This window comes from Fringilla coelebs (assembly GCF_963513975.1).
Source record: "Fringilla coelebs genome assembly, chromosome: 16".
NCBI classification, from domain to species: Eukaryota; Metazoa; Chordata; class Aves; order Passeriformes; family Fringillidae; genus Fringilla; species Fringilla coelebs.
This window is the reverse complement of record NC_140042.1, coordinates 3243924-3301603: the sequence shown is the minus strand read 5'-3', so window position 1 is coordinate 3301603 and position 57680 is coordinate 3243924. Positions and strand designations below refer to the sequence as shown.

The window sequence follows — 57680 nt, the reverse complement described above, 5'->3', positions numbered from 1 at the left end:
ATCTCACAGAGGGAGGCAGAGCCTGATGGCCATGGAGAGATGGAATTCTGCAGCCACAGGATGGTTTGGGAGTGAGACCCTCGTACCCACCCTGAAGGACCCCCAGAGCTTTAGGAATTACCCAGGCATCCAGCAGAGGCTGCAGGCAGCAGGAGCAGGCAGGGAGCTGGGAAAGGGCTGAGTCAGCACCCAGAGAGTCGCCCCCAGCCAGGCCATTTGTCAGGCAAAGGTTGGGAAGGAGCTTTTCCTCCATAGCAGGGCCAGGCAAATAATTCCTGGCAGATAAATAATTCAGCAGGAGCTGAGCCGTGCTCTGGCTGAGGATTGCCTGCGAGCCCTCAGCAATTATCCCGAATTTATTTGCCATCCTGAATTTTTAGGTGAATTATTCAGACAAGACGTTGCTGGGCTGAGGAAAAGCCTGGGGAAAGGAGGCAATACCTGAAATGACAGGAGAAATCCTCGTCAGGAGGAGGGGTGGCTGCAGAGGACGGGTGGCGCTGGGATTATTTCCCCTCCGTGGGGCCGGGAGCGGCGCGGCCGGAGGAGGCACCGGGTCGGAGTTGGGTTTCCACCCCACTCCCTTCCCAGCCAAGAGCCCCTGGACATCCCTGTGCTCTCTGCTCCCTGCCAGCCAATTCCTCTGCTCAAGGAAGAGGAGATGGAGGAGAGACAGCTCCTGCAGAATGAATTTGGATTTCTGTGCAGATGAGCATCTCCCAAATTGCTTTAATGAGGCAGCTCCCTGCCCGTCCCAGCTGCAGGGTCCTCCACAGCCACACAAGCCCACGTGGTGGGGACACCCACAGGTGTCTGAACTCATCTGGAGTCATCAGCCAAGGGCTTGGCCCCCACTACCTGCAGTGAAGACACAGAGATGGGCATTGCAGGGAAAAAATAGCAAAATGCTCGATTCAAGCGAAAAAAAGTAATTTTCTTGAAGGACAAAGCAATGCTTCCAGCAGGAAATAAGAGCAGCAGCATTGCAGGGATACAGGGAATGTCTCAGAGAGGTTTCTCAGCCTCCAGACACTGGAGCTGCCCCTGCTCCAAGGGGGATTTGGCTCTCCCCTTGCCTGGAGCCAAAGATCCCCTGCAGCAGTGAGAGCAGCAGCCTCTGGCCCTTCCCCGGGCAGCTCCATCTGCTCTTCATTCCCAGGAGATGAGACTGCTGGAGGAGAAGACTCAAGGGCAGGTTGGACAGGGCTTGGAGCAAGCTGGGGGTTTGAGAGAGATGGTCTTTGAGGTCCCTTCCAACCCAAACCACCTGGGACCCTGGGCAGACTCAGACCACGCAGGGCTGACACCTTCCCACAGGCACAGCCGTGGATTCCAGCAGCCAGGCTGGAGTCACCTCCCTTCAACACCACAGGACCCTAAACCTCCCACCTGCCCAGAGAGGCTCGGCAGGTCAGTCCTGAAAACATCCAGCTGGACTGAAGAGTCTAAGAATAGTGATAAAATCAAATACAATCTCACAGCTGGGTATTTCAAAGCCCACCTTGTGATTTTAAGGGTTTAACTCACCTTTGCTCCTCAGGGCTGGTGGTGACTGTCCCAGCAGCCTGACCAAGTGTCCTTGTCCCCTCCCACGGTGGGAAGCAGCTTTGGCAGAGCTGGCACCGCTCTCCTGCCTTGCCAGGGCCACTCCAGGTCTGCACAGTGCCCAGGGACACAGCAAACCCCTTTCCCCTCTCCTTTGCAGGGATGTGTCCCAGTGCCACCGTCCCCACACATGGCACAAAGTGTCCCCAGAGCCAGGAGCTTTGGCAAAGTCCCCTCCTCACCCACTGAGGCTTTGCAAGGCTCCTGAATTAACAAACCTGTCTCTCCACGAGCCAACTGCTACAGGCTCCAGATCAATGGAACAGGTAACAAAGAAGAAAAGCGAAATAAATTTGCATGACTGTTCCCTGATGGATGTTTGATTCCACAAAAGGAACACGTCTCCTCTGGCTGGGCTGAGCTCCTCAGCAGCACCAACTGTTCCTCTGTTCTCCCTTGAATTGCCAGTCATGCATTTAAAATTATCTTTAAACAGAGAGAGGAGGAAAGTGATTACCTCGGGAGATGCTGGCTGAGGCGCAGTCCCACGGGGAAGGAGGAGGATCCAGACCCCCCCAGCTGCTTTCCAGGCTGCCAGAGCCCACCCAAAACAGGATGAAAAAGCCCACAGACTTTCCCCACTGGCTGGAAGGGACTCGCTCGTGGGTGTCACCTTCCTCCAGATGCTCCTCACCCTCACCTGGTCCCTGCTGCCTCCCAGGATGATCCTCAGGAGCATCCCAGGATGATCCTCAGCGTGCAGCCATTTCCACCTCAGCTGGGACAGCCTGTGCACTCTGGTGAGTTAATTCAGGGTATTTCACCCAAATTTGATGAGGGAGTGATTTATTGCAAGCTGCAGACTGGCAGGGGGACAGCCAGTGTCCTTGGCAGAGGTTTGGGAACAGGGAACAACCCCAGGGCTCAGAAGTCCAGGAGAGTTTCCTGCTCCCTTCTAAGGCTGCCCAGGGGCCTTCACCATGCTGGGTGGGAAGAGTGGAGGTGGAAAAAGCCATTGAGCACTGGGAAGGGGAGCCAGGAATGGTGATGGGGACACTGAGGACTCCCTGTCCAGCTCACACCAAGCCTCCCTTCAGGTACCAATGGCTCTCCAGTCCTTGCTTGGTCTCTGCCCACTGCCTTGGCTGGGGGACAAGGAACCTCAGCACCCACCCCACCACAGAGCCAGGGACAGCCCAGCTCAGCCCCTTTCCAGGGCTGGGGTCCCCACAAAGAGGGTGGAGGCTCCTGCTGATGCCAGAGGGTCCCCTGGGATCTGCTTGGCTGCCTGAGCACAGCTGGGCTGGGCTGGTGGGAGCTGCAGGCAGGCACTGGCACACAAATACACCATGGAATAAATACCCTGAGCCTGTGGTGGATCAGGGAGCAGCCCATGGACACGAGGAGACCTGCCCTGCCCCATGCCATGCCATCCCACCCTACAGGAGCTGGCTCACCAGGAATCCCCCATGTCAGTGCTCCACCAGGGAGAAGGAAGGGAGGAATGTGGTGGCTCTGGCCCCCGGATCTGCCGAGTTTCTCTGTCAGAGAAGCAAAATGAGGACTCTGGAGATGCTGATGCCCTCACCCCTGCAAAGGCTTCCCCCTGTGCCACTGCCAGCCTGGGGTGACAAGGAGGGTGCCCAGAGCTCCTGCCCGGCCCCAAGGAGAGGATGGGGGGAGAAGCACAGACAACAAAAAAAGAGCTTTTATACAAAACACAGATAGATCCATCCCAGCTGATGCGAGGGGATAGGAAAGGGAGGAGGGAAAAGCAGCAGCTGGGGTTTTGGAGAACAATGTGGGGAGAAAGAAGAAAGAGGGAGGAAGATGAGTGCGGTTGGGTCCCCGTGGCTGTCGGGGGGGGGCAGCGGGAGAGTCAGAGCTCAGCCAGATCTGAAACCAGACAAAACTATTTCCACATGCCAATAAAACCCAGAGCACAGAGGGCTTGCAGGGATCTGGGGCCCCCATGCTGCCTCTAAAACAAACCAGAGGAGCTGGGAAGCTCACCCAGGCAGGAGCTGGGACATGGAAGGGAGTGCAGTGATGGCATCTGACCTTTCCTTCCTCATCATCCTCCCTCTGCTTGCCCACTGCAGCTCAGCCCTCCCTGTATCAAAGGGACACATGGAAAACAACTGGGCAGTGCAGGCATTGCTTTGTGGGGCTGCTGGTGGTCCTGGGTCTCCCACACGGGTCACTTGTGAGTTGGGTGGGCTCCAGCACGTGGGACTGGGCACTGAAAGGCTGGAGGCATCCCTGCTGCCACGGGACACAGCCTGACGGTCCCAGCCCTCCCCATGCTGGGATGGGGACATTCTCCAGGCCACAGATGACAGAGACCTGCTCCCACCTGCGTCCCAGCGTGGGGTGAGCTCGGCTGAGCCTTTGCCTCACCCAGGCTGAGCCAGGCACTGTAACTCCCCGTGCAGAGAGGGAAGCAGTAATAAATCACCGCAGCGCAAGCACAGCACCCACTGCCCGCTCCCAGGCTGTAAATCTGCAGCAGCAGGAACCAGAGCCCCTTATCGGGAGAGGCCACATCCCTGCCAGCCCCGCTCAGCCCTGGTGCTGCCCACGTGGGCTCCCAGCAGAGGAAGAGGATGCTGGGTGACCCCGGACCGCAGCCGCAGCCTTATCGGGCACCGCGCTCCCTGCCGAGCCCGAGCCCGGCACCCACGGCACCCCACGGCACCCCACGGCCAGGGGATCATCATCTCCCTTCCAAGGACCCAACTCCTGTCCCTCAGCCTCGAGGAAACACCTTCATCCTTTCCCTCTAGCTCAGCAAGCACAAGGGCAGGACACTGGGATGTTTTCCTCTGGAACCTTGGACACCTCACATCCTGTTCTCTGGGAATACAGGAGGCAGGACTGAGGGCAGTGCTTCACCCCTCTGGACATGGAGGCTATTGAGGAACACACCCAAGGACTCACCAAGGAAGGTTCTTGGGTACTTTGGGCACATTTGGACACTGAGGGTTCACCAGGCAGCCTGGAAGTCACTGCCACACACAGCTCCAGGAAAAGCTGCACCCTCGTTATGCTAATTAATAGTGGAGAAGGAAATCAAGCACAGATCTGTGCCCCATCATCCCTTCCCACCAAGGCAAAGCCATTGGGCTCCACAGCCTTCTGAGAGGGAATGGGTGACCAGAGTGACCTACAGAGGGTGGAAATTCCAGGTCTGCTCCCAGCTATCAGAGCAAGGAGATGCTGGAACACCCCTGGATGAGAAAAGCAGGTGTGAAACACCAACTGCTCAAACCAGGGCAGGATCCCGTGGCATGGTCACCAACAATCAGAGGAGGGGACAGCCACACCAGAGCCCTGCTCCAAATGAGGAGAGGCAGGTCCTGACTGGAAGAGCTGGGCACGAGGCAGAGCCTGACTGCAAGGAGCTGCTGGTGCATTTGCTGAGCAGCTGAGCTGTGCTCCTGCACACCTTCTGGGGCAGGGGGAGGATTATGGTGGAAATGGGAACATCCCTCAAAATCACAGCCCCTGATCCCAATGGAGTGGGTCACCTTCCCCAGCCCACCAAAGCCAACAAGGCAAAAAATGGTGATGAGAGGTTTGGAGTTTGAAGGTAGCACTGAAAAGCAGGCCCAAGGTGCAGAGAAATGTTACCCTGAGATTTAAATGAATAAAACCTGGTGCAAACATCAGAGCTCCTGCAGGAGACTGGGGAAAGCCCTGCCCTCTCCACTGCTCTTGGTCCTCTGAGATTCTCTCCTCTTCTGCTCCCACCCACAACAGGGTTTTATGATGGCATTAAACTCAATGTCCCAGCACCTCTGGGAGTGCAGGACCTGCCCAGAAGGGTTATTTCAGCCTGAAGGGTGGAATTACCACAAACAAATCCAAATGGAGAAGCAGCCGTGGGGTTTTTGCACCTTCTGCCAAGAAATGTCAGGGCCTCCAGCATGAGAGGGGCACAACTTGTTCCTTCCTCTCTCTTTTCTCTTTCTTAGGAAATTAAAAATAATGGTGGAAGATGCCTCTTGGCTTTATCCTCTCCCACCAGAGCAGATTCAATTAGCAGCTTCCCAGAGTGGCAGAGGTGTGATTTACTCCCAGAATAGGATGTATTAAGATGCAGGGCAGCAGGAAGTTTCCATCTGCCCCCCAACCAAATTCCCCAAGCATTCCCACACTGAGGATCAGATAAGCTCACCTGTTTCCCTTCCTCATTAATGGGTTTGGGAGGTGCAGCCTGTGGTTTTGTTAAAGAAGCCTTGAGGACACGTTCACCTGGGAGAGCTCACCCCAGATTCCTTTCTTCACGCATCCATGGGATGCTCTCCTCATCCAAAACCATGCCAGTACCCACCAGCTGGGCACAAGGAGCTTCACACCCTGAGCTGGCAGCTGCTGCTGACACCAAAACCACCCCAAAACACCCCAGGCCCAAAGGGAATTCCCATGGTAGAGATGGGCAGCTGAAACCGTAACAGGTCCTGTAAGAAAACACCACCGTGCCCCAGAGAGGGGGTTCAGCCTCTCAGAGGACCCCAAACCCAGTTGTTCCCTTTCCACCCACATCCCATCCTCCTGATGCCCAGGGATGGGAGCTGTTCCCTTTCCACAGCACATCCCAGGGCTGAGTGTGGCACTCCTGCTGCATCCAGGAGGAGAGAACGATGCTCCACTCCACTCACACCAAGCCCTCTGCACCCCACAATTCCCATCTGATTCCCCTTTAAAGGGGCTGTAATGCAGCGTGTATTTATACTTCAAAACAGCTTGTTTGTGTAATTGCCAAAAAAATGTAAAAAAATAAAAAAAAAAGACACAAAACAGCCCTGCTACAATGACTAATTAGCTCGCTCCTGCCTCGTCCCCTGTAAACAAATGTATTTGTAACCAATTTGCAAGCACTTTGCATAAGGGGCCCAGAACACTCGTGCCTGTTTGATGCATTTTGACATTAATTTGATAATAGCAGCTTAACAAGGAATCCAGGCTCCCCAGCTATAAATATGCTGCTTTTCCACTTCCTTTTATCTGCACAGTGAAATAATGTTTTTCCCCCTGCTGCAATAACCACCATCCAACCCTTTCATGAATGCCCTTTATGTCCTTTAGCATTTTCAAGGCTGCTTTGCTTTTTTTTTTTTTTTTTCCTCCTGCTGGAGAAAGTAAAAGGGTTTTATTAGTTGTATTTTTAATTCCTGTTCATTGGTGGGGGGAGGAGAAGAGAGGACAGTAATGGTGCTCTGATAATGCAGCTTCCAGGAGACAGGGAGGAGAGAGCTGTTTGTTCAGAAATACTGTTCCATCTATTTGTGCTTCCTAGGAAGAAGAAAACTCATCCTTTTCCTTCTCTTCTCCACTTGCCATGGCTCTCTCTTTTTCCTTCACCACCACACCAAAAACCAAATTCGAGCACAGTGAAATGGGAATGGGACCCTGGAGTCCACTCTGATGGCAACCAAAAAGCACAGAAAGAACTGGACCACAGGGCTACACCTCCATCCATGCCCTGACACCATCACTCCTCCTCTCCTGACCCTCCCCAAGACTCTCCACCTCTGCCCAAGGTCAGAACCTCACTCACACACTGGTTCTCCCTTGTGCAGGGCAGGAATCCTCCAGCTCTGCCTCATCTGCAGCCCCTGGGAGAGGCCAGCTCTGGGGCTGGGAAGCACCAAGACCACAATTAGCACCTTGGGAATTGTCAGCTGCCTCCTGTGGCCACAGACATCCTGCACCTCTGGGAGCTGCAGCAATCTGGCCTCTCTCCTCCTCTGCCTCCAGCTCGGTGCCAGGGATGCACAAACTGCTCCAAACTGAGCTGGGGGTGAAGCTGCACTGGGAACACAGACCCAGAGGACCTCTCCTCCTGCCATCCCATTCCTGGAGACCTCCCAGAGAATGTTCCAGCAGTGGAAGCACCAGGGCCTTTTGCCCCTTTCCCTGACATCCCTCCTCCATGTGCCCACCTCGTGGCTGCCCAGGGGAGGGCAAACCCAGAAACACTCTGAGACATCTGAGCACAAAATCTCTCCCTGTGCCAAGCTGAGCTCTGCACCCTCAGCATTCCCACACCTCCACTCCAGTTCTCCTGCCTGGAAACTGAGTCAGGTCCCTCCTTGCCAAGAGATAAGCTGGCAGAGGACACGAGATCAGTACCAACAGGGAAGAGGGATGCTCTGCACAGGCTATCCCTGGGTTTCCTCCCACCAGGGTTTCATACTGACCACAGCTCTTCCAGCCATTTCCCCTGAGTCCTCCCCTGGGATCATGAATTCCAAAACCCCACAGCAAGTCCCAGCAATAAGATGGAGGCTTAGCAGAGTCCAAAAGCACATTCTTCCATCAGCCTTCTCCCTCCTTATCTCCTTCCTCCCTCCCCCCAAAGCACATTTAGATAAATGTTATTGGAACAGTAAAATCTGTAACTTAAACACAAGCACAGGAGGGATGGAAGGAGGGTCTGCACTCCATGCCTGGGTGAGCAGATCTGCCAGAACAGAAAAACAGAGGAGAGCCCATGATCCCCTCTGGGAATAAAACCTTGGATCACTGCAGGCAGAGATCCCAGCACAGAGGCTCTCCTACAGTCCCACAAGTCCTGCACAGCCTCACTCACCTTTTAAAATCTGATCACACCCCAGTTCTGAGGCTTTTCTCTACTTCACCTACCTGGGGTGAGTTGACTTAAGCACATGAGTACATGAGCTGCACCCTTTTCCACCAAGCTGCTCCTCCTGCATGTTTATTTTGTAGATTTTCCTAACTCAAAGAAGGTGCTGAAGCCTGGCTTCTCTGTGAACCACCATCCCTGGGAACAGCAACACAGAGACAGCTCGACAGGGTGCACGTTTTCTTGAGCATTGATCACACAGATGATCCCACATCCATCCCACTCCCCTCCAATCTTCAGTGTGGGTGGCAGTGCCCTTTCAGCCACCACTGCAGAGCTCCAGGATCCAGGGAGCAGAGGTGGCTGCCAGGGCAGGTTAATGCCTGAGGAGTTTCCTTCACCACGAGCAGCCCATCCTGCTCACTCCCACATCCCAGCTGCCCCTTCCTGCAGCCTCTGCCAGCCCAGCCCAGCTAAATCCATGCAGTCATGGTGCCAATGATGGCATTTTGGCCATCCCAGCCCACATTTCACCAGGCACCTGATTTCAGCCCTTGCCTTCACACAGAGCAGTGGTGCAGGTCCTGTCTATTGTCCAGGGGCTGGAGCTGCCAGAGCAAGGTGTGGGTGGTGGCCTGGGCTTGCTCAGAGAAATGGATCTTCCTCGAGCCACTGTGAGTCACTTACCCAGGGATAATGGTTACAGAATCCCAGAATAGCTCAGGTTGGAAGGGACCTCAAAGCTCATCTCATTCCAACCCTGCTGCCATGAGCAGGGACCCTTGCACTGGACCAGGCTGCTCCAGTCCCACCCAACAGCAATGTTCTGTTCCACCTCAGCACAGCTCACCAGGATGTGGAGAGACCCAAGGAGGAGAAGCATTTCCTAAACACAGAGTAGCTCCTTCCTCAGCTGAGCCCAGAGCCACAAACACCACAGAACAGCATCCCCAAACCCAGGAGAACAGGGCTGTAACCCCAAAGGGCTCATCCCAGCACTCCCAGTGACACTCCACAGCTCCCAGTGCAGACTGGGGCTGCCCCCAGGCACAGCCCTGCCCGCACACACCTCACCTGGCAATGCCAAAGCCCTCCCCATCAGAGGGTGGCTCTGGGCTCCACATGGAGAGGGAAGCAGGAGGCAAGGAGACAGAGCTGGTTCCAAATGTTCCACTCTTTATTTGAAGTTTTACATGCCACCAGCATACATGAAAGTTGCACATTCAGAACTGGACTCACCACGAGGACAAAGGGCCAGATGCAAACACAAGTGTCAAACGAGCGCACGGGCGGAGGAGCCCGAACCCAGCAGCCTGCAGGGATTTGTGACCAGGCTGCCACCCTGATGGCACTTGGGGTGTCAGAAATGAACCCCCAGTTTTAGTACCACCTCCCTTTGCCATCTCCAGAGTTGTGAGCTGGGTCTTCTCTCCTAGCGTGGCACCGTTCCCCTTCGAGGAGCTAAAGAAGAATTTTTGGTAATATCTCTACCAGAATTGAGGGTGTTCAGAGACCAACTGCCCATTTAATGCTTTCCTGAATTCCCCTTTCTATCAATGCCAGCAGTTTTTACAAGGAGAAACAATTTCCACCCGCTGTTTAGAGGGAGAGACGACAGAAATAGGGACTCTTACACTGACATTTTATTTTCAAAGAAAGTTTTGATAGAAAAACATTTTCCCCAGCAGCCTTGGGCAGGGAGTTGCAGCTTCCACTTCAAAGGACAAACTTCAAAAACAAATCCAGTGTCCTAATGGTTTTGTGCTACATTACTTAATTGTCATACAGCTAATTAGCAATGCCTGATTTCACATTCTCTGTACATAGATGAAGTTCACAAAAGAAGGGGCTACTTAAAAGAATAAATAAAACAAGGCACCAGGCAGCCAGGCTCCGACAACATTAACATAAAATGTTACACTTTACTATTTAAAAAACTGAAATAAAACCCCCATCATGATTAAACCTATATTGATCTGCCTTCCTTCAGATCTCAGAGCTTTGGATCTCTGCAAGGAAGGGGGGAGAACACAACATGGCAAGCGGGGGCTTAGCCTGTGCCTCTGTGTATGTATTTCACCAGCGTGCAGCAGAGATCTTTAAAATTCTAATTATTTCCCTATCACCAAGTAAGATGGGGATCAATAGATGGTACAGACTGACCCCTTTCCTCCAGTGTCAGGGGGAAATTAAAAAAAAAGAAAGGGGAGGGCGAGCTGAGAGCGTCAGAGGTCAATGCCACAAAACAATAGATATTGATGTCTCCATTCATTTCAAACAGCGGAAAGGTCAATGCCTCCCTTGCTTCATGTTTTATGGCTGAAATCCTGCTGCTAACAGCAACAATGTTAGTAGTCAGACCTCATCCATCCTTTTTTATTATTATGATTATTTCTAACCAGGTTAGCCATTTTGAAAATTTGACGAAAGCTGGGAGCAGCAGTGGGGGGCTGGGTAGGAGGAGAAGAGGGGAAGCTGCCCTGGAAATTAATGGAAGAGATGGTTTCCATTAGTTTTCAAGTCTCCCTGTCCCCCTACCTGTGCCCCAGTTTGTTCCTCACTGCCCCCTAAAAAATGAAAAGGGCCTGAGGCAACATCCCTTCACTATTAATCATTATTCCCTGTACAACATCCCAATTGGTTTCTATGGAAATGATTCTCCTGCTGGAGTACCCTGGCTGCCTGTGCATCTCAAAGAGGCAGGAGAGCTGCAGTGGAAGGAGATTGGGCTCTGCAGCACCCAGCACAGCTCCTGCACTGCTCTCCCAGCTTTGGACACTCTGCTGGGACCAGCCAAGAGGGAACTGCAACCCCCTTAGACAAGTGAAACAACCCTCCTGCACTGGTTCACTCCACCAGTGGGAAAGCCCCAAATTTCTATAGCCCTATCCTCAAACAGCACTGCTGGAAGGAAGCACCCAGCACCTCACAGGGATGGTCCCACACTCCTGCCCACTGTCCCCCAGCTCTGAACATCCATGGGAGGGGACAGGTCCTGCTCTGCTCCCTGGGACCCCACACAGCTGGCAGAGGAGGAGGCAGGGATGGGAATTAAACCCCAGTGAGTGGGGCTGTGGCTCTGCTGCTCTCAGTGCACACCAGCCCCAGGTCTGCCCTCTGCTACCCTGTGAGCAGAACCTCACCTGGAGGGGAGGGTTCAGCACCTGGGGAGCCTCCTCTCCTTCCACAAGTGAGGAAACAGGCCAAGCCTCAGGATGTGTGCCTGGCTTCCAGAGACTCTATCCTGCCCTGCCTCCTCTCACTCCCATCTTCTCCTTCTCCCTGACAGAGAAGTGCCCACAGTCAGAGCTCTCTGGAAGAAGAGACAGTCACCACACAGCCCCTTCTCCTACAGAGCAGTGGATACACTGCCATTTCCTAAAGAGACCATGAAATCAGCTTTGCAAACAGCTGAGGAAGCAATCCTTTAACCCACCCTCCTAAGAAACCCACGGGAGCACAATGACTTAGCTCCTCTGAATTCCCCACACCAGGGTCACTCCAGACCCTCCCAGCCTGCAGGAACCAAATGCCACTTTGCCAAACAAGACTTTGGACACGAGCAGAGCAGCAAACTACATCGAGTTTTACACAAGAACAGAACTGTCCCAGAATATCCTTCTCCCACAGAACCATGGATGCTTTGGGGGTGGTCAAAGCAAAGATTTCTGCTGCAGTTCCCAAAGGTTGGAGGTCTGCTTTGGAAGGCAGCAAGGAACAGGCCAGCAGGGACTGGGATCCTGCAGAGGCACTCCCTGCAAGAAGGGCACCTTCTGGAATTGAATTCATTTGTTTTAGACTACGGACAGCAGCATCAGCAGGCTCAGAGATCACCTCCTTATATGCTCACAGATAGCAGGAGGGAGATTTCTGGAGAGATGGGGACTGAGAAAAGGAGGGGGGATTTCATATTAAATAAAATCCAGGAGCAGAACACCCCTCTGTCTGCTCCCCTCTCCTCCACTGCAGCTGCCTCCCTGAGTGCTGAGTGGGCTCCGAGTCCCATGCACTGCTCTGCTCAGAACATATGGAGCTGTGTTTAATAGCCCAGCTCTGCCAATTGGGTACTATTAGGGTGGGTTCTTTTCCCAGTGTAAATGTTGCAGAATATAAATTGTAATTAACACCGATGCCAAAATAGCACTTAGAGAAAATAAGCACATTATTAACATCTGGTGAATCCTGCCTGGAGTGCAAAAGCAACGGAAATTCTCACTCACCATAAGAGGATTTGTAGTAGAGATATCAAGCACTGGCCCGGAGTTGGGGAGCTGGGGGTGGAAGGAGATTTTAGCTCTTTATCACTATTTGGGATGTACCTTTATCACCTGTGGGTGACCTTTCCTAGCCCTGCTTATAACTGGCAGCATCATCAGGACTTGTGACCCACTTGCATGAGTACAGATGCCCAAACATCATTCCCCTGGCAAGAGAATAACAGCACTATAAAACATCCCTGGCTGCTGCTCCCATCCAGCAGCACACCAGGCAGGTGGATACGGATGTGCCAAGCCAAGTGTACAGCATGTTCCACCAGGTGACTGCAACCCCAAGAGCAAAGGTTGAACAGCAGAACCAAGCAGCAGCTGGTTTCTGCACACCACTGTCCCCCAGTCCAGGTTTTCCAGCGGAACAGGAAGAGGTGAGCTGGCAGCACTGCCAAGCTCCCGCTGATGCCACAGCTGTTTATGCAGGGGAAATCCCCGCTGAGGGTGGGAATGGCCTCACTCAACCAAACATCAGGATTCCTTCACAGGACTGAACAGGTTCCCTGAGGCATCAGAGAGCTGCCACCACACCCTCCACCTTCCCTCTGCCCTGAGGCCAGTGGCACAAGCAGGACAAAGCAACTTTGCCAGTGCTTCCAACAAGGAGGGGAAAGCAGCCTTGCAAACACCCTCTGCCCAGTCCTGCTAGTTATCCCAGGAAAAAACACGGACAAAAACCAGGCAGAGCTGAAGTGGCCTGAACTGGACAGAGCAGCAGCTCGTGCTCCTGCCAAAAAGCAATCTGATGTGCTGAAGAGAGGGAGAGAAGAGAGGGAGAAGGGGATTCAAACAGGAGTAATATGACAAGAAGTAGAAAAAACGACCTCAGGGGGGAGAGTGGGAGGGAAAACAGCGGCAGGAGCAGGGCAGCAGCTCCTCTCACTCAGCTGCATGGAGCTGAAGCTGAGGCAGAGCCTCCAACACTCGAGGAGTGCTCACAGCTCAGCTGCAGCATTCCCATGGGAGCTGGCCTCACATTCCTGCTGCCAGCTGCACTCCAGAGACTGTGCTGGCTCCCTGTCCTCAGAGGGGAAGGATGAGAGCCTCGGGAAAGACAGCAAACCACCAGGGTTGGTCTCAGCAAGGCACAGACCTGTGCTAGCAGAGCCTGGCACTTACCTGCTCTTCACTGTAACCTCTCTGAGCACAAGGGTTGTCACAGCCTGGCTCAAGATTTACACCTGTGGGACACAATTCCAGGCAGGCTCACGCGTGGCTGCCTGGAAAGCAAGGACAGAAAGTCCTCCAAGGCTGGGAGATGCATTTTGTTCTCAAATCTATCCCATCAGATCAGGCTTCCTACGAACACTGAGGGCAGAGGAGCTCTTGGGAGAGGGCATCTTGAGTAGGAAATGCTGACAAGGAGATGGGCACATCATCTTTGGACGACTCTGGGCCTCCCCAGAAAAGCAGAGCTCAACACATTCGGGATTTGGGTGAAGTCAGACAGCTCTGGTCAGCAGCTGCTTTGCAGAAGACAGACCTGGTATGCTACCAAGGAAAATTCTGCCACCCAGACTTGTAGCTCCAGGAATTTGTAACTTGGCTTTTGGTACAGCTGTCTGATGCTTTTAAAAGTGCTCAGTAAATAAGGCAATATGAAAGTGATCCAGACCACTACTGATGCCTGAGGAAGATCTGTGGAGCAGAGAAGCTGACTGAAATCACACTGTGAAAATACTTCATAACATCTCTAAAATTAGCATGAGCTCAAGGCATGGGATATAAGGACAGAACTGGAACACTACATTCCCATCTACACTGCAAGACAGACTGCATATAAATCAGATCTGAGCCTCAACTTATTCACTGTAGGCACCATCTACCCTAGGACAAGGATTTCCAGAAGAGCTGAGAACTTCTTCCACCGGACCAATGGAAACAGCACCAGCAGGAGCATACCATGGTCGAGGTGTTAATGACCTTCATTTGCTATTAAAAAATAAAGAGTCCTTGTGGTAATTCTCAGTCAAAAAAAACCCCACCTATAAATATCTGTGATTGCACGTGTGTGACTACAAATGCCTATTTGTAACACAGAAAAGATGTGATGCACTTCAATTGAGCAACACATTTTTGTGCCTCTGAGCTGGCCTAGGCTTTCTACTTTGCCAAAAACAGACTGAAGCAAAGAATGATTTCCACCAAAACCACAAAGCACACTGCCAACGTACACAGGGGCCCTTGGGACAGACACCAGGGGACACAGGGGAAAGAGCATTGTTAAGTCAGTTTCTCTTACCTTTAACTTCAGTAAAATAACAAAAACGATTCATATTAACCGCAAGGAAATACTCATCAGATTCCACAAGCCTTTGAGACAGGATTTTCAGATGCAAGCAATATCCAATAGATGTTTCCCCACTGCAAAGAACCAGCTTTTTTTTATTTTGCAATTGCACCTGGTTGAAGTGATTGTACAGCATCCAGTGAGGTGGCCAGGAGTCAAGGATGGGAAATCCAGGCCAAGAAGCTGCTCCATGGGTTCACACTGACTTGTCCTTTCCATGCTGTGGCAGTCACCACCACAAATTGGGAGGCTCCTCAGCCACTCTGCTTTTAAACAAGGTAATTTCATCCAAGTGCCTCATGGGGACATCTCTGATGACCTCTGTCAAGTCCTCGTGAAGCAGAGGGAAAATGACGACGTTTAATGCAGGGCGTTCTGCCTGGAAACTAAATCAGACACAGGTGATTAGCCAAGGAAAAATACCAGTTCTCCAGTGCAAGGGAAGGGGATGGCCTGGGCATCGATCATGCAGGATGGGGGCAAGGAAGGAGGAGGCAGGAGGGGCAGCTGGAGCTCCAGGTCTCCCACTCTTCCCTCACTGTGTCAGCAGGGAGCTCAGGCTGGGTTTGCAGCTCTTTGCAGTGAGTCTGCTAAGCTGGCACAAGCCCAAATTGCACCTAAAATCGGGAGGGAGGAAGAAGTTTTTAAAAAATTAATAAAAAATAAATCAAGACAGGTAGGTATTCTTAGAGGATCAGAGATCCCAAGAGCTCTGCCCAAGCTGGGCAAGGTGCTTAGCGATAACAATTTAAAACCACCTGCAAACCAGAGGCAAGTTGCAGAGCCATTAGGAAAATCAGGCCAGAGCAATGTCAGGCATTCCCTCGGGGTTGAGCCTGGGATTATCACTTCGGGCTGGGTTGTTCTGCATGCAGAGTCTACACTCTGCAATTAGAGCATAGGCAAGTTTAGAAAGCTCAGATGTGCAGATAAGCATTGAAGTGTGCTCACACTCACACACTGCAGCCTTCTTTTCAATCCAGGCTACGGAGCAAAGGAAGAGATTTGCACAAGTTAAAGCCATTAAACAATGTAGAAAGAACCGTACAGAAAAAGGCCAAGTGCCCACCAGCAAATACTTTACATGACAGCAACCTGTGAGGAAGAGAAATGGTGTAATTCAGTGCAACGTAACAAGAGTTCAGTCTTTTAAAGCTGGGGGGAGAGGAGGGGTAAAACTGCAGCATAATTACCCTTAAGATTTACACCTTAAGATGAAAAAGATTTGTGACTTCTAGTCCTGTGCCACCGAGGTCTTTCCTCTGAAGGGTGTGACAAGGAACAGTTCATTATCACTCACGAGGAGGCAGAGTCACACTGGCAGCACCGGTCCCTGGAGGCAGAACCAAGCTGTGTTGGGCCCAAAGAAAAGCTCTCTTCTAGACAAACTTAGACAGGTGTGTGCCTGGAAGATTCCCAGCTCATCTCTAGCTCTGAAATGGCCAGATTTCTGTCACACACTGAGGAAAGGTTGGAGATCCAGCTGCTGGAGACAGACATGAAAATCCCAGGTAGCAATGCAGCCAGCTGAAGAAAGCAACACAAGAGACTGGCATTTCCTGGGAGACTGAAAGGACATTCCCATCCACAAACGATTTGGAGCAGAGCTGCCAAAAACACAGCAGAGAAACTTCCATTCCCAGGCTAGCAGCTCAGTCTTGGTGAGTTGAACTAATTTGCCTGAACCTAAGTAGCTGCAGGAATAAGAATTTCCAGCAACAGAACTACCTGGGGCAATTTTATATCTCTCTGCATCACAGAGCTGCCCTTCATGCCTCATGCCTAAGGGCTGGCAGAAAAGGACACGGCTCCCTGAGTAGATCTGGGGACTTGTGTCAGGGCTGTGCAGCTTCTTACTTCCACAGCACTGCCCTCAAGAAATCAACCAGCAAATAACTGCTGATCTGGGAGGCAGCTGGTAAAGTCTGCAGTGAAATCACATAAAATACAGCCAAATGTCTCTTTGATAGTCCCTGCTCTGCTTCAGCTCTTCGTGTTTCTTATCCAACACCACAGTCCTGCAGAGAAAATCATGTTAATAGACCAAGTTTACTGAAGTCCAGCAAAGGAAGAAACTGCCATCTCCCCAAGGGAAAGAAACTGCTTCCTTCTTTGTATATAGACTCTCCCAAATTGGACCTGAGTGCTGCCTTCTCACCATGTACAAAACTGTAGTTTATAAGCAGCCTTTACATGTAGCTATAAAAACAAGAACCCAGACAAGTTTACATGATGAACTGCCACCGAGACAAGTGAAAAACCCCAACGCAGTAAGTGTCCCTCCTAAAGAGGCTGGGTTTATACCAGGGGTTTGAACTTGATCTTAAAATAAGAGAAAAAAAAGAAAGCTTTGTGATTTTCTCCCCCCCCCCCCAACAGGAAACTGTATGTTACTGCAAACCTTGTAAATTCCATACCCCAGCAAGTTGACGCCGGAGAATTCTTTCCATGTACAATTTGCGTGATTTAAGGAAAAAAAAAAAAATCAAATGCACATGGTTCACTATTATTCTCAGTTAAATGTGCGTGCAAAGCCTCTCCTTTAACTGCCTGTTAAAAAACACCCTGATTTTAACGAGCAGCTGTCATAATGTTAAACTGGGATTAGCAGTTCCCAAAAGCAGCCTCCCTCTGCAATCTATGCTCCTTTAGTCCTTCCCCGGAAGGCAATTCCTTTCTTCATACACCTGTCCAGGTGGGCTAGATTAAGTGAGAGGCACTTAGAGCACTACTTCGAAAGGCCCCAGGCATGGGGAGGAGATAACAAGAAGGGGAAGAGAGTGAGTTAATGAGTTGCAGAACAGCTCCTGTAATCTTCTTGAGGGTTCTTTCCTCATTCCACACCTGGATGGACTTCAAACTCCATCCACCTCTGCAAACGCACGGCTTGTAAAATTAAAACCCGAAGGACAGAGAAGGATGTTGACCCAGGGAGACAAAAGAGCTGCAGTTTCAGACATGAAGCCCTGTTTTTTTTGGTTTGGGTTTTGTTGTGTTTTTTTTTTTTTTTCCAAGGGAAAAAAGCCAAGGATATGCTTGCCTGCTCTCCCCTACAAAACCTCCAGACTAAACTCATCATTATTAATTAAATGAAAGCAAGTTTTCTAGGCAACTGACTAGCAGCCCCTTCAAAACAGATCCTTTAATCAGAAACAACCACTGGGATAACAAAGAAAACACCTCCCTCTCCTCCCCCTCCATGTGTATTTTCAGCATAACCTCTGGTCCAGCAGAATCAACACCAAACCACCAAACCAACCACCACCCAGCAGGAATTTCCACAAGGAGGTTTCTGAAGTGTCCTCATGTGGATGTGGACACAGAGCAGACCTGGCCTCAGCAGCTGGCTGGAATCATCCACAGAGCTGGGATGAAGCACACCCTGTGTCACAAATTCCTCCTGGCATCAGCATCTCTCTCTGCTCTTAGATCTTGAACTGGTTGTATGTGGAAGAAAGGGTTAATGATGCTTTGCAATTTGTCTCCAGAATTCTCCCAGAACAGGTGTGGACTGGACTCAGTAAGGTTATTTTCAAGTGAACAGCTTGGTAAATAGCCTAACACTACGCTCTCAATTACTTCCAACCACTGTGGCAGGATCCAATATGTAGGTCAGGGACAAAGTCAAAAAGAAAGAGAAAAAGTCTAAAGCAAGGCTGCACTTTGATCAGATTTCCTCGATTTTAGCAAGACAAAAGAGACCCTCCCTGGAATGCAGTTATCTCCTGGCAAACACTGACATGCCTCTCCAGAGAGGACAGTGAGTCCCCAGGAGATTTCACCTGCTGACAGATCCAAGGGGTAGCCCAAAGCCATGGGGAATCTCCCCAGCCAGCCTGGAAAGATGGATTACACCCACCCCCCTGCAACCCTCTGCACCACGGAGCCTGGAAGGTGACAGCTCTCTGCATTAGGTGCTGCTCAAACCTCCTTTACTTGTAGGGGAAGGATAAGGCATTATTTGGGGCTGAGGAATGTTCTTCCCCTTGAGATTTCCGCAGAAACCCAAGGAAAGTCCTAAGCCAAATGAGACATTTCAGCACATCCCACTTCACAGAGGCTGGCAAGCAGGACAGAGGGCACGCAAGGAGGGATAATTAAACACTGCCAACAAAAGCAGCACACAGCAGATGAAGTGAGGAAATACAGTGTATCAGGAATGGATCAAGGGCAGATCTCTGACTTCCACAAACCAAGCTGAGCTTATGGAAAAAGAAGCTCTAGAGAAGGAGAGGAAGGAAGGGAATGAGGAGAAGTTTGATTTGGGGGAACAAAGCACAGCAGGGACAGAGTAGCTGTGGATTCTGGTTGGCATAAATCTCACAAAATGCAAACCAGTCTCTGCTGCAGTCACACACCTTCTCCCCTCTCTGTTCTGACCTTCCCCACAGGCTGATGAGCTGTTTTTGGAGAGCCACAAGTTTCTCAAGAGCAGAAGTTTCACACCAACTCACTTTCTGCCCTGTATGCAGCTTTCTCACCTACATGCACAAAGCCCTGTTAATCCTCTGCCAGGCACAGCCTGTTTTTACTGGAAGACTTGCTCACACCTTGAAGTTCAAGTGTGGCATCTGTCTTGAAAGCTTCAGCCAGCATACCTGAGCCAGCCTGGAAACTCCCTTCCTGCAGCATGGCACAGAGGAATGGAGGAAGTGCCAGGGCAAGCTGGAGCAGCTGGCAGCAGCATGACCCAACACACACACACACACTCACACTTTTCTCATCTTCTCAGGGAAGGCCAGGCAAACACTTAAGATTTGTTCCACTGGCCGTGCCCTGACCTCAGTAGAAGGGAGCTGAAAATCTCTCCCCGTTTACAAGGACTGCCAAAGAAGCTTCTGCAGGAGCATCTTCCAAAAAAGATTTGGCCTCACCAAAGAAACCGTAGGTGGGATTCTCCCAGGCCCCTTTCCCTGGGAGCAGGAGAACCTCTGCCTCCCACTCGTCCCCCAGAAGCCTCTCAGGGGGGTCCAAACCCTCCCCACACTGACTCTAAAGCAGATCCATTCTCTAGTGCCATTCTCCCTTCCAGCCATGCCAGAGTGCCAGGGCTAAGCAGACTTTCTTTCCAAGCCTCAGAATTGGACTTGAAAAGTTCCCAAGGAAAGATGTTCAGATTCCTCTGGTTGCTCTTAACTCCACACAATGAGATATTTTTGCTATAAAGCGTTTTCCTTTAGGACTATCTTCCATCCCTTCATGTCTACGTAGACAAACCCACATTCTCCCACAGCTGCTGATTGTTGCACACTAAGTCCCATCCCTGCAGTCTCCAACCTGAGACCAAGGGGTGTAGATGGGACTCTGGAAATCACTCACACACATCACTGCCAACTCTCCCATTATCCTGAACGCAGCTTCTTCATTTGCCACTGCGTTGAGCCACAGGGAAGGAGCAATAACACATCAGACTCATCCCGAGCCGAGGCAAATTACATCTCTCTGCTGTGGTTTCCCTGTAAGGCATGAATGGCACTCTGCTACTTCTCCTGTGAGCTGAGGTTTGTATCAAACACGCCTGCAGACTGAGGTTCCTATGTTATTTTGCCAGCTGAACTCTGCATCACTCAAATGTGACCGGACAATTAGAGGGGGAGGGAATAAGAACCCAAAGAGCGATGCCAGAGCGCCCAGGACACGTCCTAGGGGAGTGCTCTGCCAGAGCAAGCTGAAAGTTATTTCCTAATCTCTTCCACAAATTAAAAAGCTACTGCAATAACTGCTCAATTAGATTTATTTTACTATGGAAATGCTTTAAAGCTGCAGTTAATGCTTCCGTTCAGCCTTTTACACCCTCATGAAGAGAAAGCACGACAGTGCTATTCCAATATTATTTCTCAGCCAAGAGAGAGAGGACAATCCTTGAAAGTTATTTCATGCACAAACCAATCTGCCCGCTGAGGAAGGTTTCAGAACTGAATTCCTTTCAAAACACATGAGCTGGCAGTTAGAACGAGGCATTTGGGTCAGCCACAGGAATGCATTTAAAGAAGGGGGTTTGTGAGTACCCCCAAAAGAACATAAATTAATATGGCAAACCGGGGATGGTCCCACAAGCCCTACTGGCTTGTAAAGTATTTAAACCCACCCATAAACAACATCCCTGGTAGAAGCAAAGGTGTCTGGGCCACACCTCATGCATTCAACCTTCGCCAAGCCCGCCAAGGAATCCTTGGGCAACGCAATCTGACAAGGATGCAGTTTGTTATTCAGTCTGTGACAGAATGATTCAGGGGTTTCCAAGAGCAGGAAATGAAACAGACAATGAAAGCTTGAGCAGGATGCTAATGATTCACTACACCAGCCTGGTGATACATTAAGTCCTCTGCAATCCCACTTGTGCAGGGCTGGAGCCCTCGGCACACTGGGGCTGGCGGGGTGGGATCGGCAGCCACCGCCAGCAGCTCTGGGACCAGGAAAGCCAGCAGCAGACAGGGACTTCTCCAAGGTCAGAAGGAAGACAAGGTGCTGAAGGGATGCAAAACCAGCTCGAAAATCTTGAATAAGCCCAAGGTGCTCACAGCAGCTTTTTGCAGTGTCAGTAGGACTGCAGCAGTCGGGTGGGCAGCACGGGATCGGCTGAATTCAAAGATCATCTTGCAATCACCTACTGCCTCTAGAGCCCCCTCCAACCTCTCTAAGAGTAAAAGGGATCCCCAAAAGGGATTTTATGAGCCTGAGACCACAATGAGAATCCAGGTGAGCAGAATGCTGCAGGGATATCCAGGGCAAGGGGGAATACTTAGCCCTGAGGTGAGCAAAAACTCATCTGTGATAACTCAGTCCTATGCTAAATGCCAGGAGAGGGGCTGGCTCACTCAGCACTTTCCAATACTCCATTTCAGCCCTGTGCTCCCACCTGGAAGCCCTGTTTCTGTTTCTTAATCCTAGGAGGCTGCTTCATCCCTTCAGCAAGCTCACAGCCACACAGGGCCACTGGAATCAGCAGTTTAAGAAAAAGGGAAGATCCAGCCAAGAGTTTCACATTTAAAAAGGACAATAACAAGCACAGGGAAATTTAGGTAATGCTACAGAAGATTGAACAAGAAGATCTAATTTAGGCTGAAAGCTCTTCCTAGAAAGTGGCAGGAATCTTATAATGAAAGTCACTTCAAACCAAGCAGTGCTCATGCCTGACACAGGCACAAGGCTGACTAAGTTTGTGTTTCTCTTCCTCTGAGTTTGGATCCCCAGAACAGTGAAATTGTCCTAAATAAGATAAATTCTCTGCACTTTCCAGCACTGGTTAAGCCAAGAGTGACCAAAGTCACAGAATCACAGAACTGTTTAGGGTGGAAAAGCCCCCTAAGAACAAGCCCAACCATTCCCCCAACCATGTCCCCAGGTGCCACATGCTCGTGGCTTTTAAATCCCTCCAGGGATGGAGATTCCACCACTGCCCTGGGCAGCTTTTGCCAGTGCTTGAGAGCCCTTCTGGTGAAGAAATTTTCCTAGTATCCAACCTAAGCCTTCCCTGGCACACCTTGAGGCCATTTCCTCTTGTCCTGTCCCTTGTTCCCTGACAGCAGAGCCTGACATCTCCCCGGCTGCACCCTCCCTGCCAGGGAGTTATGGAAAGGCAGAAGGATCCCCTTGAGCCTCCTTTTCTCCAGGCTTAACACCTTCAGCTCCCTCAACTTCTCCCCAGGGACTTGTGCTCCAGACCCTTCCCCAGCTCTGTTCCCTTCTCTGGACACCCTCCAGCCCATCAATGGCATTCTGAAGTGGCGGGCCCAGAGCTGGACACAGGATTCAAGGTGTGGCCTCACCTTGCTGAGCTGCCCAGGTGCTTTGCAAAGCCATTTGCTGGAGAGAGGTACCAGTGAGAACAGGGGCAGAGAGCACAGGACAGAACTGCCACGTCCCCACTCTGCCCCCACAGCTCCACAAACCCACACAGCCCCAGCCCACTCACCATCTCCCAACAGCTCTCAGACTCCAGGAGTTCACAGCAGCCCTTTTGGGAGATGTGAACAGCTGAGCCCAGCTGCCCACCCAGCACCCCAAACACACTCCAGCTGCACCATGGTTTTTCCCTTGGATTCCATTTCTATAAATCACAGCTCAACTCCACACCTTGACACTTTCACCCTTTTTTATAAAGAATCCCTAATGATGCCGTGTTCTCAGAGGTTTTTGTTTTGCTTTGGGGTTTTTAAATTTGTTTGTTTGTTTTTATTTTATTGTAGCTTTCTTGATCTTTTTCCAAGGTGTTTTTCCAAGGACTTTTCACTGGCTTGTATTGTCTGGTGCTGTAGAGTCCTTGAAATCACTACAATGATAGGAGCTATCTAAACACTTCAGCTAAAACCGACAAAATTCTAAAGGCACACAGTGGAAAATAAAAATCTGTCCTTGAAGCCAAGGGGATATTTGCCCAAGCATTTCCCATCCCCTCTTCCAGCCTGTTTTCTGATGGCAAGGAAAGCACCAGGAAAGCAACTTCTCCTGCACGATTGTGAAGTGCCTGCTAACCCCATGTAGCTGTGCTAGCCTGAAGTCATCCAAATTCCTTGCCCGCAGGATTTTTGGGGCAGAGACACACCGGCATATAAATACCATTATTTAGCATGCAGCCCGTTGGTACACGGCGGGACCTTCCGTGGGTCACAGCTCCATCTACTGACTCTTGCACAAAATAACACAGTGGAAAAGATTGGGAAAGCTCCTGGAAGGCTCAGTCCCTTGGACCTGCCTTTGGACACACGAGTCTGTGCAGGAATTTATAAACAATCCCAGCACGGCAGCTCAGCCCAAAATGGCAAAGCAAATTTACCTTTTCTGCAAAGAAGTCTTGGCACAGCAGCAAGTCTGGGGTCACACCTGAACCTCCAACCACAGGGCCTCAAATTGTGGTATTTTAGTGTTTGTGGAATTGGTGCTGCAGTGGTTTGAACAGAAGAGTTATTTAAACAGGGATAACACGTGCTTGGAGCTGAGCACTCCAGCAAAGTTTGGGTCCAAGCACAAAATGGAAAACATTGTGTTCATTGGATCTGCTGCTATCTGAAGTGTGGCAGCAGCTGAGCACCATGTGATGGGGGAAAAAAAAATGTCAATTTACACAGAAACTGAGACTAGACCAACATCACATGTGAAACCTGAGGAAGATCAGGGAAGTGGATATGGATCACTCGAGCCACATCTCCCACTCTAACCACTACACCCTTCTTATGTGCAGAGCATCTCCCTGAACCACAAAGGAGCTCCCCCCTCCCATCCACACCGAAGGAAAAAGAATAAAGAAAAACACTGCAATGATTTATCTGCCCAGAGGGAAACAATCTTTACAGTCTTCTCTACAGCTCAGAGGAGACCTTGCCCTTGCAAGCCTCCTGTTTGCTGATGAGGCTCCAGATGAGCCCTGCTCTGCTTATTGTGTTTCACTGCAAAAGAGCCAGAACTGAATCAGGGGCTTTTAATGACTCAAATACACAAATCAGTTTGTCCCAAATAGCAGCAAAATTCAACCAGAAACTGGGCACCAGAAAGCTGGACACCACAGGGTCTGGTTCAAAGGTGTCACAAGACTAAGAGGCATGAGAACAACCTCTCTTTTCAGGCCAGTGGAACAGAAATACATAACACTAACCTCCTTTTACAGTAAAAAGGGACAGTTTGAGAAGCAGTTCAGGCTTTAAGCCATTGCTGTGATGCAGCAGATTTAATTCCCAAACTCCCATCACCACACCCTGTATATTCACCATGTTCCAGTACAATTCTCAGCTGAAACCAGTCTGTTCTCCCCAGGTAGGTTCTGGATTCTTCTGTTACCCAAACCCTCCTGTGCACCCACACTTGAAAAAGGACTGCCCTGCACTAGATTGCATTTTCAAGCCCTCTCAGCTCCACCTCCTGCAGCAAACTCCAGATACATGGCCAGCCCTGGGTCCTTCTCTTTCCCACTCACATTTCTTCTCTGTTTCAGAGGCATTGGGAGAATGTGAATCACTTTGGCCCCATTTGGCTGTTCAAAACTACCTCTCATCCTAAACAACACCATCACCACAGCCCTAAAACAGGAACTCTGACCCTCAGTAGGACCTGAAGAATATGGATCAATTGCCCCAGCTCAAGAAAGGGAGCAAACAAAGGCTCGAGGTCCCTCCTCTCACCTCCTCCCTCCCACCCACACTCCCCATGTATCACACAGAGCATCCACACACATACCAAACAAATGGAAAAAAAGAAGCATAAATCCCCTCATTTCATTCTGGCACAAGGATAGATAACTTCCAACTTGCTGCCTGGTGTAAAACTTGGATTAAAGAGACACCAGCTGCACACTCTTAGAGGAAGCCATGCTGTGTGACTTGGAGCCATACCCACAGGTTTAAGCTCACACACAGATTTTACTGCACATCTCTCTGCCTTGGAGTAGCAGACAAAATGCAGTCAAGAGCAAGTCAATTCCTGACCCCATCCCAAGGCACATTTGTGCAAGGATAAGAATGGAATTGCTGGAGAAGTCACGTGGTTAAAGACTCGCTGATGGCTCATGGAAGACTCCAGGCTTTGCTTACACATCATTTTCTGTATTTTGCTTCTTCCATTTGATTACTAGAGACAGTTGCATGAGAACAGGATCTTTGTTGCTTAGGAGAGCATCTGCTCCCACTGCTTATCCTCCTCCTGAAGTCATAATCTTACATGACATCAAAATCGTTTCCAGAGCCACCAATTACAATGTCACAGAGGATTATGACTTCAGGTGTAGAATTTGCAGAAGGAGCAGATGCTCTCTTCAGCAAAAAAAAAAAAAACCTTCAAAAAACCCTGTTTTCATACAAGTGTCTTTATTAATAAAATACAAAAGAAGAAAATAAGTTTGACAGCCAGAACTGTAGCTAAATATAAAAATAGTTTTTAACATTTCCACCAGGCATCAGCTGCTCTTTAGAGAGTTCCCAGGGTTTAGATTATAAAGAGGTAGAGAATGTAGTGAGAATCAGTCCATGACAGAGGAAAAAGAGGGAGAGAAGACTGCAGAATGGTCTATTTCTGCTCAGTAAGTGGACATTAAAATTTTGGGTATCACTGCAGCAGCACCTCAGAAGGGAGGGAAAATAAAAAATGGGAACTGCAGATTTCTGGTTCTTTCCATGGATCCCCAAAGCACAACTGAAATCAACCCAGTAATGTTTTTACAGATATGAAGCCCTGTGTAAAACAAACTCAAAGAATCCTTGTCACATCACAAGGAATTTACTCAAATGTTTCCAACAATCCCCATCCCAAAGGGACAGAGTCTTTCAGAGGCAGCAGCAAACTCAGGAGCAGTTTGGTAGGGAGCTAATACAGTCACAGCCTTCTCTGGATTGGATCCACGGAAACAAGCCAAGTGTAATAAGTTAGTTTGAAGCTGGAGGAAGGCTGGGGGAGAGGAGCACCCTTTAGGATGCACTAATAACGCCGTGTGATTTGAAATTTTTATTAGAGCTTAACAGAGCACAGCAACAGTAGGTGACAAAGAAAACAGGCTGAAGGTGGGGAAATAGCCTCATAGAAAAAAAAAAGATAATAATGGAAAGTCTGCTGCATGGGAAATATTTTGTAAGATGACTGCCATTATTAGAAGATTTCCAAATGCCAAGCGTAATTAAAAGCTCTCTTTTCAAATGCAGTTCACGGCTCACACACAAACGTTTCCCACCACGTGAGCCTCAGAACGCTGCAAGGGGCCAAGCAAAATGCATTTAAGAACTGCCAAACGTGCAAAGGCAGTTTGTACCGATTCTCCCCCCTCAAGCAGCCTCCGAATCAAAAACCCTTCACGACAACCCTTTAAAGGCTTTGAATTGCGCTGCCAGGGGATTATCAGTAAGTGACATTTACAAGTGATTAGAGGACAGAGAATTATCTTAGTCACTTGTGGGAAAGGAGGAAAGCTTCAAGGTCAAATCTCTCAGTACTTAAATGTCGGCAGATGTTTTGTTTACACAAAAAGTGTCATTTGATTTATGATGGAGCTCTGCATCCAGAACTTCAACTCGGCCAGCAGAACTGCAGAGAACATGGGTGGGAATGGAATCAAGAATTCATATAATACCTTCAAATATTTCACTGATTCACTCTTATTAAAGTAAGAGGCTGGCTTATGTGCCAAACAGTTACACATTACCTATTAGCTCCTTGGAACAAGAGCTCCAAGCCATCTAAACCTTGGCAAGCCAGGGAACGGAGATAAATCTCCAACAGCTCCAGAAATCCCACATCCACCCTTTTCCGCACTCACCTCCGGACAATGGACTGCTGGAGATTTTTGCAAACGGTAAGAGACTCTCCCATAAACATGTGGCACATGATGACCTCAAGGCAGCTGGCCATGAATGACATCACTGCGTCAGACTGCAGAGTCCCGCTCCGGGAGACGATGCAAAGCCGCTGGAGAGAGGAGCAGTGACTCAGTGCCTGGAAGAACTGGGCACCCGCACAGAAGTAGGGCTGTTCCAGCCTGCAGGAATAAACAAAAACAACTCAATGGGCAATTCATGGCTGGGATGCTCTCAGAAAAGAGGGAAAGACACAGCACATTCATGGGGGACTGGAAAATGGACTGAGCAGTGCCTCCCGTCCTGAAGGACGAGGGCACAAATAGGCAGGAAAGCCCTAAACTGCAAAATTTTGGTGCCCACAGGGAGTGACCTTGGAGTAACTCTGGTTTTGCAAGTTTCCCACGAAGTATGGTGGGTAGGACAAGCAGCAGATCCATTCTGGTCTTAAAAGCACAGCCTGGCTTCTGTACCTGACTTCCACCAAGCAGGTGGTGTGGATTTAGGGACCTTCTGCTCCAGTGTACAAACACTGCCCAAACTGGTCATATCTTCAGTTTCCTGCCTGGGGAGAAGCAGGCATGAAAAATACACAGTGCACACAGGCTGATGCAGAACTGGGGCCAACACAGCGACCACAACCAGCCCTGGCAAAGGATCAGAGCTGCTGCTCTCCCACAGGAAGAACAACCATCATCAACCCAACCTTTACCTTAAACACCTGGCTCAGGGAAGAGAGACAGGATCCTCTACCACAGTGATCCAAGAGTACAATAAAACGACCCAGTGAAGCCACACCTGGCCAACAAGGGGTCTGTGTTTTACCCAGCAGCATAAGTGGATGACTCCCTCACAAAAGCCAGCCTGCAGGGAGCTGAACCTGTTTGAGACCTGTGCCACCAGGACAGTTCATCTGCTTAGTGCAGATTTACTACCAGGCTTCAGAGCACTTAGGAATCTCAGTCATTGGGTCAGGAAAGCCAAGAGCTCCAGGAAGGTTAATCCATTAGGTGATAGCAAGCTGTCGGGCCCAACCTGATCTGGGTAATCTCTGCATAGGCTTTGTAGTATGCAGGGGTATCTCAGCAACTTAATCCTGTTAATTGATAAATTCTGTTTCAGTCTCAGCTTACAACTGCTGTCCGGTGGCATTGCCTGAAGAGATCCTAAGAGCATAGCTACACTTTGGGTAATAAGTTAAAATTCATAGTAAGAGAAGGGGCAGCCTCTTCAATTTTTCAACATCACTACTGGGGCACTGTAAATTTAGGACAAAAAGCACAGAATCTGCAAGATCCAGGTTTGCAGGTGAATCTCTGGGATGCACCAGCCACACATGCAATGCCGCCCTGCACTCGCTAGATGGCAATGTTGCTTTGGAATAGCCCCTTAAACGCGTTCCTCAGCCTGGAAAACTGGGAAGGGAAAAAAGGGTGGAAAAAGCAGGGGATTAGTCAAATCTAAAGGAAGCTACGTTATCAAGAGGAAGTGCTAATTTCTACAACCATCTTAAGCCAATGTAAAACCTTAGACTTTACTCAGGGAAGAAGAGTGACAGTTTCCACCCCAATCAGTACAAGGAGACAGCCCTGCTGCAGCCCTTATTCCAGGCTCTGTGCTGCCTCCCATCTCTATCCCTCTTGGCCTCCATTTCAAAGCCTCAGGAAGCTACAGGGCCTAGGATAAGCAAAGCAGCACTGCACACCCCAACCTCCTTCCCCAGCCCTCAGCTCCTCCATGGCTATTTACTCTCCTCAAGGTTAAAGACACATTCACATAACCCAAGACCTTGAGCAACTGAATTCCCAACAGCTGCGACCCCCAGGATGAGACCAGCACACTCCTCCCCCATTATAAATGGAAAGTGGTGGAAAATGAAAACCCTCCTGAGGTGTTTCAGCCCCCCTGGCTCCCCTCACTGTTGCAGTGGATCAGGGACAGGCACACAAGCACCAGTCTGGGGTGATGAGCAGTAATTTCAGCCACAGTAACTGTGACCTTGCTGTCTCAACTGCACAGCACTTTGGAGCTTTGTGAACAAAGGGGGACAATGGGACTGACAGGTTCTGCAGTTTCACTGAAAGAGGCTGATTTTGGAAAGAAAAAAAGAAAAAACCCATCTCCCTAGAGTGATAATGTTTGTGTTCATATAGACTAGGGCCAAGGAAACCATCACAGTTTCCTTTAACAAGCACATTTTGGCTACCATGAAGCTCCTTTGTGCACTCTTTAGGATCAGACCATTGGTACGATCCTTTAAAGCCTATCAGGAGAGAAACACCAACAGGACAAACTCTAAATCTGGAATGTTTTCAGTACATTATAAAGAAAACAAATAAATAAAGAGGCAAGATTTTCATACAAACCCAAGGCAGACAAACATCTCATTGGGAAACCCAAAGAAAACTCTGCATTATCTAGACAGTGTAGGAGTCTCTTCCTTCCTGGAAATTTAAGAAGTGTGCATGTACACAAAGCCAAAAAATCAGCAAAGGCACGTAGTATTTAACCAGCCCTGACAAGCTGCTAGCTCCAAAATAAGCAGCATGCACTTTTCCTTATCTAAAAGGAAGGCAGTCACAGCACTTTTTGCTCCTAAAACACTGGTTAAAGGGCATATCCTGAGCCCTCAAGGACAACATGTAATGCCTTCCCATCCTCCACAAGTCAGGAAGGAAAAATATTCATTTTTCAAGGCATTGCATGTACTCTGGACCGGAACACTTTAAATAGTAGCCACAATAAACCACACATCACATTTCTGCAGATCCACAGACAAAATGGGAGATGTTCAAGGGCAGCCCCTCACCTGAGATCTCTCAAACACTTGCAGTGTTTCAGCATGTCCATGAGAGCAGACATATAGACCACCTGGCCCATCACGCCCAGGTTGGCCAAGGAAAGAGTCCGCAGGTGCTGGCACTGCAGCCCGATGTGGACGAGCCCAGAGCCCGTGAGAATATTTGGCAGCTGTGCTAAGGTGAGGCTCTGCAGGTAAGTCAATTGGCTAATGGCAGCCACCTCTGAATCCCCCACGCTCTGTGCCCGGACACAGGGAGGCAACGAGTTCCGAATTGCTGGCTCGTTGCGGGGCATGGCAGAGGAGAAACTGGACCCAATTATCTCCAAGGTTTCCAGAAATCTGAGGCTTCCCATCAGAGCCCAAAACACTGAAGACTCGATCTTCTGATTTGTCTGGTCCCCTGATCTCCTTGGATATGTCTGTACCCCAATCCGAACTTTCCTTCCAAACGTTTGGGGCACCAAATTAGGTGTGGTGGGAGGCTTCTTTACGCTTGCACCAACATCTGTGATGGAGCAAACTGGTAGTGCTAATGAGAGCAGGTGCTTTAGCCTGGACAGGAGCTGGCACAGGTGGTTCCCTATGCTTTCAGAGCTGTGATGGTGAGCTGCAGAGAGGTTCAGGTGTCTCAGGTTGCAGCAAGACACTACCAGGCTTTCCAAAATGCTGCTGTCAATGTCATCTTCTGCTTTCCGAAACAGGGACTCCGGGGCCAGGCAGTGAACGCAGCCACTGAGATTCAAACTGGTCAGGCTTTTAAGATCCTTCCCACCATTAATGACCCTCTGGATCAGGTGCCCACCAGATAAGGTGCATCGGCTAAAGCTGAAGTAGAAAGGGTTGTTGAACTTCAAGTGTTGCAGGAGCCCAGAGCCGTTAATCCAGGCTTTGGGCAGTTGTAAAGCATCCAGACGTACATTTCGGGCCATGGAGTCCAGCAGGTTTTTGGTGGCTCCCGTCTCTGCAAAGCTGCCGGGGGCAGAGATGAGGAAGGCGTGGAGGTTCTCAGGTGTCCGATCACTCAGCACTGCCAGGTACAGCCTGACCACCTCCTGATTGACGTAGCCAGGAGCCAGCCTGGCGTAGAAGATGCGGAGGTTCTGGTAATGGGGCACGTTGCTCTCGCCCACCATCAGCTGCCCGGAGAGCATAAGCCCCTCCCGCGAGTGATCGAGGATCTCAAAGTAGAGCAGCAGTTTCTCAAGGCTGGTGCAGCACGGCACGACCCCGTAGGAGGGCGTGTAAAGGGTTTGCTTCAGCTCCGAGACGCGGCTGAGGGTGGCTTTGCACTCACTGCTCAGCTGGCTGGCATCAAAGCCCGGGTTGACGTCGATGGCCAGGGAGCGCAGGTGCTGCAGCGAGGAGAGCATCTTGGAGAGCCGCAGGGAGGTGACGTGGCACCCGGACAGGTTCAGCTTCACCAGGTTCTTGCACCGTGTTATGTGGTCGATCGTGGAGCTGGGCAGCCAGTAGCACCCGGCCATGTTCAGCTGGTAGATCTCCTTCCCGATGTCCCTCATCAGCTGCTTCACTTTGTCTTTGTTTACCTGCACCCAAACAAAAGCACATTCAGTACGGCAGAGGTGGGGATAAGAGTGGCTGGTACTTGGATTGCGTGGCTCATCCAAAGGTTTGGGGATGGCAGCACGGCCTAAGAGTCACCACGCTGCTGGCAGATCAATCTGCCATGCTTTGGACTCTTAGGATTGCACTTCCTTTTGCATCTGCAGTTCTGCATTACAGACTGCTCAGCAGCTGAGAGTGGAAGAGAAAACCACCACAGTTTTCTACCAGCAAAGCTGTTTCAGCAGAACTGGCTATGTGCAGAAACTCAAACTGAAAGAAGAATTCTTCTTCATTCTTCTTCATTCAGCTTCCTCTTTTGGAAATGAGCATAGGGCACTTTCCTTTGCTGCACTGGCTGATACAGTTCTCATTGAATATAACACCCCTCCTTCCCAAGCTTTATTTTTGTTATAACATGCACACAATTTCTGGCTTTGCTGACTGCATGCCTGACAGCAACATGCACAAGATTTTTTTTTTGCACAACAACACGGAAAATCTATTTTGGGAAAATGGTAACTTTATGGGTATGTTTACTTTCATTTTAGCTTCCAGAAACACGGAGAAGGTAAGTTTTCACTGACAGTATTTTATATAACTAAGGGAGCTGTTAGCACAAAGCTGTTCTAACAAAGCATACTGGAAAATAAATGCTTTTATGAAACAGCTTGCTGTGTATTTTATTTCAGTTCAGGAGCAGTCTGTTTAGGCATACACACTGGAAAGTTCTACTTCTTGGCATTGTTTTTCAGAAGTCAGGTTTGTCTTAACAGGTAACAGAAGAAGCAAGCCACTCTACCCACCTTATAGTCCTTCTGAAGCAGGACTGTATGTGTTAGACTCTTGTCAAGGCAAAGTGTTGCAAGTTTCCTGCAGGTTCTCCTGACATTGAGGACCAGGTCTGTGCAAGGGACATAGCTGAGGATGTGCAGAAGGATCTCATCTGAGAACTCCATCAAGTTGACTCCATTGCTTTCCTGCTCACTCTCCTCACTTACGACCTCCTGATGGAAAAGAAAAAGAGGAAAAAGAAAAGGAGAATATGGAGGTAGTGTAGTACAAAATCATAGTACTGTCACTTGATCTTTCGCCATTGGTGAACATTTCCATTCATTCTACTTACTTTGCAACTGGAAAAGCGACTGTCCATGATCCTTTCCTAAATATAAAACAGCAATCTCTTTCTACATCCTTCCTCCAAGCGCCACCCGTTTCAATAACCTTTAGAGTTACATAACCATGCATATATACATAGAGATACGGCTATATATATCTGTTTACACATACAGACACACACCAGCACTGCAGCCCAACATCACCGCCAGCTCTTGTGCAACACACTCCCACCTTAACGGCGAGCCCAGAGCCCAAACCGGCACTAACGCCAGGGCAGCTCCCAGCCGGGGGCAGCGGGGCTGCTCCGCCTCACACCCCCGTCAGGCCCCCGGACACACCGGGCGAGGGCCATTCCGGCGCCCTCCGTGCCCCCGGGCCCGGCTCCCGCCCTGAGGGCTCCGGGCTCCCGCGGCCCCGCAGCAGCCGCTGTTACCGGCGCCCCGAGGGGCCGCTGCGGAGGGGAAGCGCGGGGCGAGCTGAGCCCCGCCAGCCCCGACTCACCTCTCCGCAGCGCAACATGGCGGCGGCCGCACGGTCCCGCTGCAGCCGCCGCCGCCGCCTGGCCGGGCCCCGCTCGCAGCGGCCGCGTCCCGGGCTCGCTCCCGCCGGTCCGGCCGCCCCACGGCGCTTCCGGCGCGGCCATGACCCGGTTCCGCGGCAGCGCCCGCCCCGCGCCGCCATCTTGAGCGCGGCGCGGCCGTGCGCGGCGCCATCTTGATGGCGGCGCCGCCATGGTGGGAGTGGCGGAGCCGTGGAGTCGGAGAACAACGGGATCGGTCACGGTGGAAAACGGCTCTGAGCTCGGCGAGTGTAATCTATCACCGAACACCACCGTGTCAACCAGAGCAGAGCACTGAGCGCCATGTCCAGGCTTTCTTGAAGCACCTCCAGGGACGGTGAGGAGGGTGCCACCCACCCAAGCACCCCCTTGCAGTATCTGACAAACTTTCCTGTGAAGAAATGCTTCCTGATGTCCGGCCTGATCCTCCCCTGGCACAGTTTAGCACCATTTCCTCTCACCCTGCCCGTTGCTCCCTGGGAGCAGAGCCCGACCCCATCTCACTACAACCTCCTCTCAGGGGTTGTGCAGAGCCAGGAGGCCCCCCCTGATCCTCCTTTTCTCCAGGCTGAGCCCCCTCCAGCTTCCTCAGCTGCTCCTGGTGCTCAAGACTCTTCCTCAGCCCCATTCCCTTCTCTGGACACTGTTCAGTGCCTCCATGGCCTTCCGGGATTGAGGCACCTGGAACTGGACAGAGCACTCGAGGTCTGGCCTCTCCAGCGGTGAGTACAGGGGCAGAATCACTGCTACAGGACACACTATAGGATACTGGAATGGTTTGGGTTGGAACTTGAAAGATTGTCTTGTTCCACCCCCTGCCATGGACAGGGACACCTTCCACTATCCCAGGTTTCTCCAAGCCCTGTTCAATGTGGCCTTGGACACTTCCAGGGATGGGGCAGCCACAGCTTCTCTGGGCACCCTGTGCCAGAGCTTCCCCACCATCGCAGGGAAGAATTTCTTCCCAATACCACCATCCTACCCTTCACTGATATGCAGAGGGCCATGCAGAATCAATCAGGGCTGCTGTGACTGCTGCTGTGACCACAGCCATCGCCCACAGCCATGTCCAAGGGGAGCAGCTAGCACCAGCAGTGTAGCTCCACATAGCTCCTATCCCAAACCTCAAGTACAGACAGGACCAGAGCGCTGGAATTTCCAGTTACGTGTATGCTTCAGGAATTTTGTTCATAGAAAATGTGTTTTAAAGATGACCCATAAAGGAAGATGAATAAGTTGCTATTTTCTTCCTGCTTGATTGTTGCCATTTAAGGCCGTGAATTACATTAAGGGTAAATTGGGGGTTTCACTTAGAAATAGCAAGTGCCTCAAGTCTTGATTATGTATTTTGCTTCTAGGCTTGTGAGAGAGCTCTGGAGTCAAAGAGGAAAACCATTTTTAGCTCTTAGATGAGAGAGAGCCTCTGCAGAGGATCTGTACCTGCTTTGTTTGTCATGTGTTTCACTTAAATAAAAGGTAATCACAAATTAAATCCGGAGGCCTTTCAGTCAAGACTGACTTGTTTGACATCTGGGAAAAACACCAACCTACCATATTTGCAGTCACCAGGGAAAGCAGAGACCAGGGTGGAGGAGACCTGCATTTCCAATGCAAATGATAAATAAAACCATCAGCGAGTCCCAAAGGCAGAGGGAAGGCCCTGCCCAGAGAGCCAGGGTGGCTGGAGCAGCTGGCGTTTAGAGTGGCCATGGGTTCCCTCCAGCCCTGGGGCGTACAGCAACCACAGAGCAGCTGACAGCCCCGAATAAGGACTGGGAACAGAGGGTGGAACTGAGGAGAAACGAGGCTTTGTAAGAGGAGCTGCATTTGGACTTGTGATCCATCAAATAAACGAGCACTGTGTCGGTGCAGGTCAGACACGGAGGTTGAACATGAGGCAGAAGTGAGCAGTAAAGGAGGAAGGAGTTGAACATCTACACTGAACTCTGGCATTTCTCTTCGCGGCCCTGGGAGGTGAAGACAGTGATAGAGGAAACCCTCCTTGCTGTGCCTCACTTCAGGAATGCTCTTCACGTGGGTAGACTTTGGTCATTTTACAACCAATACACATTTTCCTAGCCCAAACAAGGCAAGGCACCTATCATGCTGTCCCAGTCCAGAAAGGCAAACAAATTAATACCACTATCAAGGTATTTTAAAACAAAATATCTTAATGTTCAAGGCCAGTCTGTCCTGGGGATTTTATGGTTTTTTATTCTCTGAAAAGGCTTGTCTCAGTTCTCTCCTCTGATTCTTCTTAAGATTGATACACCCTGAACATCTTTCTGTCAACATGTCTAAAGCCCAGCTGGGCTGTAGCAGCCACAGCACTTGGTATGCTTGGGTGGATTGCTAGCTCCGCTGCTGGAAGTGATTCTCAATCCCTGATATGGTTTAATACTGTAAGGCCTGCTAAAGTGGATTACAGATGGGTATAATGCAAGGCAGGGCAGGCTCCAGGTCAGCAGTCCTGCAAAGAACGACTTCAGAGACCAAGGCTGCTCCTCCTCTGAGCACAGTCAATACCACAGACCCATCCCTGAATGGGTACCTTGGAATGGCCATTTTCTAAAGCTGGTGCTTTGCATCCTCCCAGGGGACTTCTGCAAGGAAGTTTAGTCTGAATGCTCTGAGATTCCCTGGGATTTTTCCACACAGCCAGCTGGCACCTCTCCTGGAGGAGCACATGCTCACTAACGAGAGAACAGGACCCTCCCCATCCAGGGACCGTTTCTGGTCAACTGTCCCTGACATAGCTGAGAGACAATGAGGCCCTTCAGGGCTAAATCCCGAGAGATGCAACCATCTCCTTTGCCAAGGACATCACTAATTCCCGGCGGTGGCTTGATTCCATAAGCAGCTCAGTGAGGTGACTTTCCAGGTCATCAGCTAATTGCAGGTGAAGTGCCAGCGACTGTCTCCAGCGGGAGGGAAAGTTGGGAACTTTTAGGGAAGAAAGGGTGTAAAACATATTTGCTCAGCTCTCTAGAGCTGAGCCATCTCTCCTGAGGCAGCTACAGGGAGGTAGGAAAGGGCTGGGTGCCTTGGAAGGATCTAGAGCCAAGTCTCACTGTCTCTGCAGCCTGAGGAATCCTGGAACAACATCATGGCTGAGCCAGACAGGGGGACACACAGCCTGGCCCACTGGTGGATTTATTAAAGCTTCTGGTCTCCCCACAACCCCTGGTTATTTGTGTGCTAGAGAAGAGGAGGAGATAGATCACTGATTATTCCCTACACAACTTCTCCTTTGAGCCTAACAAAGCCGGGACATGGCTCCTCTACTGCCCTCCCTGACAGGCCTCTCGGCATTTCCCCACCTCTGTGAAACAGTGAGGGGTGAATAGAGCCCTCTGAAACTCTATGGCAGAGAAGCTGTGCTTTAAAAATCCCCTCTTTTCCAGCACTCTACATTCTTGAGAAAACCACTCTGGTCTCCCCCGTGCTCGCTGGAGTTGGGAGCAGTGAGTAATGCTTGCAGTTGTCCCTGCCCGGCACCACATTCTTTTCTCCAGCATGTAATGGCCCAGAGGAGGGATAAATGGAGCCTTGCTGGAGCAGCCTGCAGCATGGCTGTGCATACCATGGCCTCACTCTGGACAGGCATCAGGAAGGATTGTGGAAGGCTCAGCCTCATTTTACTGAGGGGCTGGTTACCCAAAACAGCAAGTGAAATGGGAAGAAAGGAGAAAAAGCCCTGCTAAGTGTTAACTGCATACCTCTGTGGGCTATGGAGCATGAAAATCATCCCGACTGCCCTGTGTCCAGCAGCTCTGCACCAGTCTCCCTGTGCCCACACCTCTGCTCACCTGAGCTGCTCTCAGCCCTGGGCATTTTGCTGCTCACTGGTTTCTCACCACCACCAGTCACCAGTTTCTTTTATTCTTTGTGTCTCAGTACATTTTCCCACAGCGATCAGTGACCATTTCAGAGGAGGCTGAAGAAAGGCTCCCCATTTCCCTATTGCTGTCATCTCTTCTTGGCTGCTGGCCTTTTTCCTACCCCGCTCCCACCAACTCCCTCCCCAGGAGCTGCCATTACCTCTTCCTCACCCCATTTCCCCAGGTTATAGGCTCAGTTTGGGCCTTACTCCAACCAGTTTCACATCCTTTCTTGCAAACTGGTGCTTCCAGTACTCATCAGCTCAGCCCAGCATCTGCACCTCCAGCCCTGCCAGGATCCCACTGCAGCCAGGAGGGAGCCTGGGGAGATGAAGGGCAGAAACCTGCAGGTCCACCCTGAGTAGAGTAGGATGCCAGAGCAGGAGCAGGTCAGGCAGAGGATTAAAGAGGAACCAGAGCCTGTTCCCTGCCTTTCATCTGCTTCGAGCATGACACAATCACAGACATTAGCTCTTCAAAGGCAGGCGAGGGTGGCAGAGCCTTGGGAAGCTTCACTCCTGAATACGCTCCCAGGTCTGGTCTCCCGGAGCTGGCAAGTGTTACCTAGCTCAGCTTTTCCTGCTTCCTGACCCAGTAGCCTCAATCTTCTGTCTCCTTTCCATGGATGTGACTCCAGCTCTGGGGACTTGTGGACATCGCTGTACCCAACAGGGTCCCAGCTTTGTGAGGGTCACCCCTGTTCTCTTCCACAGAACCAGCAAAGCTGATCAAACAAGGCTGAAGCGTCACAGCGGGGTTGGAAGCTCGAAGGATGGGCAGAGTCAGTAAGCCCAAAACCTTCCTGGCAAAGGCTGGAGGCAGGTACCGGCACTGGAGTTGTGTCACTCACCCTGCCAAAGCTTCCTCCTTCCTCCCTGCACCTTTTTTTCCCAGCCCCACCCATGTAACACTCCAGAAGCCCTGCTCTCTGAAGTAAATTTTTTCCACTTCACAGGACTTTCTCTTGCTTTCACCTGAAAGCTGCTCCACACCCAGCCAGCATACTGCCAGGGTATGAGTCTCCCTACCTGAACCCAGGCCTCCCTCCCAGGGCAAAGGAGGAGGACAGGCAAGCTCTGATACCTGGAGCAGGGAGAAGCAGGGACACTGCCCCATGTAGAGCTGAGACTAGTCAAAGGAACTTTGGGGGAGGGAAAAGGCAGCTGCTTTGGATTTGTTATGGGATCAGCATGCCCCACTTGCTTCCATCAGTCCAGCATAAAACACTGAGGACGGAGACACACACAGAGCAACATTTGGGAAGGTGCAGGTGAATTCCCCATCAAGCCCAGCTCCTCCAGCAGCTCCCTGCTGCACACACTGGCATATCTGGAGAACTCCAGCCCACAGCAACCTTGGAGACCCACAGGTTTGGCAGGCTCAGCTCTACCCCTCCCGTATCAGCCAGAGCCATCTGCCTTGTGCCCCAAAGCACCAGCATCCCCCCAGTCTGATAGCAGAGCTGTGCAGCCTGGCAGGGCGAGATCCCAGCAGGGAGCAACTGTCAAAAAATAGCATGAGAAGAAAGAAAATGAACAACCAACACCAGTCAAGCCTCTATGGTGTGCACTTTTATTTCAACTGGTCTTAAGTCAGTGTACAGGTAGCCCCTCCCTCCCCCACATACTGGCACCACTTCTAGACCCTGTGGGGGACTGTAAAGCCTTCATTCACATCTATCACTGGGGAACACAGGCTGCTTGCTTGACAAATCGAAGAGAAAAAGGATCAAGTGTGTTTTGTTTTTAAGGCGGAAAGATACAAAAAGACACTTGTCGGGTTACATAATTTACAGACAAGCAATTATAACCTAACACCAGCTGTAACTGGTGGACTCCCTCCGAGCTGGGCTTTGCCTTCACAGAGGCGAGTAACTTCCTGTAACAATGCATTATAATATTTGGAATGACTATTAAAAAAACCAAAAAAATGTACAATCAAAGTCCTCAGATGCATTGTAGAACTTTGGGGGCGTTCGCTCCGACAGGTTTCATTTTAAGACTGCTGCTGACACCTTCACCGTTCCAGTTTTTTAATCCTGAGTCAAGCGCCAAAAAAAAAACAAATAAAGCCATGCCAATCTCGTCTTGTTTTATGCGCATTTATGGGTTTCGTTTCATCACAAGGGTGTGGGTGTTGGAAACAGTCCGGTTTAGAAGCATTTGCGGTGGACAATGGAGGGTCCGGATTCATCGTACTCCTGCTTGCTGATCCACATCTGCTGGAAGGTGGACAGGGAGGCCAGGATGGAGCCCCCGATCCAGACAGAGTATTTGCGCTCAGGTGGGGCAATGATCTGCAGGGAAGAGGAGCAACCAGTCAGACACAGCATCACGCTATGCTCACAGCCCACGCACGGCCCTGCAAGATGGGGCTGCCTAATTCCCTTATCTAACCTTGGCCAAGATACCATGAAGTCCAAACAGGATCAAGACACAGCCTCACACACCCACCTCCCTCCTCTGCAGTCAGTCTTTAATCCCATTATTCATGCAGTTGGGTGGGTGCCACCCTGTCCAGCCCAAGGCCATTAAGGCTGTACCAGACAGACATAGTTCGTATCTTTTGCAGCATGACTCCAGCACACCACCCTCCACACATGCTGCATATTTCAGCTCAACAGTGGTGGTGAGACGTTCCTAACTCCATCCTACCTTGATTTTCATTGTGCTGGGTGCCAGGGCTGTGATCTCCTTCTGCATCCTGTCAGCAATGCCAGGGTACATTGTGGTACCACCAGACAGCACTGTGTTGGCATACAGGTCCTTACGGATATCCACATCACACTTCATGATGGAGTTGAAGGTAGTTTCATGGATACCACAGGACTCCATACCTGTGAAGAAACAGAAGTTTGAAGTCAACAAGAGCTCAGACAAAGTCAAGGAAGCCTAAGAAGATACTACAGGCAACAATGAGACCAGCAGTCCTTTCAACAGGAAGGCACTACAGAGCCACGGCTGAGACAGACTCAACCTGTGGCTCTACTGACCCAAGTCCCTCAAACAGCTTTAAGCTGTGTAGGATGTGAGGCTGACTGGTGGGCAGCACAAGCCTTGCTACAGACCAGCAGTAAAACATGGTACATCACTGCCATGGTCTCCAGGTCACCCTTCACAGAAAGGACATTAAGGGGCAACAGAGTATCTTAGAAAAGCCTGACTTACCCAGGAAAGATGGCTGGAACAGGGCCTCAGGGCACCTGAACCTCTCATTGCCAATGGTGATGACCTGGCCATCAGGGAGTTCATAGCTCTTCTCCAGGGAAGAGCTAGAGGCAGCTGTGGCCATCTCCTGCTCGAAATCCAGGGCAACATAGCACAGCTTCTCCTTGATGTCACGCACGATTTCCCTCTCGGCCGTGGTGGTGAAGCTGTAGCCTCTCTCTGTCAGGATCTTCATGAGGTAGTCCGTCAGGTCACGGCCAGCCAGATCCAGACGGAGGATGGCATGGGGGAGGGCATAGCCTTCGTAGATGGGCACAGTGTGGGTAACACCATCACCAGAGTCCATCACGATACCAGTGGTACGACCAGAGGCATACAGGGACAGCACAGCCTGGATGGCTACATACATGGCTGGGGTGTTGAAGGTCTCAAACATGATCTAGGGAGAAAAAAGGAGGGGCTGAGTCAACAGCAAAACACAGGGTTCTTGCTACACACCTATACCAAGTCCATGCAAATGGTCTCATTTTTGCCCCTAGATAAGAGGCATCTCTACACTTCCCCTCAAAGTCCATGCTTATCTCACCTGGTCTCCACCCACACCTGCCAGATCAGAGCCTGAGCAGGGACACCACTGCTACAGACCCATCCACATATCACAGCAAGGAACAAACAAATGCCAAGTAATCTATAGTACAGTCACTCAGGGGCTGTAAATGGATTAGTGTGCCTAGTCAGAAACAGCAGTTAGACAAGTTGCTAGTTCAGTCTCAGAGAAAGCCAGCTTAGAAGAGCAAACAAAACCTGTCAAGGTCCAGCAAAGAGGAGACGCAGGTCAGGAAAGGAAAACCCTGTAAAGATGGCAAAAAGGGAGAATAGTGGTGAAGAAGGAGAGAGGACAACATGGAAGAGGAGAGCTGGTCTGCAGCAATTATCTGCTGTAGCTCTAAGCTGCAGAGTTCTACACACCTGTGTCATCTTCTCTCTGTTGGCTTTGGGGTTCAGGGGAGCCTCTGTGAGCAGCACAGGGTGCTCCTCAGGGGCTACTCTCAGCTCGTTGTAGAAAGTGTGATGCCAGATCTTCTCCATGTCATCCCAGTTGGTGACAATACCGTGTTCAATGGGGTACTTCAGGGTCAGGATACCTCTTTTGCTCTGGGCTTCATCACCAACGTAGCTGTCTTTCTGACCCATACCAACCATCACACCCTGCAGAACAAAGACCATGTGGTAAGTACAGCTGAAGAGTGGATAACTCCTTTTACTCAAAGCTAAGCCTCCAATTATTGTCCCTCTGCTGTCACCTATCAGGAAAGGCATCGAGTCAGCTGCTCTGACACACACTGCACAAAGGCTCTGCAGGAGGCTAGATTCCCCACCAGCTGTGCTGCAGTGCACAGGCCTCTCAAGGTACAAAGCCAAATAAAAGGGCTTCTTGCCACCTAAACTCTTCTCTTTCACAAGCACAACCAGCCACCTACCTGATGTCTGGGGCGACCCACGATGGATGGGAAGACAGCACGGGGAGCATCGTCCCCGGCGAAACCGGCCTTGCACATACCGGAACCATTGTCAACAACGAGCGCAGCAATATCGTCATCCATGGCTGGCTGCGGGAGGAGAGGAGAGAAGGAGACATGAGCATCCCCACTCACACGGCGAGCCCCGTCCCACGGCGGCAGGCGGGAAAGGAAGGCGATGGCGGGAAGCGCAGGCAATGCCGCCAAGGCCTTCCCCACCCATTTCCTTCCTGCCGGCGCCGCTCCGCTTCGCCCGGCGCCCGCTAGAGGGGGCGACGCCTCCCAGATTTCGGCACTGCGCGGATTTGGGACAAAGGAAGTCCCTGCGCCCTCTCGCATTATTACCATAAAAGGCAATGGATGGAGCGCGCCGCGCCTCGCCCGCCACCGGCTGCCGGGGGGACGGCGGCGGCGGCCACTCCCCGGAGCGGGCGGGCGTGGCCGCCACACCCCAGCGCCCCGCCGCGTCCCGCCCAGCGGGGCTCGATGGCTCCGCACAGCCCCGCCGGTCACACCCGGTGCCCCACCTTGAGCCGGCCGGCGGGGCTCAACACCTCCGCACAGCCCCGCCGGTCACGCCCGGTGCTCTCTTCAGAGCCCCGCCATGTGCCAGTCAGCGGGGCTTGACGCGCCCACCCATCTTAAAGGGTTACGCCCGGTGCTCGCCGTGTGCCAGGCACCGCCAGCGGGATTCGACCCTTCTGCACAGCCCCCAAAGCCTCAGCCAGCCTCTACAAGGAGCCGCAGCAGGACAAGCGCTGGCCACCACGCCCAGTTCACTAGTCAAGCGTGACCGGGGCTCTGCCCCATCGACCGGCGGCACCACGGGCAGGATTAGAGCCAGCGTCTTATGCAATTGCCGCCCGCCCAGGCTCAGCCTCGGCGGCTCCGGCCGCGCCGGTGTAATCCGGTGGCGGGGGGGCGGCAGCAGCTGCCGCACATGTGCCGCCCCGCACGGGCAGCCTGGGAAGTGTAGTCGGAGCCGGAGCGGGCAGCCCGCCTGCACCTGCGCTCCGGGCACACAGGGGGTCCCCCCTGCGCCCCCCAACCCCGCATTGTTCCGATCCAAAGCCTCGCCCCGCGTAGGGGTGCCGCCCCCTCCCCGCAAGCAACAGCCACCACCATTATTCGTATGTGCGAGGCGGGGGCGCCGCGCCCCTCCTCACGGGGGACAACGCCCCCGGGCCCCGACCCCGGCACGGGCGGCTCCGCGGAACAGACAAAGCCCCGCGCCCCCCGTCCGCGCCGCCGCTCCCGGGACACATCAGCCGAGCCGCCCGCTCCCCCCATCCGCACCAGCAATCCTCTTACGGGGCGGATTAGCCCCACGGGCGGCAGGGGCGCGACCCGCCCTCCGCAAGCATCACCCCGAAACCGGCCTTAAACCGCGAGCTGCGTCTCTATCCCTGAAAACGCGGCAGCGCGCTACGGGGCCGCCACCCCGCCAGCGCACAAAGGGCGCGCCGTGTCCCAACAACCCCGATCACACCGAGATTCATAATAACAACGCCTCGTTACTGTTCTCGTTAATATTATTACTGTCCTACCCCGCGTCGTCGCGGTGCCGCTCTCACCTTTGGGGAGTTGGCGCGGTCGGAGCCGGGGCGGGCGCGAGGCGGCGGCGGGAGCGGGGCGCGCGCGCGGTGAGGGCAGGCAGAGCTCGCGGCGGCTCCCGCCCGCCGCCCGCTCGCGCCTTATATCGGGCCGCCGCCGCCGCCGCCTCGCCATAAAAGGAAACTTTCGGATTGCGCCGCTTCGATTGGACACGTCTGACCACGCCCCCCAGCCCTCTCCCCGCCCCGCCGCCCGACAGGGGGAAAATATTGGGGTGGGGGGGAAGCGAACGGGGCTGAGGCGGGGGTGCGGCCCCCGCTGTCCCTGCGCTGCTCCGGGGACAGGGCCCTGCCCGTGCCCGCCGCGCTCCGCGGCGCTGCGCTGCCCCCGTGCAGCCCCCTCCCCAGGCCAGCCGTCACACAAAGCCCCGCGGGTGGGGGTCCCGGCCCGTTCGCCCCCCGTGTCCCGTGTCTGTGGGAGCCGGGCGGATGCAGCCCCCCGAGGGAAGGGGGTACGCGGGGGCAGCGGTGCGGGGTCCCGGGGCTGCTGCTCGGCCCGCCTGCGGCGCTGCCCGGCGCGGGGCACGTGGAGCGCCCGTCACCTGCACCCCTGGGCCGGGCGGGCACCGGTGACCCCGGCCGGGAGCGGGACGAGCGGGACGCGGGGCCAAGTTCACTGCTGATGTCAGCAAGCGGCGGCGACAGGCTCCTGCCGGCCGCCACCAGGCCCTCGGCCCTTGGACCCGCCCGGGCGACCGGGAATGCCGCCGGCGCCACCGGGCACTGTTAAAGCCGGCAGCGGGACCGGCGAGAAGGGATCGCTCCTCTGGCTCAGGCATCGAGTCAAGCAGGGCACCCTGGTCCCTGCTCTCCATCCTGCCCGTGCTGGGAGGTCACACCACGGGAGCAGTGGTTTGGTCAGATTTGAGCAATATTTGTTTCTATTCTCTGCTCCAAACCTTGCTGGAGTAGGAGACGTGGCTGCTCCAGCCCAGGCTGCCTTTCTGCAATTCCCTTCTTGCCTGTGACCATCCGACACTGGTCAGGAATAAAGGGGAGGGCAGCGGCCGCAGAGCAGCAGGCAGCAGCAGCAACCAGAGGGCTTTGCATCTCCAGAGTGTTGTGCGAACACGGGCTGATTAATCAAGTTAATTAAGCAGTCCTGTAAGTAAAGTAGCAGCAGCCACTCGCAATCTGTTGCCGGCTGGAAGCACAGAGACTTCAGCGTGGGGACCTTGGATGTGTAATCTCAGCCATTTGAAAACTGTAGTGACAGGTAAAAAAAAAATTCTCTGGGAAAAAAAAAGGCTCAGAATGCTTGTTCTCCATGGAATACCCCTTGTCCAGCATCATAGAGGCAGGAGTCAGGCCTGCAGTCAAGGTCTTGCAGGCCACACCAGCAAGTTCTTTGTCATCAGGGAGCTGCAGAGATCACAGTGAGAATGAGGATGAAGATGAGGATGGGGCTCCCTCCCCAAGCTGCCCATGTGGGTGTCACTGAAGGGGACCCAGGCATTATTCCCCCCCTTCATTACTCCTGCTGTGGGATGAACAAAGGAGGAGAGCAGCAGGAGGAACCTGCAAAAGCTTGTTGAGATGGAGATTTGCAATTACCTGGGGGGATGGGAGGCAGCGGGACACCAGGCATGGATAGGAATACAAGAGAAACCCTTTTCCTTTGGATGGCATCCCCTTCCCCAAGGGCACCTTGTCCTGGTGAAGGTGCCCCAAAATTCAACACCACGGGTGCAGACAGGTGGGGTGGAGGGGGTGGTACAGAGGGACAGGAGACCAGTGGGATATTCTGGGCCACCCCAGGGCCATTCCTCACCCCACAGGGCAGAGGTGGCCATGGTGTCCTGCCAGGCCACTTTGGGACCAGGCCATCCCCACCGTGTGGAGATGGCCACAGTGATGGATGTGTCCTGCCAGGCCACTTTGGGATTATGCCATCCCCTCCTTGCTGGAGATGGCCACAGTGATAAAGAAGAGATAGCCCAGGAGAGTCCCCAGAGGAAGCCCTCAGTGGAAGGGGACCCAGCCTCGGGTTCCTGCAGGGCCATGCTGGAGCAGAGCTGCCTTTGCTCGGTCGTTCCTCTGTCACCTCGATGTGGATCATGCAAGATCTCTCTCTCACAGCTTCCCTGGCAGTAAAATGGGAGTCATGGCTGTTAATTACCTGCCTCATGGGGAATTAATTAATGTTTGCATTCCACTTTGAAAAGGCTGATTATTAATTAGAAGATTATACGTCAAATAAGGGGAGCCACAAGGCATGGGTAGAGCTGATGGCCCTTGCAGCTGGGAAGTGTGGTCCACCAAGGTGCTGATAAAGCAGGAAAAAGTCCAACACTACCACTGGGGTGATGGGTTTGGCATGGGAAACATCAGGTCAGGGCCATGTGGAGAGGCCACCAGGGCTTATGGGGGTCTTGGGCAGATGGATGGGGCATGCACGAGACGGGTGGGATGCTGTGCTCTGCTGCATCCCTGTGAGCAGGCTGGGTGGAGCCAGGCTGGGGAGCCACGATGGGAGACAGCCCATTAGGCAGGGAGGGAACTGCCAGGCAATTACTCTTGATTATTGGACTGAATCAGAAGGCAATCAATCTGCCAGCATCCGGAGGGCAGCAGCACCGGCCTCGTGTCTCCTGGCTTTAGGGGCAGCAAGGTCTGGCCTCGGTGGGATGGCAGGATGTGGCCTCCAGCACATGGCTGGGTGCCACCACTTCCTCCCAGGCTGAAGACACCTTGACAGCAAAGCCACCAGGCAGTCACCATATTCACCACTGTGTGAAGGCCAGGCCACCTCCCTGGCCATGGCTGGGGCTCTCTTCCTATCTCTCCTGGGATGTTGCAAGAGCTGAGAGGAAAGAAAGGGGAACCAAGCAAAAAGCTCCCTGGCTGTCGTGTTACCTTGGGGCAGACATCACAAGCTCCCAAGTTCCCATGTTTTGCTTCATCTCTCCCTGCTTGTCCTTGGTGCCTGGCTTGCACCGACTCTGGACAAAACTATCCGAGGGAGGATCCTCCTGCCCTTCACCAGCTGATATGGCTGGGCTTGAATTGCTGCACTTGCGGGACAATGTGTGAGCTCTGCTTTTCCCTCGCTGCTCCCAGCCCTTCCCCTAGTGCAGCAGCCCTGTGCCCATGCAGGGATGGCATCTGCCATGCTTTTGGGGAGAGGAGGGTCAAAGGGGGGGAAATATTCCTGGGAATTTTTGGACTTGGAGTTTTGGCTTGGATTTCTGCACATTCCCTTCAGCGCCAGCTCTTCCATCTCTCTGTTATGTGCTCAGGCCTCCCTCCTCTCCCTCCTGCTGTTGTGACAATGAGAAGAAAGGTAGAAACTTCTGAAACCACCACAGTCTCTTTGAATCGCCCTCACACAAAAATCATGGATGTTTTTTGAAGCACTGCCTTTCCCTTCCCTTCCCGCTCTGCAAGGGGAAGAAGGAAAGGTGCTGACCACATCCCCTGTTTCACAGACACAGGGACCATCTCAGCACCTTCCTCTTTCAATTTTCTCCTTGCAGCATCAGCTGTAACAGGAATTTGCAGAAGGTAAAAATCTAAGCAGGAACCCCAGGCCCTTCACTCCCTTTGGAGATGTTTGGGGGCCTCACTGCAGCCCCCACCTCTCCCTTTATGGGAACATATTCAGCATTAAACCTGAAGCAAAACAGCCCCTGACATTTTCCTGGCTCGCTGCGTTGCATCCCTGATGCCAGCTCATCCCTGACAAGCTGCAGACTCGACTCTCCCCCTTTAAGCATCATTCTCCACTCCCATACACCCCTCCCCGAGGTTTCTGCTCCTTTGTATTGATCCTTGAGCTCTCTCTGATCTATCAGTCCTTTTCCAGAGAGACAGCCTTTCCCTTCACAGGCCTCCATGTGCAAGGGTGTTCTCCCCTGATCTGCTGCATCCGCATAGACCGGCTAACAATGCATCGAGCATCCCTCCCATTCACAAGGAATGAAAATCATTACATTGTATCATGCTGCAAAACTGTATAAATCCCCCATTTTCCATTTTCAAGGCACAGACAAACAATCTGTGCCAGGGTTTGCCCAGGCTGTTGGAAAGGGCCCAGCCCTGCCCAGGTAGCCAAAGTGCTGGCAGGGCACATGTGCCTGGTTTACAGCCTGCTGTCCCTGATAAGTGGACTTTGCTGGAGGGGTTGAAGATTTTTCTCCACCTATTTCTCCAGCCCTTCCTGTCCTTGCTGCCCCCAGCCCTTTCATTGTGTATCCCTGAGCTGATCCTGTGCCAGCATTCCCAGATCCTGAGGCTGACCCCAGGGTTTCCCAGCTCACACAGGCACAGGAGGCCAAGGTGTCATTCCCAGCCTCGTGAGCAGTCAGGTCAGTATCCATCAGCCAGTGCCCAGGCTGGCACCCTCTGCCCAGCCCCATCCTGGTGCCCCACAGCCCTGCCACCCTCTCACCCTCCCTGGGCTGTGCTGGCCTGGCCAGAGCAGAGCAAACCTCTCCCTTCCCCCACTGCTTAAACGTGCTGCCAGGGCCGTTTAGGTTGACCTTGACAGCAAAAGCCTTTGAGGCCGGTGCATGGAATTGTTTTCAGCCCAAGGTCATTTGCAGCACATCCCGATTACACCGGCACAGGCAGAGCCTGGGGCCACGCCGGCCGGGCTCCCAGCTCAGCCCTGCCCTGGGCATCTCTGGAGTCCACTTCTTCCCCAGCAACGGGATGGGTGTAAGCTAAATCCTGTGCTGGAGCTTCCCTGCAGAGACAGAGAATGGTGGAGCAGCCCTCCAGCCAGGCTTGGCATCAGTTTCAGGGGATGTTTCCTCCAGCTAAAAACAGAAGGGGAAGAGAAAAAGCTGATTCTCCCTGGGATTTTTCTGCCTGTCTCAGCTCTCCGGCCCCACTCACCCCACCCCCATGCTATTGAGTGACCCCTTGGCTGGGATGCACCTCCAAGGGGGTCTTTCCCCAAGGATGCTCCCTGGGGTTCAGTTACCTGTCCTGGCAAAAGCCTCCCGCAGGTGTTACATGGCACTATGCCGAGCCATACGGTGCATTTTCAACTGCTTCTTAATTACTTTGAGAATTGATTTTTCTTGGTCTCTGATGATAAAGGCCGGGGAGCAGCTGGATGGAGTTTTCTGCTCATGCAGTACCTAGGAAATGAAACAGATCCTGAGCTACCCAAGCATGCTGGGAAATTCGCTTTGATCTTTGCCAGGCTAATGGCACTTTCCATCTAGGGGCTTTGAGCCTTTGACAGAGGTGACCTCTCCTACCTTGGAGAGAGTGGGAATAATGCTGCCTTTGTTTTCTGTCAGAGAAACAGAGGCAGGGAGAGCAGGCCATTGCCCTCAGCCAGGGTGACTCTCCTGCCCATGCCAGGTGATGTAAAGCACTTGTAACTCTGCAGGTAATTCTGGCCTGGGTTTGGGGCATAAGCCCCCTTTTACTCCAGCAGCAAGTCAGGGGGGTCCGGCCACTGTGCTGGTGCTGCTGTGGGTGCACCCAAAGGTGGGGATCCCCCCCTCCAGTGACTGCACCAGCTCCCATCCCTGCAGGCACAGGGATGCTCGGGGAATGAATGGGCGAGGCAGGGTTTGCCCATTCCTAGAAGGAGGGATGCAGAGGAACCCAGGAACTGCTCTGGGCCCTGTCCCAGCCCCATCCCTGCCCGGGCTGGCCCCCGGCTCTGTTTGCACAGCCGGTGCCGAGCCGTGACGCAAGCGGCTCTCCCCAGGCTGGGAGGAGTGGGACCTGCTCTAGTCAATGCCCCATCCACTCCTTCGGGTTTAAATAAACCTTCAGGGGTGATTCAGCACTTACACAGCACTCAGCCCTTTCACAGAGCCACCAGAATTGAAGTTCAGTGACGGTCCCTCTCCCTGCACCTTGGAGAGCAGGTGCATGGCAGGACAGCCAGGTGGCTTTTGGCTGGGGCCAGGCTTGTTTGTGGTCCACATGGCTGGGGCACAGTGGGGTGATGCCACTCACGATGGGCTGGCAGTGGGGACAGAGGGAGCACAGGCTTCCTGCAGGGTGGTGCTTCTTCCAACCAGCCCCTCTGGTCCAGCTCACACTGAGATCTGCAGCAAACCTGGGAACAAGCCAGCAAGTTTGCAAATATATCATCCCTCTGATATCATCCTGAGTCCACTCACACACAGACTGGGCGTGGGAAGAAAGCACCACCACAAAGCCCAGATGCAGAGGCACCAAGCCCCCCTGCATTTCATTTCCCTCCCAGCCCACTGCCCCCAAAGTTTCCATTCCTCACTCGAGACAGTATTTCCACATGTGCTTTGTTTGGCTCATTTCACACATTCCTGCTGGCAGGTGATAAGATCTCAGGAGAAAGGCAAACCAAAGCCCTGGGTGCCAGGCACTGGCTGTCACTCCCCTGACTCATTAAGGTACCCTGCTCCCTCCTCACCTGCTCTGATCTGGGAGCTCACATCCATCTTCATTCCACCACAGGTGGGCTTTGGGGTGAAGGTCCAGAAAGAGAAATTGTGGTGGGACTCTGTTGGCTGAGTGAGTTGTCAGGTTCCCTCCTGCTCCTGAGGAGGACTGCAGAGCTCTGCTCTCTTAGGTGCCTGTGCCACCCTGGGATGCCCACTCTGCTGTCCCATGTGGGTGATGTGTACCTGGGTATGCACTGAGCCCCTCTGGAGCAGCAAAGGTGTTATCAGCTCTGAGAATATTTGAAAAATGCACTTGAATGCCATTAGAACCTCGAGTACCTGCGGGTGGCACTTACTGGAGCAATGGCACAGCCCTGGGGACTGCCTGGCCCAGGTGTCCCCAAGGCACCCTTTGCTGGTATGAGCAGGGTGGGGTATGAACACACCTCTCCCTCCTCCAGCTGTTAATGGGGTTAAATCTTCCCCCTTCCTGCTCTCTTCCTTTCCCCATGCCAGAGCCAGAGCAGTGTGGGGTTGCAGAGGTGGCTTCCAGAGCTCCTCCTCTGCTGGAGCACAGAGCAGCCAAGTGGGTACAGAGGCCACCAGGGCCTGGTGGAGCTCAGATGGACACAAAGAGTGGCCACTGTCTTTAGGGTTTCTCAGCCCAAAGAAGAGGCAAGGCAGCATGCAGAAAAAACAGGGAGTGATTTTCCTATGGGTCCTTTGCAAGAACCCTTTTGGTTCCCAGATCACTGCCCAAGGCTGTGAGAGGGCTGCACAGCACATCTCATTCTCTGGGAACCCTTGCTCATGTTTTGCAAGAGCTTGGGGCAGATGGGGACAAGCAAGAGGAAGAAAAAATGCAACCAGCCTGTGGTGACAGGAATGAGGAAGCCCAGAGTGTGGGGCAGCTCCAGCCCCAGCACAGCCTGGGCTCAGTCCTGGCAGGGCAAAGGGTGTCCCAGCTCCACCCTGGCATTGCTCAGCTTGGGTCTCTCACTCAGGGCTGGATCAGTTGGACCAGAGCCTTCTGCTTGGGACCTGTCACCTCTGGGACCAGGAAAGGTTTTGTCCTGCCCATCCAAGACCGCGCACATCGCTCCACAGATGAACCCACACCCCCTCCCTTGGCTCTTCCCTCTGCCATGGAGAGCAGTGAAAGAAGACATGGGACAAAGGGATGGGGAGATGGTGAGGGGTCTCCCTCCCCCCCCCCCCAGAGGAGCCACATCTTTCTGGACACACATTTTAATGAAGAGCGAGTGGCCCAGGGACCGTCCCAGGCAGCTCTCGGCACAGCCCAGCCTGGGGAAATCAGCCTTAAATGGCAAAACCTGGCCCTGTCTGCGGTAACCAGCTGGAGCAAGCAGCAGAGAAACCGGAAACCAGAGAGCAGCTGAGGCCCTCTGCCCCCCTCCATGGCTCTGTAAACCTAAATTCACCAGGAATATACCTTAGAAATGATCTCCTCCCTCCTCTGCCCTGTACAAGTGCTGGGGGTGCCCTCCTGTGGGATGGGTGCCCCAGATCATCCTGCACCCCGCTCCTGAGGCAGGCACAAGGAGAGAAAAGCTCTCTGTATTCCCTCTCCCTTGTGCATCAGCTCAAGGAACAACCAGGGACAGGAGCCCCCTCCCCAAGCTCCCATTGTTACTTTTGTGGGTTAACTCCCAGCAGATTCCAGGGCACAAATTCCTTCCAAGAGAACTCTCTGTGCTTAGCAGTGAAAACATTTCTGAGCTCTCCCAGTCTCCATGTGCTGGGATAGAGGGCCCTTGGATGCTCACTCCTCAGGGGGATTTTGAGGTGCCTCTCAGGCCCAGCTGCTGTAAAGGAGAGCCTCGGATCTGCTGGTAGTCTGACGTTCTTTTTAGGGCTGTGGGCAAGGAGGATCTCACAGTGCAGGATGAGCCCACCAGTAGCTTGAATTTTTTCCCATAAATCACCAGTCTCACTCAATGAGCCCTGCACTGGTGCCTGGTGTATTGGCAGCTCCCAATATTTGCTTTGGCTGGGTTGTTGGCCACCCCACTTTCTTGGGATGAATTTATTCCTTTCACTTGGCCCAAGCACATCCTGATAGCAAGCAGGCAGTGGGCTGTCAGCAAGCTGGCCTGGCTAATGCTGGGGTGAAGCACAAGGTCCTTCACCCAGCTGCTGCCATGGATTCCCATCTCTGGGACGGGACAGAGCCTGGAAAGCCAAGACTTGCTGCGTTACCATTTCCCAGCACGTTTCTCCAGGAGCACTCTGCCAGCAGCCTCATTAGCTGGGACATCTCATTAAAGCAACCATCCTTGGGGGAATTGGCTGGCACACAGGAGCACTGGGATTGGCGTGGCATTTTTCCTCCCCACCTTCAGTCAGGAGAGAGGATGGAGCACTGGGAGAAGCACCATCCATTGGGAAACTCACAGCAGCTGCCCTTGCTGCCAGGGGAAACTGCAAAGGGAAAGTCAGAGGGAGAAATCTGCACACATCAAAAAGGAATCAGCTCAGCAAAGTCACAGTTATTTAAAAACCCCACAGACAGTCAGAGCTGGGGAGGAGGAGGAGGCTTTCTCCTGTGCCAGGACCGGTTTCCCAGCTTGCCAGCCCAGTGGGAATGAGGCTCTGCCTGCCAGCCCCGCTCTGTCACAAGGTCCCCACCCTGACTGGCCAGGGGATAGGGAGTTGCAGCACCTACAGCCCCTGGACTGGGAGAAGCATGGAAATGGCCTGGAAACTGGCTCTGGGTGGATTTAATCCCATCTGATTTCCTCTTCTGTGAGCTTTTTCCAAGTCTTCTGACATTGTTTCCACTCCTAAATAAAAATCTTTCCAGCCTGGGATATGCTCTTCTTCATCAAACAGGGAAGGACCAACCTCTTCATCTCCCTCTGCTCCAGAAGTCCCAAGCTTAAGGCAAATAGGACACAACCATCCTTGGGTGGAGATGTAAATCCCACAATTCAAAGACCAATTTTAAACAACAAAATGGGGCTGTGGGACACCAACAGAGCTGTCAATCCCTGCAACCATCCAGGGTGGTTGATTGTCACCATTAAAGGTCATGCTACCACCACCACCTGGCATCACTGCATCACTTCCAAGCTGCTTCCCACTGCTCAGTCTTCCATAAAAATCACATGAAATCAGGGTCCAGGGACTGACACCACAGTCTGCATGAAAAGAGTTTCCTCACCTCTACCCCACTTCTTTGCCACTCAGTCCAGCCCAGGATTTCTGCCATTGCCCACAGAGGACAAAGTGGTCCCTTCCTCCACACCTTGCCCAGTTGTGTCTCCTGTAACTTCCTTTCTCCAGGCAGATAAAGGGAAGTAGAGATTTCCTACACCCAAGCAGTGCAGCTGCTCAGCATGTCCTAGGGCAGGAGAGGCTTTCCCCAGCCCATCCCAGCCGGCTCTGCAGGCCAGGTCTCCCAGCCACCCTCACCCTACCTTATTTATAATACTTCACACCTGGGGGAGCTGAGCATGAGCAGCTCAGTGAGGAGAAGAAAAAAGATTAGCAGGGATTTTAAACCACTTCAGCCTAACTTTTTCAAGCCTCAAAGAAGCCTATCCCCCCTCAGCATGAGCCCTTGGTCCTAGGGGGATGTCATTGTCCCACCAATGCAAGCAGCAGAACCAACCCACAAGGAAAAAAAAAAAGGAAAAAAAGGACTCCAAACCCCTTCTCCATAGTTTTATTTTTCTGCCAGCAGCTGCCAGGAGGAGTCATGCTGCTCAAGGAGGTCAGAGGGTATTTTTTCCCCATGGATTGCCTTGACCCAGGGTTGCGTGAGCCCTGCCCTGCAGCCAAGCCCAGCTGCCGGCAGCCGCAGCCGGGCCGGGCGCCCGGGGGCTGCGGGGACCGAACCGGCCCCGCCACGCCGTTCCCACAGCCCTGCCTTCGAAGGTTTCACCTTCTCCAGGCAGAGCACTGCTAATGACAAGTGAAGGATGCTGCCACACCTGCACAAAACCATTTTTGGAAGGACACCTGGGGAAGAAATGTTTCCCATGTCGCTGCTCTGTAATTAGCATTAATTACCAGGGCTTGTGAAACCTCTTCCCCATTTACTCCAGGCAGCATCTGACGGAAACTGTGGGAATCCCGCACGGCTGAGTCAGCCAGGAGCTGGGGAGGGGTCGATGAGCCCTCACAGGGTGCAGGGATGAGGCCCCAGGGTCCCTCCCTTGGCCCCCCAGCCCGTGGAGACAGAGTTTTGGCCAGGGGGCTGCAGGCCTGGTTAAAACACCAAAAACCAGCTGATATGCATTCATCTCAGCCTTCCCCACAAGGTGTCCTTCCCCAGCCAGGGGACAACCTGGGACATGCCAGGGCTCAGGGGGGCTTGCATGTACTGCCCTTTAAAGCATCCTTGAATCATGGCAGAGTGGGAGGATCCCCAGCAGCACATTTCCTCGGGTATTTGCCTCTCCCTCAGCTCACTGCTGTCAGCAACACCCCAAGGTGTTATTATAGACTGGGGAAAATCCACCCCAAAAACCTAACCCCAAGCAGCCACTTTGTCACCACCCAACGGCAGAGTACTGATGTCTGAGTAATTCCTTCTTCTTTTTTTTTTTTTTTATAATATTAATGATTAGAATGAGTCAGGATGTTTCGTCATCTGGAGTGGCTTCGGAGTCATCTCACCCTGCCCCAGTGACTCCTCAGAGCCTGGGGCTAGGGACACATCCAGCCACCCCAGGGTGGGGTGCAGCAGCTGCAGCCTCACCCCCAAACTGGCAGATTTTGGCTTCAAAATAAAATGATAAAACAGGAGGAAAAAAACCCCTCCCCACCTGCAGGGCCTGTTGTCTGCTTGCAGCTGCTCAGGGTGCTCCAGCATCCAGGGGGGACAGGTGACCCCAACCACCACCCTGCCCTAGGTGGGGGTCCCAGTGGCACTGGGCATCACGATGGGGATCCCAGGGCAATGCCCAGGTGACCCTGGACCTTGCACACACCATCGTTGCTGTGACCTCCAGGGGTGCCCACAGCTCCCGGCACCGCCTGGGACCCCTGTCCCTCCCCAGGGACCCGGGCGTCCCCTCATCCTCCCACTTGACCTAACCTCCTGTCCATAAATGGAGAGGTTTGAGAGCTGTCCCCGCGGTGGAAGAGGAGGAGAAAAAAGGAGAATAATGCCAAGAATGCAGGACACAGCTGAGAGCCCAGTCCCAGCCCCTCGACACGGGCTGGGGGCTGTGGGACAGCCTGGCCACAGCCCAGTCCTGTCCCTGCAAGCCACCCCACTACAGTCACTGCAAAGGTGCTATTTTTGTTTCTCTTTCTCTTCTTTTGTCCCCAGCTGGGGACTTTCCAAGGCTGGGCTGCCCCGTTTCCATCTCAGCCCCGTGGAGCAGTTCTGGGGTGCAGAGCTGTGCCCCCACACCCCAGGAATGTTCCTTTGCATCAATGTGTCACCTTGCTACAGCATGTCCCCCAGCAGATGATGTCCCCACCCCTGCAGCAGTGTCCCCTTCCAGCGAGGTGTCTCCCTGCAGGGACACATCCCCTTTCACCTCTCTCTTCACCCCATCACCTGTGGGAAAGCCACACTGGGACGGATGTGAGATGCGGGGTGGCCCCAGAGAGGGTGGCACGGAGGGTGCCAGCAGCCACGCGACCCGGCTGGCACCGCGGGCCTCCGCTCGGAGCCAGAGCCCAGCGCCTTAAAATAGAAAGTGAAAACATTCGGGTGCCCCGTCCGGACGGGCGAGGGGGGCCCATCCCCGCCTCTACCAGCCGAGCGCCGCCCCAACGCCCCACGACCCACCCTGCTCGCCAGCCACCCTTTCCCCAGCCCGGCAGTGCCCATCCCCAAGGTCAGGGTGGATCCCTTCGGGTTCTCTCGGAGAATTGCTCCAGCGGCTCGCTCAAATCCTCCATAAAAGGAAAAACAGCCAGCAGGTAGCACTGCCAAACTTAGTCATCCCCAGTCCGGAGCACGCAGCTCCGTCAGCAGCAATTTCCTCTCCGCGCTCCGCTCTGCGCGGGGGGGGGACAGGGAGGAGCGGCTCTGCCTCGGCCAGGACCGTGCCCAAAGCTCCGGGCTTGGCCCAGGGCTGCTGCCGGACACGCTGCGCTGGACAGATGCTGCCTGCTCCCAGCCAAGAGCCAGGGGGGGAATGCACACGGTGGGAAAAAGAAAATTTGGCACCCGGTGCAGCGGTACCATTGTTGGTCAGGCAGCAAAAATCTCATTTTCTGCAAAGAATTCGTTCCTGAGCACAGATGTGTGGATGTACCTGGGAACACCTTGAAGTACCTGGAATTGGGTGGGCAAAGCCTGTTTGCTGCCCATGGGACAGGGATCACAGAGCCCATCACTGACCTAAGGGACCTGCAGCCCCTCCAGAACACAGGGTCTGGGTGCTGGTCCCATCCTTGATGGCTCCAAGGGTCACCAGTGAGCACGACATGGGACATCCCTGAGTTCCCTCCTTGGCACCTCCTCCAGTCCCTGCTCTGCCTCGATTTCCCCACAGAGGGAGTAGGGCTGACTGCCTGCTCTGCCCCAGGGTACTTTATTGAGCCTGAGAGGAGTGACCAGGGCTCCTCACCCCTGCAGGATTGCCCACAGCATGGCACAGTCACCCGGCATTGCGTCACAGGCAGAAACGCCCTGGGGCGTGAGGAAGTGACATCTTCTGCTATTGCCCCAGGAGACAGCCTGGGTGTTGGTCCAGGTGGCCGTGTCACCTACAGATCCCTGTCACCTCACCATGGGGACACAGCAGCACTGCCAGGTTTGAAGCCTTCTCTGGACCAAGGAGGGGAATCAGTCTGGTGGCATCCCCTCTGCACAACGGGGTAAACACCTCAAAACACTCTCAAAACACTCTCACAGGGAGGCTGTGCACAGCTGGCACCAGCTGGCACCAGGGTTTCGCAGACAGGCTGGCTGCTCCAGTGAATGATTCACCCCAGCAATAAAAGACTGGAAATGTTCTGGTGACATCTCACAGCACCAAAGGCGTGTGCAGGGCCACAGGGTGTGCAGTGTCCCCGGGGCTAAAGGGAGTGACAGGTCTGTGTGGGGGCCAGGTGCTCTCCAAGTCACAAAGAAAGGCTGAGATGGATGATGCTGAGAGGGTCATGAGGGGTCTCTTGTCCCTGTGCTGGGCACCACGATGTGGGTCAGGCTGTGGTGGAGTGACTGGTCACACCAGCACTTTGTCAGCTCAGTGCAAGGTGAACCAGCCTGAATGAACAAGCTGGACTCTGCTGTGAGCAGCACCGAGCCTCTGGCTTCACTGGCAGGGATCTGGTGGCACTGGGGCACCCATGTCCCCGTGCCGTGACGCCCACTCCCACCCTAAGCTCAAATCCTGCAGCACCCACTGCCAGACAGAGCTCTGGCTCGTGTTCCCAAGCAATGCCCGAAACAAGCGCCCCGTCCGCGGACAGACAGAGCACCCAGAAGGGGACCAGCCCCACTCGGGGGCGGCCGGAGCAGGCACAAGCCCCCATCCCCGCTCCCTCGGCGCTTTGCTCGTCTCCGTGCCGTCCGTCCTTGCGCGGATTGCCGGCGCCGCCCGTCCCGCCGCAGCTGGGTGGTGCTGTTGGGATGCGCACTGCCGCGGCGCGCCGGGACCGCGCACCGGGGAACGGAGCGCGCGGGATCGCGCACGCCGGGACGCGCGGCGCGCAAGGGATCGTGCGCGCTGCACGCAGGGCCGTGGACACCAAGGTGCATGTTGCACGTGGAGTCATGCATGCCAAGATGCACAGGGCGCACGGGATGATGAATGCCAGGATGCACACAGGAGCATGCACCAATGGGATCGGGCACACCAAGATGCACCCTGCATATGGGATTGTGCACACCAATGCATGCCAAGATACACAGAGCGCACGGGATGATGAATGCCAGGATGCACAGAGGGCGTGGGATCATGCACACCGCACACAGGAGCATGCACACCAATGCACGTGAGAACATGCACATCGAGGCGCCACATTCATGCATGTGGGGTCGCTGTGCCAAGATCCACACGCTCCATACAGGATTGTGCTCGTGGCACACAAGGCTGTGCACGGTGAGGTGCACAGGCTGCACGTGGGGCCATGGATGAGCCACACACTGGGATCACACGCTGCTATGCAGGTTCGTGCACACCAGGACCTGTGCTGGATGTGGGTTCATGCACCCTGAG

General features: G+C 52.8%; 2 protein-coding genes across 3 annotated transcripts; both read right to left on the bottom strand.

Moving 5' to 3' along the window:
* Window positions 1–9335: 9335 nt before the first annotated feature.
* Window positions 9336–33057, bottom strand: FBXL18 (F-box and leucine rich repeat protein 18). Its single transcript, XM_084216895.1, has 5 exons — window positions 32954–33057; window positions 32140–32340; window positions 29777–31317; window positions 26931–27149; window positions 9336–15081 (listed from the first exon to the last, which is right to left on the bottom strand). The coding sequence occupies exons 1-5, from the start codon at window positions 32969–32971 to the stop codon at window positions 14925–14927; spliced, it is 2136 nt and encodes a 711-aa protein (XP_084073021.1). The 5' UTR covers window positions 32972–33057; the 3' UTR covers window positions 9336–14924.
* A 5393-nt stretch (window positions 33058–38450) lies between these two features.
* ACTB (actin beta) lies at window positions 38451–43239 on the bottom strand. Of its 2 annotated transcripts, XM_084216725.1 has the most exons (6): window positions 43154–43239; window positions 41541–41669; window positions 41029–41268; window positions 40060–40498; window positions 39547–39728; window positions 38451–39188 (listed from the first exon to the last, which is right to left on the bottom strand). In XM_084216725.1, the coding sequence occupies exons 2-6, from the start codon at window positions 41661–41663 to the stop codon at window positions 39045–39047; spliced, it is 1128 nt and encodes a 375-aa protein (XP_084072851.1). In that variant the 5' UTR covers window positions 41664–41669; window positions 43154–43239; the 3' UTR covers window positions 38451–39044. The 2 variants fall into 2 exon arrangements, with proteins under 2 accessions (XP_084072851.1, XP_084072852.1); XM_084216726.1 differs by lacking the exons at window positions 41541–41669; window positions 43154–43239 and adding an exon at window positions 40864–40910 and having other exon boundaries at window positions 41029–41120.
* Window positions 43240–57680: the final 14441 nt, after the last annotated feature.

Bases quoted from the DNA above. Each gene is read 5' to 3' on its own strand.
- FBXL18 (XM_084216895.1), bottom strand. The intron at 31,318-32,139 runs GTGGGTAGAGTG...GTTTGGGTGCAG, and splicing joins TGCTTCAGAAGGACTATAAG to GTAAACAAAGACAAAGTGAA. The intron at 15,082-26,930 runs GTGAGTGCGGAA...TGTCTGATTTAG, and splicing joins CAGCAGTCCATTGTCCGGAG to TTTCCAGGCAGAACGCCCTG.
- ACTB (XM_084216725.1), bottom strand. From the start codon at position 41,663: ATGGATGACGATATTGCTGCGCTCGTTGTTGACAATGGTTCCGGTATG. The intron at 40,499-41,028 runs GTGTGTAGAACT...TTTTCTCCCTAG, and splicing joins ACAGAGAGAAGATGACACAG to ATCATGTTTGAGACCTTCAA. The intron at 39,189-39,546 runs GTAGGATGGAGT...TCTTCCCTGCAG, and splicing joins CCAGCACAATGAAAATCAAG to ATCATTGCCCCACCTGAGCG.